Source organism: Myotis lucifugus, unplaced genomic scaffold (genome assembly GCF_000147115.1).
Source record: "Myotis lucifugus unplaced genomic scaffold, Myoluc2.0 scaffold_58, whole genome shotgun sequence".
Lineage (NCBI taxonomy): Eukaryota > Metazoa > Chordata > Mammalia > Chiroptera > Vespertilionidae > Myotis > Myotis lucifugus.
In genome coordinates this window covers 4,423,028-4,484,951 of record NW_005871106.1, presented here as the reverse complement: position 1 = coordinate 4,484,951, position 61,924 = coordinate 4,423,028, and the positions used below count along the sequence as shown (strand labels likewise).

At 39.8% G+C, this 61,924-nt stretch overlaps 1 protein-coding gene across 3 annotated transcripts; it reads right to left on the bottom strand.

The window, feature by feature from the left end:
- Positions 1 to 4,394: 4,394 nt before the first annotated feature.
- Positions 4,395 to 25,450, bottom strand: NDUFV2 (NADH:ubiquinone oxidoreductase core subunit V2). Of its 3 annotated transcripts, none has more exons than XM_006089280.3 (8): positions 25,291 to 25,450; positions 18,282 to 18,347; positions 16,763 to 16,825; positions 16,559 to 16,675; positions 13,193 to 13,361; positions 11,438 to 11,547; positions 7,242 to 7,318; positions 4,395 to 4,544 (listed from the first exon to the last, which is right to left on the bottom strand). In XM_006089280.3, the coding sequence occupies exons 1-8, from the start codon at positions 25,342 to 25,344 to the stop codon at positions 4,451 to 4,453; spliced, it is 750 nt and encodes a 249-aa protein (XP_006089342.1). In that variant the 5' UTR covers positions 25,345 to 25,450; the 3' UTR covers positions 4,395 to 4,450. The 3 variants fall into 3 exon arrangements, with proteins under 3 accessions (XP_006089342.1, XP_023610011.1, XP_023610010.1); XM_023754243.1 differs by lacking the exon at positions 25,291 to 25,450 and adding an exon at positions 19,931 to 20,275; XM_023754242.1 differs by lacking the exon at positions 25,291 to 25,450 and adding an exon at positions 19,176 to 19,869.
- Positions 25,451 to 61,924: the final 36,474 nt, after the last annotated feature.

Here is a 61,924-nt window from a genome sequence, read left to right as displayed (position 1 = left end):
CCGCCAGCGCCGGGCTAAAAAACATGTCCGGTCTCGGTCTGTCTCTCACCACAGCCTCCTCGTTCTCAGGGCAGCGCCGCACAGGCGATTGGCTGCGGCGCGGGCACGTGACTCCGCGGGCACGGGACAGGCGGCGTGACCGCCCCGCCCTTTCCGCCGGCCCCTCCACGCGGCCCGCCTCTCTTTCAGCTCAGTGTCAGCGGCGGGGCGCGGCGGTGGGAGCGTACCAAGTGGGGGGTGGAGGTGGGAGGTGCGGTCGGAACTCCTCCCGGCGCACTCGTCCGCCTCGCCACCCCACCCGGCTGTCACTGCTTCCCCTAAGCCGGCACGGGGAAGAGGAATCGAAGGGTGAGCAGAAGAGGCGCAGGCGCCGCTGACGCTGACGCTGCTGGGCCAGGCGGGATCTGCAGTAGCTTTTTGTGGCGACAAGGGCAATGGATAGGACTGCAAGTTTCATGAAATGGCGACGACGGCAATGAAAAATAGACTTTAGATAGAGTATTCACGTTATTTTTGCATGTGGACAAGTTTGTGAGCTCGGTCGGGGAAAATGATGCTGCGATCTCGGCTAGAGGCAAAGGAGAGGCATCTACCGCTAAGTTGTGGGCATCGGGGGAGGCGGACCGCCCTTGCCCGCACAGCAGGGCGCCTGCGCGGCAACACCTGTGCTGGACCCTGCGGGACCCCGACCGGTGCCTGGGAGTTCCACGGAGCCGGAGCCGCTGCGTGCGGACTTTCACCAGCGCCAGGTGGGTCCGCAATGCCGCCCGAAAGAACGTGAACGTGCACCTGAGACAGCACAGACTCAATACGCTCTCCCATTCACACCTCCCAATGACCTTCGTCAAGAAATTTAAGTGCATTTTTCTACATTGAGTTTGGTATTTAAGAGGGAACTTCTCAGGTACTGGAGAAGAGTGCGTGAGGAAAATTTACCCTCTCCCAGCAGCAGGTGGACTTCCCTCTGGACGCGTCTTACTTATATTGAGTTTAATCTGCGACAATTTGTACATGCTTTTATTTAACCACCAAAAGGGTTACATAATCGGAAGGAAACCATTTTATTCTGACTTCCTTCTGGGCGCTTTATTTACATCAAGGTTAACTCTCGCTTTAGTCGGTTTGGCTCAATGGATAGAGCGACGGCCTGCGGACTGAAGGGTTCTGGGTTCGATTCCGGTCAAGAGCAATTTTTTAAAAAAAGGGTAACTCTTGAAATTGTGTACATGCCTTATTTAACCACCAAAGGGATTATAATTGGAGTGAAACCACTTCTTGCATCGTTAATAGTGGCCTCTAAGCTACAACACCCACCTGTGACTTAATGAGTACAGTTACAACTTTGTCACCAATCACAGATGATGTGCCATTTCAGACCTGACTGAGAAAGCTAAATCCCAACAAATTACTACATAAAGCATAAACCTGCATTAAAGATCAGTATTTTTTTCTTTACTAGGTTCCTCATTTCCCTACTCTAAAACATAGGGTCAATATTAATAGTAAGAGAGCACCTTGTGGCTAGAGATGGAAGATTATTAAATTTAATTTGGATATTTTTGGCATGAAATACAAAGAAAAAAATCCATTAAACATTTAAATAACTGATATCGCTTAAGTCATTGAATTGGTTCTCATTTAAGTCACTGTCATAGAGGTCAAGTAGTATTGATTGCAATGGGAATAGCTATTTCTGTTACACTAAGTACCTCCACTTAAAAATTGAAAGGTAGCTAATCTTGAACTTGCTGAAGTACATTAACCATAATTTATGGCAGCAGCCATATGTACAACCTTATCAAAATCAATGAATACAGGAAGACTCATAGGCAATCATGATCCAAGGTATTGTTATTGACTGCTCAATAGGACACTACCTGTAAAAGTTATTTGTAGAAATCAAGTTGCAAAAAATCTTTTAATGAAGCTCATATTAAGATTATACATGGAGCCGAAACCGGTTTGGCTCAGTGGATAGAGCGTCGGCCTGCGGACTGAAAGGTCCCGGGTTCGATTCCGGTCAAGGGCATGTACCTTGGTTGCGGGCACATCCCCAGTGGGAGATGTGCAGGAGGCAGCTGATCGATGTTTCTCTCTCATCGATGTTTCTATCTCTCTCCCTTCCTCTCTGTAAAAAAAAAATCAATAAAATAAAAATAAAATAAAAAAAATAAAAAAAAAAGATTATACATGGAAAATTATAAATCAGGAACAACCTGTTATTTGAAAGGTTCTAATGAAACTCATGAAGGCAAGAGGACCTTATTTTCCTTTTTGATGTGAAACTAGAAATGTAAATCAAGAAAGTAATTCTTATAGATATTATGAATAGGTCTCAAAAGAAACCTGAAGAAAACTAGTTGATTAGTAAGCTGCTAATAAGGCTTTTAACTGTATAGCTTGGTTTTTTGTTGGTTCAAGTCCTAAAATCCATCTTCAGTAAGTGGGTAAAATGTTTTCCTTACAGTACCAGGAGATCAAGGACCTCAAGCATTAAACATCACTCTTAGTCAAAGAAAAATTTTATCACATATAATTAGGATTAGTTATTATTAGCAGAAACCCAAAATGTGTATATTTGATTTATATGAACTAGAACCCATCCTACAAAATCTACTTTCCAACTTATTTAGAGCTTCACACCTTTAGCATCAATGACCCTTATGTTTTAACTACAGTAAGTCCAGATAGATCATTCAAAAAGCTGCCAGCCCTGGCCAGTATGGCTACGTTGGTTGGACATCTCCCCATGCTCTGAAAGGTTGTCATTCAATTCCCAATCAGAGCACATGCCTAGGCTTTCCGGCTGGGTCCCAGGTAGGGGGTGTGCAGAAGGTAGCCAATTGATTTTCCCCTGATGTTTCCTCTCAAGTCAATGTTTTTCTCTCTGTGTCTCCCCCTCTCCCTTCCTCTCTAAAAATCAATTAAAGAAATCTTTAAAAAATTTTTTTAAAAACTGCCATATTTCAGGAAGGTGAATATAATAAATGTAAAATAAAATCTCAGATGATAAATTATCATATGACTTAGTCTCTACAGATGTAAGACCTTTGCAATGAGTACTTTTTAAACAACATTTTAAAAATATTAGAGAAAGGAGAGGGGAGGGAAAGAGAGAGAGGGAGAGAGAAAGAGAGAGAGAGAACATCTAGGTGCCTCCCCCAGGAGCCGCAACCTGTGTACCTGCCCTGACTGGGATTCGAACTTACCACCTTTTGGTGTTCGGGACAACACTCCAACCAACCAAGCCACACTGGCCAGGGCTGCAAAACTATTATCATGTGCTGTAGAATTTTCTGGAGCAATGGCCTCTTCCAGTTACAGCAAGTAAATCTGAGCAATCAGTAACTTTTCCCCTAATAACTTTCAGTAGCAATTCAAAAACCAAAACAGATATTAAGATTCTTTGCCAATAGGGAGGATGAAAAGTTGAATTTTTAGTTTATTTTTGCCATTAAACAGCAATAAGTAAATTTCCTCCCCAAATGTACCTTTTTAAAACCAGCACAGTTAAGAACTGAGAAGAAATGAGGGATTGAGTGGTGGTAAACACATAGGCTAGAACATAACTGTTACCTCCAGCTCCTGGAAATTGGCAAAAAAATTTTACTCACTGTATCCATATACATTTTGGAACCATCTTGGATTACTGTAGTGAAATTTTACCTGCCAAATGTTTTTAAAAGCTATTCAGGACATCATCATTAGAAACAGTGCTTTTGTGTTAAGTATAATAGATTTTCAAGAAAAATGGGCAAAAAAAAATTAAGCAAGATTCAACTCAAATGACCTACAGACAACTACCTTATCCTCCTTACACTTACAGCCTGCTTGAAGTATCACCACAGTTGGAAATACAGTAACAATTGTATGCTGTAAATATAAAAATATTTCAAGAGTGCACTGACATAAATAAAGTTTATAGAAAGATCATGTTAACTTAAGACTTGGCTATGGCTAAACATGGAAAAGCAAAATGTATTTGAAATGTGAATTTTTATTTCACAATAACCTGTAATCTTGATAAAAATAACCTGGCAGTTGAAAACGGGAGTGGGAATGGGGTTTTGGAGTTACTATTAACTAGATTATGGAATAACGTCTTCATAGTTAGCCAAAGCTAGCAGAAGACTTTAAAATGGAGCTTTGAAGCCCTGGCCGGTGTGGCTCAGTAGGTTGAAGTGTTGTCTCATACACCAAAAGTGGAGGCAACCAATCAATGTTTCCCTCAATGTTTCTCTCTCTCTTTTTCAAATCAATGGAAACATATTCTCAAGTGAGGATTAAAAAAAAAAAAATGGAGCTATTAAGTTTGACATGGTACTTACAGAGCTATAAGTTGCTAAGTTACCACTAAGGTGTTCACAGGTTGAAATAAATATTAAAAATTTATGTAGATAGGAAATTCATATTTTATTTCTCCAGTGACATATTTACAGTTGAATATAAATTAAAGGCCTGCTTGCACACCAAAACCAGGTCCTTTGGGTGGTTCGGTCAAAGAGGTAAGACCCCCAGCTGGCTCACAAGAGAAGCGTCCACTCCTGGAAAGAAAAGCAAGTTAACATTAAATTGACTATTAATTATTACTATTTATAAATTTTTACTTAAAAAATTATGTTACCTCACAACAGCCCAGTTAAGTAACTATTTTTCACCTAATAACTAGCATATATTATTTAATCCAAACATTTCAACTGCTGCAAGATTTTCTCTTCGTAAAGTTGAACATGAAAACTGACATATCAAATTCACTATATAAATATGAAAAATATAAAAATAACCTAATAGTAGCTCCCATTTATTGAGCAGTGTATATACAGTATTAGCTCCTTTAATCTCAACAATGCCATGAGATAAGTGATTACTGGCCTTATTTTATACAGAAACCAAGTGTTGGGGGATTCAGCAAGTGCCCCAGTATCAGAGCTTAACTACAGGAAAATAACCTAACCCAGAGGACATTTTAAAAAATCATGTTTTAATAAACTGGACACTACATCTTTTATATTTGGATTTTATTTAGAATGAGATCTGTCATTGTGAACAAAGGGAATACACACTTATATATTATACTTTAAATAGAAACTGGATTCCTTGAGGAATTTGAAGATTTGGGAGGGATGTCTCTTAGAAGTAGTAAATACAAAATCTATTTGTATTTATATTTTTAGGCCATAATAGTACTAATTTTTCAAAAAACAGGACCCAGACCAGGGTTGCTAATAGCCAGAAAGGAAACAAGAACAGGTACTTATATAGGAATCTATGAAGAAAAGCAACACAGAGGTAGAAGAACCTGTCTGGTTTTTGTTTCACCCACACACATACTTTCCCAGGTATTGCCTCAACCTCTGCCCTGTCTAACCTCTGTTGCTAGAGCTCAACTCAGCACCTACCATTTCACCCCTCCTATTCCCTAGCTTTGTTCATTTACTTTGTTCCTCCCATCGATTTTAGCTGAAGAATTTGTTCAATTTACATCTTTTTTACTCCCTCTGGCTTTGCCCTTCACATTCTGTCATTAATCTTGTAAGTCTGTTTTTGAGTCCTAGGAAATCATTTTTTATTGAGAGGACAGAAAAGTGATACCACAATCATTTATAAGATCTTTCTAGCTATTACTAGTACATAACATAATGCAAGTAGTAAGTAGAGTATTGTAATGAGGAATGGCTACAAAGTCAGAAATTAGTATATTTGCATTATAAGTTACTATGAAAACCAGATAAAAAAACAGACACTGTGTACTGTCAAAGCCTGAAAGTTTCAGGGTAAATGGCAAAATGACATTTAGTTTTAATAAAAACAATACTTGGCTTTGTAATTTTTTTATGTTAACTAGTCACACAGGTATACCTGCTGCTCTTTTACTAGGTTCCCCCTTGTGGTTTAAGCTCTTTATCCAACACAAAGGACCGATTTAAGAAGATTATAAAAACCAAAATTTCTGGAACAATAAATGGAAGAGTTAATTATGTATACTGCCTGAGTTCTTCACAGGATTATAGAATTTTATAGAAGACAGTTATTTTAAGAATAACCTGGTCCAGATTCCTAAAGTTTGTTCTATGAAATGACAGTCCCATGACATACTTGAGGGGAAAAACAGAGCCCCAGGGGTTCTTATGTCTGCCTACAAATGTTCTCCTTCCCCTACCATTCACAAAAGACATATTAAAATGTTATAAAGGCAGTAAAATCTTCCAGTAAAGCCTACAAACTTTGTTTAATCTTCTAGTTGTAACTTTCCTCATTTTATCTGTAAACATTCCTCAGAACACAAATAGAGAGGCAGCGATCTAAGCCCGATTCATTCACCTGACAGTTACAATTTAAATTAGGGTTTTCACTTAATAAAAACTAAAAAATTTGTTTTCCTGATAATTTATGATTAAAACGCCATCCACTAATTACCCTGTTCTCTTCATCACAATTCAAAAGGTAAACCTGGTTTTTTTTAGCCATTCCAACACTATTTGTGTGTGTGTGTGTGTGTGTGTGTGTGTGTGTATATTTTTTTTTTAAATAAGAGTTTATTTAGAAAGTCACAGAGGTAGAAGAAGTGAGCCATAGAAGAAATGAGCTCAGGAAACAGGTTACCTAGGTATAAAAAGGGCCCTTGGAGCTTAGGAGAAAGGCAAGGAAAATGTACCTGAGGGAAGAGGTTAGGAAAAGGTGAGGGCAGACATGCTCCATAGAAAGAGCAGCTCTATACAGATTTTATGGCTTAAAAAAGTGCTTTTTAAAGAAAATCTACTTAATGAAAGTTTAGTGCTTATTTTTAAAAAAATATTGTTGAGATATATCCACCACTGTCCCTACTTTTATTATTTAAAAAAAAGTGACTTTAATGTCTAGAGTTATCCATTGGCCACCACCTATATATTTTTATGTATACTTTATAGCCTACCTATATATTTTTTACATCTAAAATATTCTGCATCCCACAGAATTCTGCAAAATTTAAGATGTCTTTATAAAACTAAACATGAAGAATTCAAACTGGATTCAAAATTATTTTTAGCTAATCCATACTGAAAAATAAACTTCTATTTAATAATTTGAAAACAAGTTTAGAAGTTATTTTCAATACTTTAACTTAAAATAAGAACAATCTCAGCACACAAATATTTGTTTATAATGTCAAAATAAAGAAAGTATTGTTTTACCATCAGTTTATGTGAAAGACTAATTTAGGTTAAACCATTAAAATTTATTATATAAAAATAAAAGCGTACCTTGGCCCAGGTTTTGGCATTTTGCCAGCCTTGAGCTCATCAATAATTTCTTCAATATCCTTAGGCGTCAGATCCTCCTATAAAAAAAATATTAAAATTACTTTCGCCCTAGCTGGTGTGGCTCAGTGGATAGAACATCAGCCTGCAGACTGAAGGGTCTCAGGTTCAATTCCAGTCAAGGTCACATGCCTGAGTTGCAGGCTCAATCCCCAGTGGGAGGCATGGAAGAGGCAGCCAGTCAGTGATTCTCTCTCATCATTGATGTTTCTATCTCTCTCTCCCTCTCCCTTCCTCTCTGAAATCAATAAAAATGTATTTTTTTAAAAAAATTACTTTCTACTTGAAATCTGTGCAAATCCCTAATATCAATTAGTTTATTATTTGTCTTTCTCAACTTACAAGTTAGTTACCAAGATAGCAGCAATGGAATAACTTCTACATATAGTATAAACTGCTAAATGCTATATGTATTAAGAGCTGCAGCTAAAGAGGCAATAGAGTAGTGCTTTGGAGCGAAACAGTTCTGCATTTGAGTCCTCAACCCTATCACTTACTAGCTAGTAATCTCAGACAAGTTACTTAGCCTCCCTAAGTCTGTTTCTTCATTTATAAACCTACTTGAGAATTAAATGAGAAAATATATAAAACAGAACAGTGCTATCTATGGCACATGCTCAACAATGCTGAGGCAGCACATCTATAATAATAAAAGTGTAACATGCAAATCGACCAAACAGCAGAACGACCGTGTGGACGACCCGCGACACGCACTGGTGCCAGGCCAGCCAAGGCGGGTGTGATGTGATTGGTTTGGGGGCCCACTATCACTCCACCACTGCCCTGCAGAGGGAGGCCCAGGCCACCACCCAAAGGGGCGATCAATGGAGGGGCTCCGCAATTGCCCCAAAGAGGGAGGCCCAGACCACCCTCTGTGGGGTGATCATTGGGGGGCTCTGCGGAACCGGGGGTATGTGGCAGCGGATGTGGGCAGCACCAGGCTAAGGCGGGTGTGGGAGGGGGACAGGGCCGTGAGGCAGCCAGGGCTGCAAAGGCCTACCCTTGCCCGAATTTCGTGCATCAGGCCTCTCGTAGTAAATAAAATAGCACCAGCAGGCATAGTAACTTAAAAGTAGATGACTAATATCTATCCCTAACCTAAAGATCTAATATCCTAGGGATATCTTTTTTTCCCAGGTGAATTTTACCATTTCAAAATTCATTTAATTTTCAAAGGGAAAGGTAAGAAAACAACAACAATAACAAAAACCCACCTTATTTTTGACACATTTTAATGATCCAGACCCTCAAAACCCCATTTCAACTAGAACAGCTCTATATTTTATATATTACACCTGTGTAAAATATTTGACTCAAGAAAGGGTTGTTATTTAAAATAAAAAAAAAGAAATAAAACACATAAACACATGCCCACTGTATGCCTAGTTGCTGCAACCTACATTTAATCAAGAGTCAAACAGAATGGCAAGATTAAACTAGGAGAAAACTATCTAAACTACATTATATCCATTCATCCCCCTCTAAAACTGTTCAGTATTTAACAAAATGTTTTGCAGTACCACCTAGTAATCTTAGACAAGTTACTTAGCCTCCCTAAGTCTGTTTCTTCATTTGTAAACTTACTTGAGAATTAAATGAGAAAATGCTAGAGAAATCATGATTCAATACTATTTTTCCAGTGCCTAGTCAAAAATTGCCTTTAATATTTGTTGAATAAGGAAACATTTTTGAAACTAAAAAGCTGCTTTGAAACTGCTTAGGGTTTAACAGATGTTAAGAACTTCATAGCTAGAACACATCTTTAAATTATCTATTGATTTTATTCCTCCCCCAAATCTTTATTATGAGAATTTGAAAACTATATGTGAATACCAGATCTCTACCACCTAGACTGAACAATTTTTAATTTGCCATATTTGCATTATGTACACACATGCTTTGGGGCTATACCATTTGAAAGCAAGTTGCAGACATCATAACACTCCATCCCTAATACTTCAGGAGGCCATTTCCCAAGAATAAGAAAATTTTCTTAAATAACATAATGCCATTTCCACACCTCATTAACTAACAATAATTCCTTTAATAAAATCAAATGTCAAGTCCATATTCAAATCTATCTAACCATCATCAAAATGTGGTAACTGTGTTTTCCCTAGGTAGGATCCAATCCAAGTTTATGTGACTATTTCATTTTATCCACTCATCAACTGAGATACATACAAGTTACTAAATGCCTTGCCAAAGACTCTACTAAAGACTATACTATATTGAAAGAATCTTTAGCTCTTGGGTAAGTCCATGGGCTACCATATTTAGACTTATTATGCTTCAAAGAAAGCCTTGGCCACTCTAATTCTTGCTTAAATCAAGATCCTCATTATTATGAATAAATTGCAGAATGTTGGGAAAGAGAAAGTTGTTGCCATATTTTTTAAGGACTTTTTTTTAAAGTAGGGGAAATGGAGAAGAAATTTAAATCACTGATCATTAAAATGAAGAATATCACTATAGGGAATGAAAACACCCTAGAAATCTAAAAGGCCAAAGAAATATAATTTTATCTTCATTAAAAAGTTATAGATATCCATTTCAGGCATTATGGCAGAATAACTATCCTGATTGAACTTCCTGTTGTAACAACTACAGGTGCTTTTAAATTTCATCAATATACTGACAAAGAAATACCCAGAAACCAAAACCTCAAAATTCAGGTAGAGAGAAGTGGAACACCAAGCAAATTTGGCTTCAGGATTTCATAGTCTAGAGCAGCAATTTTCAACTGGTGTGCCAAAAGAATTTTTTAAAATATGCAATACCTGACTCCTTAGTCAGGGGCACTGAACTCTTTTCCCTTAGGTTGTCAAATAAAAAAAAAATGACAACAGCCAATACAATAATAGCTGTCTGGTGTGAATGAGTCAATTATATCCTTTGTGGTTTTTTTTTGGTCAGATTGGCAAAAATATATATTTTTTGGTATGCTGCAGAATTTTAGTAATTAGTTTATGTGCTATGAGATGAAAAAGGTTGAAAATCACTGGTCTGGAGGGGCAAGGGACAAAGCCCCAGGTCACAAGAAACATCCAAATCACATGAAGTTAAGACCCCAAAAAGCTATATCCTCAATATAAGTGTAAACAGAAATTAAACTGTCCCTAAAAAGTCTGCTAGCATAGAATCTTACACATTGAAGGCTGAGGGAAGGGTGTAAAGAGAGGGTCTCTCTTTTGGGACAGTAGCATTTCCAGGAGCAAGAGAGTAGCAAAGCAAATCTCTTCTTGAAGAATCCACCTTTAATACAGGCCTCTAAGAATTTCCATAAGCAAATTTCTAAGAAGTATGAGCTAACAAGATATTATGAATGAAAACCATGATACAATTAGGGTAGCAGGCAATTAAAAAAAGATAACTAGACTCCACCCACTTGGATATTAAAAACATGTTTAAGGAAAAACTGCAAATTTAAAAATATTTAGAACTAAATGAAGAAAATATTACTTATCAAAACTTGTGAGACCTGGCTAAAACAGTACTAAAAGACAGGTATGATACCACCTCTATAAAATTGTTAGAAAAAGCAATATAGTATTACATAATTAGTGTGACTTATACATATTATTTTAAAAGTTTAAGAACATGTACAAGAAGAATATACACTAAATTTATGATAGTAGTTACCTCTGGGAATGAATGGAAAGGAATAGGATTTTTGGTGGTAATGAGAATGGTTTACTTGCATCTGTAGGTTAATCCTACAAATAATAATAAGGATAAAAATAATTTCCTTAAGTGTGGAAAGTATTATTATCTGTTAAATCTTGATAGCTATTTTCTGTATTTGTATGTAAATTAAATTTTTCATAATTTAAAAGTTTTAAAAATATATCATTACCTCCAAGACTTAAATGCAAAAATATTTAAAGATAAATTTTTAAAAACTATCTGATGGGCAATAACGTGGAAGCTAAAATTGACATTTTTATGAAAGGTTTTCCATTCCTATGACATTTTTATGAGTAGGAAGCCAAGAAAGAAACAAACAAAACAAACCCTGGATATTCATGCCAAGTTTCTTCTAAATGCATAATTTAGAAACCAACATTTATAGGACGGGAAAACAAGTATTTTAAACATGACATCATACAGTTTTAATTCATATTAAGTGAAATACTCACATAGTAGTTGTCATTTATTTGAACCATTGGTGCATTTACACAGGCCCCTAAACATTCCACCTCTATAAGAGTGAAAAGTTTGTCAGGTGTAGTCTCTCCGACCTTTATTCCTAAAAATATAAATGATCATTGTAAAGACCAGATTATATTTTTTCCAGTTTTTTTAAACTTATAAATAATTCTTTACTGTTAAAAGTATTACATATGGCCCCCTTTTTCCCCCATTGACCCCCTTCAACTCGCCCCTGCCCCCCAGGTTATATTTTAATAGCAATATGATTTAAGAAAAAAAGAAAAGAAAACCAACGACATGTTACGGAGATATACAAAAAATATTTAAGAGCACTAAATTTCTTAAACAAAACAAGCCTGCACAATTATACTAGAAAATTCAAGGATTCCTTAAGTGAACTCGTTCCTTTAAGAACAATCAAATTTCAGGTGACTCATCTCCAGTGTTTGTTGTCAAATAGCAGTAAAACCGACAGTACAATTTTCATTTTGACAGTGATAATTAACCTACTAAAATCATATTGTAAGACTAGCAAAGCCTCAGAAAACTGCTAATATCAAACATCATTAAGAATGTGACGCCCTAGCTGGTTTGGTTCAGTGGATAGAGCGTTGGCCTGTGGACTGAAGGGTCCCGGGTTTGATTCTGGTCAAGGGCATGTACCTTGGTTGCAAGCTCAGGCTCTGGTCGAGCGCGTGCAGGAGGCAACCAATCAATGTGTTTCACATCGATATTTCTCTGTCTTTCCCTCTCTTCCATCTCTCTAAAGATCAATCGAAAAATATCCTCGAATAAGGATAAAAAAATAAATTTAAAAATAGAATGAGGGGAAAACAATTACTCTAATATCTTTAGAGAAGGCATTTTGTCAAAATCTGACACAGCAATTCTACTTCCTGTAAATAATCTCAGTATATAGCAGGTATGCAAAGAGGAATATACATAAAAGTAACAGCAAAATAACTTAAGAAATAATAGAAATGAGGCAGACATACTTATTATGCTGTAGTCAAAAAAAGTACAAAAAGCAAACACAGACACATTACATTTATGTATTTAATAATGAAAACAATATAAAACCTAAAACTAATTATTCAACTATTATCAGAATTTGTATCTTGAAGGTGGAGGGTAGGATTATGAACAGATTTCAGATTTCTGTTTTATATACTTCAATACTGCTCAAATTTTACCACATCCAAGTACTTTATATTCAGTAACAAAAATTTTTTAAAAAACCAAAAACCTCCTTTTACTTTACTTGATTATGTATAGTTATATGTGCAGTAATGACAGTTTTGTGTGGAAAAATGCCCTTTCAGTTTTGTAAATGCTACTATAATAAAAACCCCATTTCAAATTTCTCTTCCTGACACATTCTTACTATTTTATTTGTCCAAAGGCTAATTTGAAAGGACCTAAGGATAAGATAGTCACTTTTTACATACAACATGCTATTATTACACAATGAAACTTAATTTGTAAATAATGAAAACTTTAAAATTCCTAGCTTTTCCAACATACTTAATGACTAGAAAAAGATAGATGAAAATTCAACTTTGAGGCTGAGAACTAGGAGTACAAAATAAGAAATAAATGTAGACAAACAGTAAGACAAAATTTACTCATGAAGTAGAGATCCAATAAGATGACAAAAGTTGGAAAAGTTAGGTAGAAATTGATCAACTCTAGAAAGACAATTATAATTTTCATAAAAGTTATACGTATAATGTGTCCCATACCAAGCTTTTTCTGAATGGCCTCCAGTATGCTGTCAGAGTTTCGAAGCATGCAAGGTGTAGTAGTGCAGATCTGAATGTGATACTTTCCAACTGGCTTTCGATTATACATTGTATAAAAAGTTGCTACTTCATATACTCTCATTGGAGGTACTTGTAAAACTTCTGCAACCTAAAAGTAGTAGGAAATTTTTTAAAAACATAATTATAAGGTTTAATAATTGAGCTTGGTTAAAAGCATATTTTGTTACTGCTTCAATTTGGTAAAAACAGAAAAGTTCTTCAAAAGCAGAAAATATACCTGTATTTCGTATTTGCTAAGTATAAATCCTTTAATTTTTACAGACATTTTACACTTACACTACAAAGCCCAGAGGCTAATTAATGGTTACCCCAGCCCTTATCTCTGCAAAAGTGTCTTTTTCTCTAAATTTTTAAGTCTCTCATTAAGAATTTCTACTTTGAGCAAAAATTTGGTGACCAAACCCTAATTAAGTTAAATTATATTTTCAACCTTTCACCAATTTTTCAATTATATTTTCAACCTTTAACCAATTTTTCAAAAAGGCCTTGATGTAACTGGTGAAGTATAGTGTGTGCAAATGCCACTAGCCTGTATTGGTACGTACAGACAGACAGACACACACACACACACACACACACACACACACACACACACACACACACACACCCCTTCAGAACAATCAAACCTTATTATTTCCAATGGATCTTCTGGACTAGTACTTCCCAACCTTTCACATCAATGAATTTACAGAAAATACTTGTTTTGATATACCGGGGAGGCAGTGGGGAGGTGAGAGGTGGAGAGTGAAGGGGTGTGGGGGTGGGGGGTGTTCAGGACCAAGGGACTCAATATTTGAGCACAACTCTCTCGGTCAGGGCAAGTCTGTTAGAGAAAACAGGTTTTTTAGCTATTTGCTAGGGTTGGTCCACACACAGTCTATCATGACTATGATCCTGGCTACAACTTTTTGGGTGATTTAATATTACCTGATCAGGTCTTAAGATTTGCTATCTGATATTCTTTTTATATATATATATTTTATTGATTTTTTACAGAGAGGAGGGGAGAGGGATAGAGAGTTAGAAACATCGATGAGAGAGAAACATCGATCAGCTGCCTCCTGCACGCCCCCTACTGGGGATGTGCCCGAAACCAAGGTACATGCCCTTGACCAGAATCGAACCTGGGACCCTTGAGTCCGCAGGCCGATGCTCTATCCGCTGAGCCAAACCAGTCAGGGCTGATATTCTTAAAAATTATGTATATATTCTCGTTTTGACATGAAAGAAGAGCTCATTAAACTGCATTTCTGATGTGTTCTCAGAAGACATCTAAACACAGCTCACCTGGGAAAAGATTAATTTGGTAATACTAAACCAGGTATGTACCTCTAAATCTGGGGAGCTCTCTCAAAATACACATGCTGAAGCCTGAAAATATATGTACTGGAGCCCTACCACTGGGAGTAAGGCCCTGGCGTCTACTTTGAAAAAACTTCCCTGGGGCTGCTACTGTGCACCATAGTGATGGTTAAGGAACTAATGTGTGAGTTTTTGGATTTTGTTATTGTTGTAAGGCTGGGCTTTGGGGTCAGAGAGAAACAGTAATATTAAAAGTCTCAGATGTAAAATGGAAAGAATCTTGATCCTATTCCAGTGATGGCGAACCTTTTGAGCTCGGCATGTCAGCATTTTGAAAAACCCTAACTTAACTCTGGTGCCATGTCACATATAGAAATTTTTTGATATTTGCAACCATAGTAAAACAAAGATTTATATTTTTGATATTTGTTTTATATATTTAAATGCCATTTAACAAAGAAAAATCAACCAAAAAAATAAGTTCGCGTGTCACCTCTGACACGCGTGTCATAGGTTCACCATCACTGTTATTCTTTATATGCTATTTTCTGCTTTTACACATACACATCCAATTCGAAATAGAACAGTACTTCTGAAATGTTCTCACATTAGTTTCTCATTTATTTTATTTTGCTCTACTAAATTTGCCATGCTGCAAGACTTTCAACAAGCTTGTCATTATTTAAAAAAATACATTTTTGCTAAAAGGTATCTATGATTTAAAAACATACCTCAATAATTATTTATAAAGTTGGCTATTATACTATAGAAACCAATATAAGTTATTTAGAAACCACCAAAGAAATATGTGATTAATTGAAGAAAAAAACAAACAAACACACATCTGGCTATGTTTACTAACTATGGTACCAACCAAACTTGCTTTATAACATCTTTTCATAGTCAAAAAAATACTAAGGGTCCACAACAGTGTTAGGGTACTATACAAAGCAAGTAAGAGATAAATGAACTAAATAAAAAATCTGCACTTGGGATTCCATTAGATAAATTGAGGACATTCCTACTCTCCAAGAAAGATGACAATGGTAACAGACCAAATAAAATTTAAAAAGTGAAAAGAGAAATAAAGTAGAGCAGAATCCCTGTAAGTCAATTAGAAAATGTAAAGAATTAGAAGTAGTTCCCAGCTCTTATAATTTAGAAATCATAACAACACTTAGAAAATATCTACTTAGTTCAAAATCTTCATTGCAGTTGAGGAAGTATGTCCAAAGAAAAATGACTTAACTCAAAGTCAAATATATTTTCCATTACATCACACTTACTAGTTTTGTGATTCTCGTAAGAATCAAATACCGTATATGGTTTTGTATAAGCACTTTGTAAACTATACACTTTAACATAATACCACACAAATGTAGTTATATTAATAGAATAGGAATAAACTTGATATTTGGATTAGTACTGAAAATACAATTAGTAAAAGAAACCTGAAATCTTGAATATGTATGAGTAGACTAACTTCATTTAAATGGGTCACTCATAACATTTCTGTGGGTTGCTGATTCCAAGGTGCCACAATCAAGTGTCATATATCATATATTGTATAGGTTTTTGTTAAAGCCTGTCACCAAAGATAAAAATATTATAAAGATTCACCATTAGCTATAAGCAGATCCTTTTTTCTTTAATTCTGGTGTTTAAATAGTACATTGATTTTCAGAATATCTTGATAGCAAATTATACACATTTGGGATCTTTTATCTGTAGTATGACCAAAAAGAAGGGAAAAAAAGAAAACCTCATTATAATGCTTTTACTATTTCTTACAAGGATAAAAAACTCTACTTTTTCTGTGTTACTAAGGGAACCAACAAAAACATATGTAATTTGAGAAAACAAATAATTAAAGGACTTCAAACTCTTATATTTTGACATTAATGACTGTCAGAGGAATTTCTATACAAGAAAGTTCATACACAATCTCCTTTTTTTGAACTAAGGCAAAAATGAATTCAGTACCTTGTTCATAGCAGAGATAGGCAGCCATCCATTCTGTCTTTGGGCCAAATCTAAGACTGGAAGCACAGCTGCTGCTTTATGCCCTTCTGGATAGTTTTTTACAATTGCCTCTATCCTCTGTATCAAAGGAAAAGCACCCATTTTTATAAATCTGGAAGATACTAAATATTTTGTACCATTAATTATAACATTAATTTATCATACCTTATAGTTTTCTGGTGTGAAATCAAATGGAGTATCTGGGTTATTCTCAGGAGTATCTCTGTGCTATACAAAAGGAAAAAAATATTTTCCAAAATGATCAAAATTCCTCAAAAGTGTGAATAATTTTGCACATTACTGTTGCTCATTTAATCTCTTCACTTTATTTTCAACACAATACAAATCAATCTATCCTTGCATCAAAAAGAATGGCTAAACTAATTAGTAAATACACATGTGATGAGTATGATTACCCAAGTAATGTTAGCAGAATTCAAAATTTTGGACAGTTTTAGAAATTACCATTTAATGGTTTAAGAGAAGTAGCTTTAGGACCAAAAAACAAAGGGTTATCCAACTTGATTAGAGGATAGGATCTTCGAATGTAATTACCAAAACATTACTAATTATTGGAAGCCTTATGAAGACAGAATTTTCAGTGTGAACATACGTGTATTTTTCCAAAGAGAGTGTATCAAATTGTCAAAGGGATTCACTTACTTTAGGGAAGGTACAAAAGCCTTCTCCACGTAACAGAAACTAGCCAACAGCTAGTTTTCTGTAATAAAAACTAGCCAACAGCAAGAAGCTTTATTTTTTCTCCATAAAAAAGCAAGCCCTCTTTAAAAACTGACAAGAAATGGCATGTCAACAGGAAATCAAATGAGTCACACTAAGATTAACACTTACAATGATTAATGTTTTGTACGTAAGGTGAACACAGAACTGAATCTCTTAATATGTTAACTCTCGGTTCTTTTTCAAAGACACACAAGAAAAAAGAAAATTAAAACTTTGGACAATGATCTCAAACACATGGCATATTTGATATGTCTTTAGACAAAGATGATAAAATATAAAGCAGAAATCTACTTATTGATAGTATGCCAACTAACATTAAGATTCAGCTTGGGAATAACTCAGTTTACAAGACTATACCACTAACTCTAAATCATACTAGTCCAGTAAATTGCCTTTAAACAAGACCAGATTAATTCCTGAACACTGTACCTTTGCCAGAGAAGAGGGATAAATTATCTTATATTTTCTGAAATTGTGCAACTAAGCTAGGGAGTTCGCTGACCTTTACCTGTAGTTAACCCTGGGAACCAAAAATACAAAGGCCAACTACCAACGTATTCATTCTATTACTAAAATCTGTAAGTTTCAAACTAGTGCCATTTTGGGATTCCCCAAGTTGCAGCCTCAGAATCTTCAGTGAACCAAAATGACTGAGTTTTAAGAATTCAAAGTGTGAAATTAGGTTAAGGCTCATTCATAGTAATTTCACCGAATAATAATCTAAATTCTTATTCTTAGATTTGCTCTGGTACCAATTTAAACTTAAGAAGTTCAACTGGAACCACATATATCTTTTTAAAAGTAGTGAATTCAATTATCTATATTTAAATTCCCACAATGGCCAGGATATACTAAAGACATGGCTATTTAGGATTATTATAACAAAGTTACCCAAATTTTCAAGCCTTTCATTCTGAAGAAATCTAAGTTAATTACTTACCACAAATAAGGCTCCTCCAGCTCCATTTTGCACAGATGTCTTATGCAAATTCCTTATATGTCTTCCCTAAAATTTTAAGAAAATTTTGTAAATCACAAGCCTTAAGAAATTTTTCATATGGAAATACTTTAAGATCCATAACTACAAACAATAGAATCAACTTACAGAAGTAAAAGATCTTAAGAGTTATAGTCTACTACAGTACATCCTGCCCATTCTATTTTAGGAGAGGTATAAAAAAGCAGAGGTCCAAAGGTAAGGTTATTTACTTGCCTAAGGTCACACATAGAGTTAGTGGAAGAGCCAGGATCAAACCCAGTCATGTATCCTTTCTACAACACTCTGTTAGCATACATTTGAAGAGTTAATATACCATTAACTTACAGCCTTTCACTTTTGTGTGAATCAAGTTGGAGGCCAGCTTTCATTTAGTGTGGATATTCATAAACATGTTTTCATTCTGTACAAATGAGTCATATACTCTGTATTAATGAGTCAACTGCATCCTCCTTTTCAATTCTTTACTAAATTAGTTTAAAAACTCCAGCCATAAAAAGTTTCAGAAAGCTGCTTATGATGGATGCTCTATAGACTAACCATACCCAATTGTTTGGAAGAAACCCATTTGAATCCCCTCTCCTTTGCATTTCATTTCTCTTTGCTCTGTTGCTTCTCCTATCATTCCTACCTTCTCCACCTCTCCCCCACCCAACACCCACTCCCCCCCAAAGCAATTCAACTGTGGTTCAGAAATCCTCCAAAGTCTGAGTTCTACTAAACACAGATGGTAGAACATTGGATTACCAAGCATGGAACTGGCGAAGAGTTGGACAATTCAAAGAAGGCAAACATAACAGAAGTAAAGGTAGTGATATAACACAATCATATATTTACCTGTTCCTGATAGTTAAATTTATTAGCCATCATAGCTATGTAATTCTGCGATTTAATCCCAAATAACTGCTTCTCTACAGAAAGGATTCATAGATTTGTCATATACTTCTACAAATAGGTAGGTTCTGCACCTTTTCACCTCTGAAATTTTCAAATACGTTTGCCTACTATATCGATCCCCAAGGAAACCTAGTAACTTTTTTATGCAGAGAAATGCCATATTATGATTACATTGTTTCCTATCTTTATGTCAATTTGCTATTCATGACAACTTTTAAAAAATTATGCCTCACCTTGCTTAAAAAAAAAAGTAACAAAATATTTCTTTTAACCCAATGGTAATTCAGCTTTAGACAGTCATTACAGACAGTGGCTTAAACCATGATCATGAAAAACATTCCACGATCCCCTTCTCTCACTTACTCTCTCTCATTTTAGATAGTCACCAAGTCCTACCCATTCTACCTAAACAACTTTTAAATTCTGTTTTTCATACTACTTCATGTTTCTTACAACTATCCCCAGTTCAAACTCTTTTCATTTCCCTCTTAGACTACCGCAATAGCCTTCTGTCTCTTGCCTTGCAATCTCACCCTTCTCCACATCTCCAGAGATTTTTGTCCTAAAATTATGATGGGGGAGAAGGAGGTGGCTGCGGTGGGGATCAATCTAAACTCACTGCCTACAGAATAAAATCTAAACTCTGTGGTATGACATACCAAAGGCCTCTACTCTGTGATCTATTCCAGTCTCACCTTCCACAGCAGGTTATTCTTGTCCATAGTGTCATGCTCTCTCACATTCACTGTCCTTGTACACGGAGCTACCTGTACTGACAATGTTATGTCACCCTATACCTCCCTCATCCATCATGACCAAGGTTAACCTCCTCCTCTTATCTAAGGCCCCTGAACCAGAGTCTCTCTTCCCTAAGCAAAGTGAAACCACTTTATAGCACCTATTAAATTTAAAACTTCACCATCCACACCAACTTTCCTCAGTAAACTTGAGCGATTTCAGAAAGGTAGGTTAAAAAAAATTTTTTTAAATAGGACTTGCAAACAAACCCAGTTCAGGCTTATTCTATGTAATTTTGGGCACATTTGCTTGGGCATCTTCAGATTCTCACCTACAAAATGGGATAACACCCAGCAAAGTATCCCACATATAAAGTTGCTTTCCTTCTCCCCCAACAAGGCAAAGCAAAAAGTGTTTGAACATGGTCCTTAATGTTTACTGAAAGAAATTTCCTGATTTATAACATGCTTCCTGACCTGACTCCAAAAGTGGTGAGTCAAGGTTTCCCAATGGAAAACCAGACCAACATGGTAAATGAACCTACAATTTATTACCAAATGTACTGCACTGATATTAAACAGTGCTAAAGAGAGGGAAGTTCAGCTATTTAGATATTTGAAATGGAGACTGAGTTCACATATCCAATAGAAAGATCTGAATTTGTAGTATGCCAAAAATGGCCTACTGAACCTCACGGAATACTTAAAAATCTGTCATTTTCTTTCCCCTAAATTGTTTAAGGCTGAAAAAAGAAATTGTTTAGGGCTGTGTTAGGCAGAATAATAATGTCTCAAAGATACCCATGTCCTAATTCTGAGGAGCTGTGAATATGTTAATATACACAGCAAAGGAGCTGGAATTAAGGTTGCTAATCAGTTCACCTTAAAATAGGGAGATCATTCTGGATAATCAGAGTCCAAGGTAATCACAGGGGCCCTTAAAATTTGGAAGAGGGAGCAAAGTCAGAAAAGGATGTGACAAATGGCAGAAGCAAGGTCAGAGTGATGTGACATGAGAAACTCCTCGGCCCTTGCTGGCTTTGAAGATGGAAGAGGGAGGGCCATCATCCAACAAATGAGAGCAGCTTCTAGAAGCTGGAAAAGCTAAGAAAACAGATTCTCCCCTAGAGTCTCCAGAGAGAAGTGTACCTTGATTTTAGACCATGTCAGACTTTTAACCTACAGAATCATAAGACAGCAAATTTGTGGTGTGTTATGTCACCAAGCTTGTGGTAATTTGTTACAGCAGCAATAGAAAATTAACACAAATGCCTTTTTTCTTTTTACTTTTAAGAACTTTAGAATCTTTAAGGCAAAATGGAGATACCTTGGGACATTGCAAAATCAGGTTTAAAAATCAACAAATAGGTCTAGAGACATGGAAGCATGGAACAGATTCACAGATCTCAGAGGGAAGGGAGGAAGGCAGCGGTGCTGGGGGGGGGGGGGTTAACCAAAGAACTTATATACATATATGCATAGCCCATGGACACAGACAATAGTGCGGTGAAGGCCTGGCGTGGGGTGAGAGTCAAGTGGAGGGGGGCAAAGGGGACAAAATGGGGACATCTGTAATACTCTCAACAATGAAAGTAAATTAAGAAAAGCAATATATAAAAAATGAATCTCTAATGGAATGAGAGCATTTCATTCTATAAAACCTAAAATTTAGAAAGAAAAATGCCACCACAGAAGGTTCTACTTCTAGTGTAGTTGAATAGATATTATCAGTCCAAACCACTGAGTAACAATTACAAACTCTGGACGAAATATTTCTTTTAAAAAATAAGAGAACAAAAAACTTTCTGAAAGCACTGGAGAAAAACCAAATGCATGCAGACACAGGAGGGAGGGGAAGCCTATACTTAGAAGAGAAGTGAGTTGTTGTTTTTTCCTTACATCTTTTAGCCTGAAGGCAGGCCCTCAACAGTACAGGGCAGGAAATCCCAAAAAAGGAATAGCGAGGAGAAAACCCAAATTCTGTGGATGACCCCAAATCATTCATGCTCATGAGGCAGATTCCAAGCAGCTCTGGTAAAAGAACTAAACCAATATCTGAGTTGCTGCCCTCAAGGGAGTTGAATTTGCAGTTTGAGTTCAATTACATTAACTGCTTACAACAACAACTCTTCGGAGGAATTAACAAAATTTAAAGCCTCTATGACATACCATCCTCAATCCAAAATCACTCAACATAAAAAACCCACATGCGCATACACACAAAAGAAAACAACCCATTTTCAAGAAAAAAATCAATGGATATTACAAGACAATTTCAAAACAGCTGCAACTCTGCTTAAGGACATAGAGAAAAATATCAATGACTGAAAAGACAGAAATAGAAACCATAAAAATGAAACATGAAAATTCTAAAACTGAAAACACAATCCCTGAAAATACAACCCTCTCACCCCTACAAAACTAAGTACTGGCTTGGGTGTGAGGCAGTAATGAGCTGTATACAGTGGTGTCAACATTACAGAAAGCCACAGGCAGTTACTAAAGGAAAGAAGAAAAGTCTATTCTGAGTACCTATTCATCCATAATTCATAATTTTTAGGCAATTCTTGACAATCACTCAGGTATTACTGCACTTTACAGAAAGAAAATGAGGATCAAAGAGATTAAGAAATATGGCTCAGGTTATAGAAGTAGTGTCTTCCAAGCAATTCTAGACACAGTACTAAGTTCTTGATATTTTTTAAGCAATGATGAGCTGAAAAGCCTGTTGCTGAAGAAAACAGCAGCTAGCTAACAAAGCATAAATTATAACAGAATAAGCAATGTAAATGGTTTGAAAATGTAAATGGCTTCTTTAAAGGTTTCTCTTTTAGGAAAGCAATTTTATTAGGAACCTCTTTATTCATACTTTTCCTGATTTTTCCTAGGTCATCTGATATCCCACTATTTGTAAAATATTAGAAGACAGGCCTAGTTATATAAATTATAGAACATACAATGGAATGCTATGCAGCATTAAAAATGACCGTATAAAGTGTCTGCTGATAAGGAAAGCTGATCAAAACGTATTATGAGGAATAAAACAGGCTACAAAATTGTGTGAACAATATCACCTGATTTTTTTAAAGTTCTGTTAAGGTCTATTAATTGCAGACTTCAAAATGTTAAACATTTTGGTAATTTCCAAGTTGAGACTATGGGTGATTTTCATTTTTCTATTTGCTGTTCTTAATATATTTTTCTGACAATATGTTACTTGTGTAATTAAAAAATTAAACTTGTAAATCACACCGTCATGCTGTATACCTTAAACTTCTACAGTAATGTATGTTGACTATTTCTCAATAAAATTGAGGGGAAAATGAACAAAAAAATTAAACTTATTCATCAACTCAACAAGTATTTACTAGGTACATACTACATACCAGGTAATGATTAATAAAAAATAGAGAAAGTTGCCAAAGTTAACATAAAACAATGTGATTTGCCTGGCTGGTGTGGCTCAGTGGTTGAGTGTAGACCTATGACCAGGAGGTCACGGTTCGATTCCCAGTCAGGGCACATGCCCAGGTTTCGGTCTTGATCCCCAGTGTGGGGCATGTAGGAGGCAGCCCATCAATGATTCTCTCTCATCATTGATGTTTCTATCTCTCTCTCCCTCTCCATTCCTCCCTCAAATCAATAAAAATATATATTAAATTTTAAAAAAACAATTTGATTTTCTTCCACTACCTGAAGTTTTTTTTTCAGTTAACACTGTTTTTCAATTTACACCCTCTAACCTCTTCCCTCAAAAACAAAAGAAACCAAAATCTATCTGTACTCTATATCCTTTCTACTAGTAGACAAGGTCTGATCCTCATTAGTCTCACCTGGGGTTCTGCAAGAGCCTCTAATCTGGTCTCCCTGCCTTTGGCTCCCATCAAACCTATTTTCCTTTCAGTCCCATCCAGAGATCCATCCAAGGCAGAAACCTGACCATGTCCCTCTGCTCCTCTAGAACCTTTCACTGATCCTCCACTGCCTCTAAGATAAAGTCAAATTCTTCAGGACAGCATGAAAGGACCTCCAAGATCTGGGCCCTGCCACCTCTCTCATTTCATCTTGGAACTCTCCTTACCTCCCAACAATGGAGTCTAGCAACACAGCTTGTGCTTCTCATACCTTCAAGCTCTCTCTTGCCAACTATCAATAGTCTTTTCTCGCATTGTCTTTCCTCCTATACAAGACTATTAACGCCACAAGAACAGGGGCTGTCTAAATCTGATTATGTAAAATGGGGAAATCAGAGTACCAACCTCACAAACGAGATTTAGAACGTAAATATTTAACACAGTGCTTGGCACATAGAACGTAGTCACCAAGTGTCACCTACCCTCCTTACCCACACTGTTACCTGGAGTCCACAGTGCATGACCCACAGTGGGACCACAAACGTTTATTAAAAGACTAAACTCTGCAAATTACAATATTCCCATCTTACAACTGAGGAAACTGAGAAAAATAACAGCCAAAGTCACAAAGCGAAAGACGCCGTGAGGTCACCATGCAAACTCTGGTGTCACCCTAAAGCCCTGAGCTCATTCTATACTCCTGGGCGCTATCTACATCCCTCTCTTCCGCTGCGAACTGACCAACCCTTCTATTTTACTGCAGAGACAAAAAGGCGGCGTTCTTTACAGTAAATGCCCTGTGGTTACAATTTCTGGGATCTGCATTTTAAGTGAACTTGAATGCTGCAACCTTTCTGAGATTCCATTTCTTGGCCTAAAATGAGATGCAGTTGGATCTACAAGCACCATTCAAGCTCTAAAATCCTGCTGTGCGGTATTTGTGCCGCTGTTCCTTTACGTCGCTCGATACGACGTGCCCAACTTTTCCGACACGCAAGGCACAAAAGAAAACACTGTGGTCGCCCTTCTCTTGGCCTCGGGAGACGCTCCTAAACCAAGCAAGCCAGACCTACAACCCAGAGTTCTCTCCAGAACAATGCGGCCCGACGGCCACAAGGGCACCAGGCATCGGGAGCACGGGCACCAGGCCGACCCAGGCGCTAGAGTGAAACAGGGCAAAACACAACACCGAGCGGCCCTCCTGCATCCTCTTCTTCACAAAATCAGGCGGGCACTTCCCCGTCCTGCAGAGGAGGCCACGCACCCGCCTCCGTTAAATTTGCCGACCCTCCCTCGGAGCTCCTCGCTGCAACCTCTCCGGGGAGAGGGCGAAGGCCGCAGTGTCCTTGCCGCCGCCTGAAGGCTGGTCCGGAGCCCAGGGCTCTCGTGTGCTCACCACCAAAGAGGCAAGGAGAGAGGGAGAAGGGCGGCGCCAGTGCCCGGGCTCATTCCGAGCCTCCTTACCCACTGGGCGGTGAGGCCAGCCGCCCGGGCCCGGAACGCCGTGGCGAAGAACATGGCGGACCAAACTGTCAGTCTTTCCCCGCAGCGCCCGGCGCGGGATCCCCGGCGAGCCCGGGACGCACGGCGTGCGCGCCCCGGAGTCAGGCCCAGCGCGTCCGGGGCGGCGAGCCGCTCCCTACGCCGAGGCCGCGGGGGCGCGCGAGGGCGCGCGGGGGCTGCTGGGGCCTAGTGGGCGGAGACTTCCCGGGGAGAGGGGCGGGGCGAGGACCAGCCAGCGCCCTAAAAGGCTGGGTCTTGCCGGCTGCGCTGGGGTCCCAGCCTTGAAAGGAAGGTGCCTTGGGCTCTTAGGGGAATGAAGCCGGGACCTGGATTTATGGGGTGAGATTCCCTTCTGGAGAGCCTTATTAGGATGTAATCATCTTTTTTTCTTCTTCTTCTTCTTCTTCTTTTTTTTTTTTTTTTACCGTGGTTACTTAAAAAAAAATCCCTTTCACCCCCTACAAATCATTTTACAAATGATGGAATTGAAGATGCAGAGGGCTGTCACCGAGTGAGCTAGGCATAGACCCCCCAAATGCCTTGGTTCCCATTCTTTTGCTTTAAAGATACTTGCCGACTTATTTAAGGGTGAAATAATATGATATCTGGAGTTTGCTTCAGATAAGAGGGGTGGGAGATATAAATGAAACAGGATTGGGCATGAGTGATTGACTGTTGAGGCTGCGTGGTAGTTCTCATTACTATTCTTGGTACTTTTGTGCATGTTAGAAATTTTCCATAATAAAACTTAAAAAAAAAATCACTTCCTTCTTGATGTTTGGTCATCTCTGGAAGTTCCAGTAAGTACTTATTCAGTAACAGCTACAATATGCACAGCAAGTTTCCTGCTGTGGAGGGTTTGCCAGCCACTTACTGCCTCCTGATTTTTCCCTCCTCTGCTTTCTGTTCTTGTGTTTCATGTCCTGTATCCACCCCCTTTATTTTGCCCATTTTATTTGCTATAACAAAGAAATAATTATGAATAACTTCTGGAACGTTCACAGCATTGCAAGGGTTTTTAGGATTTATTCCTCATTAATTTAAACACTCTAAAATATTCCATTGCAACTCCTGATGAATCATATTTTACAAATTATGGAATTCAAGTCACAGAGGGCTGCCAGCCAGTGAGCTAGAAATAGACGCCAAATACCCTGGTTCCCTTTCCTTTGTTTTGTCTTTTATATTAGTTTGCTTCTCCAAAATTGGCTGCAGTACTTCCCCTTTAAAAGAGGAAAATATTCTGGTCCTCAGTGCTGATTTAAATTATTTTATTATGAAGTTACCTTAATACATATAAACCCAACACAATTATGCACACAACACTGTACTTACAGTTCTTACACAACTAAAACCAAAGTATATCACCAATTAGCTACATACACACTAAACGTGGATGATACTAACTGATATGGCATGGATTCTTTGAATCTGGTATGTATGCTTTTGTTAGATTCTATTAGGGCCTCCTCTAACTTCCTAGTCTAGATTAGTCCTCATGGTAGCTTCCCTAAATATGCCTGCTTCCACTTTCATGACCACATTTTCCACACAATTATAACCTCCATAGGTACAGAAACCTGCCCTTCCCAACCTGTTCCGTTCAACAATTTGCAATGTACCTGGCATATGAAGGATATTCAATATTTGTTGGCTGAATGAAAAGCTGTACATGATGCCAATATTTGGCCTCCCTACATGTGTTGTATGCCTCAGGTTGAATTTATGCGTATATGTATGTGTATCAGTGAGAGTGCTTTTTGCCGCAAGTAACAGGAGACCTAACTAAAATAGATTAAACAGTATTGGATTCATTATCTCACATGAAAAGAATTCCAGAGGTGGAACAGTTCCAAGGCTAGATAATTCAGTTGCTCAAGGATGTCCTCAAAAACTTGAGTACCTACCATCTTTCTACTCCACCAGACTCAGCTGTGACTCACAAGATAGCTGCAGCAGTTCCAGGTATTCTATGTAGATGACAGCTTTCCAAGAAGGAAAATAATTCTTACCTCAAGTGTCCCAGATGTGCCTTCAGCTGATTTCTTTGTCTCATTGGCATACCTGTCATGATAGTTAAGAGAATAGGCTCTAGAATCAGACTGCTGGTTCAGATCCTGTCTCTGCTGCTTTCTAGCTATGTGGCTTTAGGCAAGTTAGTCTTTCTGGGCTTCAGTTTAGTAACAGTACATACCTTCTTCATAGTTTTACTAGAGGCCCGGTGCACAAATTCGTGCACTGGGAGGGGGGGCGGGTGAGGGGGTTCCCTCAGCCTTGCTTGTGCCTGCTCGCAATCCAGGACCCCTTGGGGGATGTAGCAGTGTGCCAAGTGGCAGGCAGCCAGGGAGGAGCTGGCGCCGCTCCGCTCGTGCTCATCCCGGCCCTCTGCGCCTGCCGCTCGGTAGTGCTGCTGCGGAGTCGGGAGAGGCTCCCGCCACCACAGCTGCACTTGCCAGCCATGAGCCCAGCTTCTGGCTGAGCGGCGCTCCCCCTGTGGGAGCACACTGACCACCAGGGGGCAGCTCCTGTGTTGAGCGTCTGCCCCGTGGTGGTCAGTCTGCATTGTAGTGTCTGGTCGACTGGTCATTCCGGTCATTCTGGTCAGTCAGTCGTAACGGTTGCTTAGGCTTTTATATATATACTAGAGGCCCCGTTGCACGAAGAGATTCGTGCAATAGGCCTTCCCTTCCCCTGGCTGCTGCACCAGTTCCCTCCGGCACCCGGGGCCCCAGGCCTTCGTTCCGGCTAAAAGCCTTCAGTCTTCGCCGCTCTCGCTCCGCTGCTTCGCTCCTACGTATACAAATTAACCACCATCTTTGTTGGGTTAATTTGCATACTCTCCTGATTGGCTGGTGAGTGTAGCGGAGGGATGGTCAATTTACATGTTTGTCTATTATTAGGTAAGATATAGATGTTATTCTTGCTAAATGTTAAAAATGTGGCTTAGTATTTTGCAGACTAGATGTAAACAGGATGAATTTAACAGGAACTCAATAGGATAATGTAGCCAACTGCAAAGAAGAAATCAACATGTAATTGACTAAATAGTGTTTATAAGCAATGACTTAGCCTCCCTTCAGAGAAACAGAGCTTTGGATATGAATGGCTTGTCTCCTTTACTTGCACCAAGTAAATAAAACCACCCACAACAACCATATCTTGTTCTTGAATAAAGCACTGAAGAGGTGAACCCCTTGAGTTCGGTTGCTACCTTCTTGGGTAGATCTTACACACTGCAGAGAAACAATTATGAAATTGGAACTTAGAGGAAGGAGCCAAAGTCTTACTGGGGGTGTTAGTGTTGGGCTGCCACTTGAAGGCTCCATAGGAATTTGCCTTAAATAGGATTTCTAGGAGAGACATTTTCACCTAAAAGAAGTGGAAGAAAAGCATTATTAGCCGCTAAAAGGTGGCAAATAGCCTCCTAAACTGATTCTTCTGATAAAATAAAGATTGGAGGAGACATTTCCCCTATTCCTCTGGGGGCCACTTCCTACCAGGTAATTTCAGTGCATAATAACAGGGCACTTCATGTTGGTGCTAGGGCCTTTGTTGTCTTTTATAGAAGCAAGATACTTTTGGCAGGGACTTGCACACTACTGTGTGTTAACTGTTGTGTGTTAATGTCAAGATGTCATGTGTGGGTTCTGAGATAGTCTGATTTGATGAGTCCCAACATTAACATTTTAGAGAGAAAAAAACCTAGAAAAGATCTGTTCCAGTTTACTCACTTAACAGATTTTTTAAAGTTGCCGAGATTGCCAAGATCTTAAAACTGCCTTCTTCTTTAATAATACATTATTAAATCAAGTGTTCTGTGTGATGGTGCTCTCATATATCTTTGTAAAGCTCAATGGAAAGATTCATTTAGTGCTTCTGGATAGCAGGGAAGGAACACTGTTTCCTAGCTCTATCTAGCTCATGTGTTTCTTGTGTTTATATAGTCAAAGGTCAAAAGCTGACTAAGAACAGATGAGTCCTTTCCATTTGCATCATTTTTCAACTTTTCAAAGGACTTAAAATAAACTATCATTTTCCATTATTTACTTAAGGGATCTGTTTTGCAGAATCTGTAGCTCTTGGGAACCCCCCTGTAGTTCCTATGAAGTACACAATCTGAGTCTTACTCATCTGTCAACAGCTAAGAAATGCTAGTATTACTATGCATGATTTAAATCACCCAAGACAGAGAAGACAACTGAATTGGCCAGTAATATGTATGATTTTCACAAATATCTGTCATGAATACTCTTCCCTGAAATAGAGGAAATGATGGAGATGGAGATGGAGAGAGGAAGAAAGGGAGAAAGTGAGGGGAAGGGAGGGAGGGAGAGAGAGAGAGATTCAGAGAGAGAGAGAGAGAGAGAGATATTCAGAGAGAGAAATGAGAAGATGTATATCAGTTCTGAGGCCAATGATTAATTTCTCTGTATAAAAAAACTTTCTTTCCTAACCAGCATTTTCATCTGGGAAGGTGAGGGTGGTAAAGGAGGCCAAATATTTGGTGATGGAAGATGATTTGACTTTGGGTGGTGGTCACACAATGCAATATACAGATCATGTATCATAGAAATGTATACTTGAAATCTATATGATCCTATTAACCAATGCCACCCCAATAAATTTAATTTCAAAAAAGAGAATGTGTCATTATTACCTCAGATGAAATGCTGGTTAGGAAAGAAAGTTTTTTTATACAGAGAAATTAATCATTGGTTTCAGAACTGATATACATCTTCTCATTCCTCTCTCTCTCTCTCTCTCTCTCTCTCTCTCTCTCTCTCTCTCTTTCTGATAGTCTATACTTTAAAAAAAATTTAAAAGAAAAATCATGCCATCTTCAGTAACTTGGAAGAGGTTTAAATAAGGGACTCAAGTCTGTGATTCTGGCATTTCAATTCTAGTCTCAAGATAACTTGATTTCTGTTCTTACAGATTTCCTAGCTGGAAAATCTAGTTTTTCTACTTTTTAAGCAACTCACCCTTTTAGTTCTTACCCCGTATTCTTCCATCAAAGAAGAATAACAATACATATTGCAATTGCCCAACTAGACTACAGGTTCCTTGAGAGTAGGAAGAGTATTTCATTAGTGCTCTTCAGAGCCACTAGTCCATCCCTTTCATATGAGGAGAGGACTCACTAAATATGAATGATGAACTATATTCTCACAGTTAGTAAAAAGAGCAAAAAACACAGGAAAGACCTCTGAGTTTCCTGAAAGACCTGAGAATTCTGATGCATGTTCTGAAGATGGGGAGGGGGCTCTACAGCAATCCTAATAGGCTCTGATGTATAATTCATGAGCCAAATATAAGAAACTTTGGAAGACTTCCATAGGCAATATTCATATATATATATATATATATATATATATATATATATATATATATATATATAAATTTCAGAGAGGGAGAGAAAGACAGAAACATCAATGATGGGAGAGAATCATCGATTAGCTGCCTCCTGCGTGCCCCCTACTGGGGATCAAGCCCACAACCCAGGCATGTGCCCCTGATCGGAATCGAACCCCGGATCCTTCAGTCCTCAGGCTGACGCTCTAGCCACTGAGCTAAACCAGCTAGGGCTAGGCAATATTCTTTGTGACTGAATACTTCCTCCAGAGGCTTTCCAGAATCACTAAAACAGCAGCTTTAAATGCTGTTTTTACTGACTATATCAGATGCTATCTGTGCTCTGTCTGTAACTCCTAGGTATTTGTCCTAACAGCTTATGCCAGAGCAACCAACTGTAAACACCCACAACTCTCCACTTGAGGGCTTGAGCCCAAAGTGCAGGGTGCAGCCCTTAGCCAATGACCACGAGAATGGGAGGAAAAAAATCCCCAAGCTTCCTTGCCTTACTTCAGTGGGTTGACTCAGAGGTATGTTCTGTGCTGTCATCCATAGTTCCTCAGTGACACTGAACCCTAGGTACTCACAGGGGAAACCCGCTCAACATTTCCTTGGGTCACCCCCAAAATAAACTTCTTGGCCTCAAATCTTTGTCTGAAAGCTGGCTTCTGGGGAAACCCAGCTTATGACACCGGTGAACAAATAAACAAAGATAAGAGGCTTCAGTCAGAGTCTTGTTGAAATAGTTCCGCTGAGGCTGTCCTGCTCAGGGCCTCAGGGGAGAACTATACAGCTTGTTGAAGTGGGATCCAATGGAGAAGGCTGGGGAGGGGGGCAGGACTGGTAGGTGGACTTGATCACTGGGGTGGGGTGAACACTGGAGACTCCGCTCCAGCTGCTGGTGGAGAGAAAATTAGGTTCCATGGCAGTAGGCAAAGGGTGTGGAACAAGAGATGTGGTTTCTGCCAGCAGTCAGCTTCCAAATTCTGGCCTGCATGAGTCTACCACCCTACCCGAGAAGGGACATGATCACTGCGGGGTCGGGTTGTGTTTGGATAGCCAGGCAGCCAGGCAGTGAGAGGGACCGGTGCCAACACAGAGTCAGGTGTGGGTGCTCAGTCAGGGTCAGAGGGAGCCTTCCATGTGTGGAGGACGAGCTGCGGGACAAAGCCGGGCGGCAGTCCTAGAGACTCTGGTACTGACCATGTAGCAACACATGAACTCTGGCAACAGGGCCAAAAAGAAGTGAGTCTAAGACTGGGCTATGGAGATAGTAATGAAGAGCTTTGAAATCTAAGAAGCTAGCTTCCTAACTTCCCAAAAGGGTGATTTTGGGTGTGTAGTGTAGCGTTTCTGAGCTCAGTCTCCTCATCAGTAGAATGGGGATACAGTGGAAGCTCGGTTCTCAAACTTAATTTTGTTCCAGAAGGCTGTTGGGGAAGCATGTGTTAAAAAACGGAATCATTTTTTCCCCATCAGAAATAATGTAAATTAAATTAGTTTGTTCCAGACCCCCAATGGATTCCGTTTTAACCTTTCTTATAATGTACTGTTTAATCTATAAACAAACACTTCTTTTATTAAGTTAATTGAACCGCCCCCTGCTAGCCTCAAACGAATCACTTTCAGCACTCAGTGCAGGGGTATCTTTCAGGAGGTCAGTCTGTGGCATCTTCGCTTTCCCACCTGTCACTGCCTCTGAAATGCTGTCACAGGCTAACTGCTTTTCGTTTATCTAAATCAACAACTCTTTTTCTACCTCTTCAATGGCCTGTGATCAATGTTTCTTTCACACCCTTAGCAACATTAGCACTCCTGATGGCCTCTTTATGTTTTAAAATTGTGCTAATCATCCATTTCACCAACAACAAAAGCAAAAAATATTCATAGCACAGGTTTAGCGGTAAATCAACTTGCATTCTCTCCTTTGTGTCCCGAGGAGAGATGCATCAGCATGAAATAGTTGTCAGGTCAAGAACCGAAGTTTTGTTCAATGATTGAGACATTTTTTCTCCCTTTGAACAACTTGGTCAAAAACCGAATTGTTTGAGATGGGAGACATTCGAGAACTGAGGTTTGATTGTAATGGTTCTTCCCTCACAAAAGTTGTAGAAGGATTTTAATGGTAGCATGTAAAGTAGGAGTACAAGGTGAGTGTATTTCTTGTATGACAGAGGAAGCCAGGGCAGCCTGCAGAGGCCACGCTTTCCGCTGGAACTAGAGCTTGCTTTGGATACAGAAAAAAGGTAATAGTGTTCAAAGAAACATGAGTGATCAAAGAACCCTATCGTATCAACCACTTTTGCTGAAAAATGATGCATTCCAGGCAGAGGAGAGAACGTTCCAGGCAGAGGAAAGCAGTGTGACTGAGGTCATGACTGGGTTATTAAACAGGCTGGCACATCCTGAGAACAATTCTGTGTGTGTGTGTGTGTGTGTGTGTGTGTGTGTGTGTGTGTGTAAAGAGGAGGGAAGGAGGGAAGAAAGGCTGTCGAGGTCCTCAGGTGTCAGACCTTGTATTCCCTATTAGAGACTCAGCACTACATCCAGGTGGTGAGTTAGAGAAGTTCAGATGCTTCCTACCTCAGTTCTGATTGGTCCCAGAGACTGGTCGAGCTTAAGGGTGGCAATGAGGACCAGACTGTGCTCCAGCAATGGGGACGGGAAGGCTGGAAAAGCAAGGGGCCAGGAAAGACTCAACCAGATTTCAGTCCTGAGATACTAAATCTGCCCAGACCCACGCATCTGGGGCCATAATGATCTTCCAGGACAGGGTGGCAGGCACAGCGTTGAACTCCCGGTAAGGCTCAGGGACTAGCCAACTGAAAGGGACACTGGCCGGTATGCCAGATGGGTGTCAGCACCTGCTGATCACCGGCCTTGTCTCCAGGGCCTGTCAAAAACACGGAGTGCATATCTGTGAGTGCCCCAGGTATCATTAATACACAGCACTGGTGGAATTTCAATTTCCAAGACACATCAGGCTAAATTTGTTTTAATTAGGCCTGTTAAAATGGAGAGGAGGTTACAAAAAACATAGGAGTCTTCTGAGAAAGGTAGCTATTTCAATCATAACACTTGTGATGCTCGTATCAAACGTCCAACAGTTTATCCTTATACTGACCTAGAAATCTAGAGGGGGAAAATATCAAGCTATACTTTTCTCAAAAGAAAATTGCTTACCTGCCGTGGCCGGTGGCTGTATTGGTTGGAGTGTGTGCACCAGAAGGTGGCAGGTTTGGTTCCCAGTGAGGGTACATGCCCAGGTTGTGAATTCAGTCCTGGTTGGGGTGCATGTGGGAGGCAACCGATCTCTCTCTCTCTCTCTCCCTCCCTCATCAATAATAAAATAAAAAAGCTAGGCTGAGATACAGCAAGGAATATTGACGACTTTAAAGAAAACTGCTTGCCTTATCTTTGAGTTGAGAGATAATTTTTTAAAGATGCAGATTTCCCAATAATCTTTTAGAATATTGACAAGTAAAAATAGTCACTAACAGCTATAAATCAACACAGAGCTTGACTTCCTTCAGCAAAGCAGGGGGAAGATTTGTCATCCCACCAGCCCCACCTCTGCCCAAGCAGTGTCCAGTGAGGTCCCAGAGGAGTGGCTGTGCTCTTGTTTTGGTCTCTTGACCTTCTAAGCGCGCCGAGGTCTTGCATGGTAAAAACCAAAGATGCGATCGCTCCTGTCGCTGCTACTGGGTCCAGCTGTAATCACCCAAGCTGGCCAGAAAGGTCCCCAAGTAACATCGGGGAAGAACAAATGTTTATTTTTAAGTAAATTACCCTTTTTTTGATTTAATAAAAAAGCTTTGATAAAGTTTCGTTTTAAACCATATGCAAATACAGTAATCTCTGAAGGATTTGGAAAAGATTTTTTTTCTATTTCCAGTTTTTTTTTTAACGTCGCCACAGACATGCTTAGAATAAGGCTGATTGTAAGAGCCTCCAAAAGTTCAGCACAAAGGATAAGGTTAAGCAGAGCAACGTGCACTGATGAAGAGTCTGAAGCAGAAACGCCCTCTTTCTCCATAATGTGTGTTCCTCATGCTGAGAGAGCCTGGTGTGCTTTGGCTGCGTACAGATGTTTAAAGGCAGGTGTTGTTGTTGTTTTCAGAGGAGAGATATTCTCAGATTGACTTAACCAACCCCATATTTAATCTGAGTTTTCCTTCAAAATGCTTTCAATTTCTTTTTTCAGTATAATCTTCTTCAGGCTGAGAGCTGTTTTTCCCTCCAGCCATGGGATTCTGTTTCAGAACGTCTTATTAGTACCTTGTAGTGTCTATGAGTGAGGTGGGTCACAGTGGGCGCTCTTAGGGGGACACCACCAACTTCTTGTGGGCATCCAGTTGTGTTTTATCCATGTCATGATTATGAATAGAAATTGAGGCTGGAGCACTGCTCTGTCCTATGAGTGCTAGATTGCAGTCCCACCCAAGGGCCCTGCAGGTCTTCCTCCTGCAGACCAGGTGCTCTGTGACTCTGGTCTGCTGGTTGCATCTGTGACCAGTGGAAACGAGAGTCCGAGTATATTACTTTTGTATTTTGCAATATGCTTTGTGTGTGTTTTAGTAACAGTAATATAATATTCAGAAAAAATTGAGGTCCGTTCTGTTCCTCTTCTCAATTGCCTTCTCTATTTTTCTCCCAGGAGATAACTCTTATAGTATCTTTAGGTAAATGATTCTATTTATTATATGAAAATATAATAAATAGAATCTATTCTATTTATTATATAATTTAAAAAATTAAATAATTTAATTTAAATATGCATCTATTCTGCATATTTTCAATAGATAGTGTTTTTTAAATTTAAAATAATTTGTATCATACTGTTTAAATATTTCTGCAATCTGTTTTTTCCCTCCTAATGGTATGTTTTTGTGATCTATATTAATAATGTTAATTTACATAGAGACTTAGTTCATTTTTTAAAACTGCTCTTTTAATGACCTTGGGGATATAATGTCCTTTATTTTTCATCCCCCCTCTAATGGATTTTAGATTGTTCCCCACTTTGTGTAGCTGTCTCCTGTGCACATATTTGCGAGCTTCTCCAGAAGAGGACTTTCAAGGTCATGAGGAACATAAATTTTTAGTTTTATTGTATTGTGCATTGATATCAAAATAGTTGCATTTATTTTCACTCCATACAAGTTCATATTTTCTGCATCTATTCTGCATATTTTCAGGTTAAGCATTTTGTAGATAATCAGAGGGACATAAGGTGGTATCTACTTTAATTTGTACTCCTCTAAGTATAGTGAAGAGCATATTTTTGTGAATTTTGTTTCCCTTTTCTCTTCATATTTTTGCCCATTTTTTAAAAAAGTTGGGGCTTTGTTTTATTGCTTAGTAATATTAACTCTTATAGTTTAGATACTTAATACATATTACAAATATCTTCTCATCTGTGGCTTGTTTTTAAATCAACATTTAAAGTTAAGCATTAATTTTGGTGTCATTTAAAATTTATAAGCAGCCCTAGCCTGTTTGGCCCAGGAGATGGAGCATCGGCCTGCAGACTGAAGGGTCCCGGGTTTAATTCCAGTCAAGGGCACATGCCTGGGTTGCAGGGTCGATCCCCATCAGGGGGCAGCCAATCAATGGTTCTCTCTCATCATTGATGTTTCTATCTCTCTCTTCCACTCTGAAATCAATAAAACATTTTTTTAAATTATAAGCAAATTTATAAACCTTGCCATTTATATGGCATGCACTTTCTGCCTTGTTTTAAGAAATTCTGCTGAACTCAAGGTCATGAAGATAATCTGTATATTTCCTTCTATTAGTAAAAGTTTGCTTCATATATTTTGGGCCTTATCCTTTCTATTACATTTGTAAAGAGAGTATTAGGTAAAGATCTCATTTTATTTACTTACATATAGGAAACCATTTTTTTCAATACTGTAAATTTTACAATGGAAATAACTTTCTGATTATATAAATAATTCATAATCATTATTAAAATTCAAGCAATTATTTAAAATATGAAGAAATATATTTAAAGTCACCTGAAACCCTACTGCTCTTAGATAGTCACCACTGATGTATTTTTTAAAATATATTTTTATTATTTTTTATTTGTAAGGCTTTTTAAAAAAATCCTCACCCAAGGATTTTTTTCCATTGATTTTTAGAGAGAATGGAAGAGAGAGGGAAAGACAGAAAGAAATATCAGTCTGAGAGAAACATCAATTGCTTGCCTCCTGCATGCGCCCTGACCAGGGCTGGGGTCAGGGAGGAGCCTGCAATTGAGGTATGTGCCCTTGACCGAAATCGAACCCGTGATCCTTTGGTCCACAGGCCGATGCTCTATCCGCTGAGCCAAACTGGCTAGGGCTAAATATATTTTTCTTAATTTCAGAGAGGAAGGGAGAGGGAGAGAGAGATAGAAACATCAATGATAAGGGAGAATCATTGATCAGTTGCCTCCTGCATGCCCCACACTGGGGGTTGAGCCCACAACCTGGGCATGTGCCCTGACTGGGAATTGAACCGTGACTTCCTGGTTCATAGGTTGACACTCAACCACTGAGCCGTGCCTGCTGGGCACCACTGATATTTTTAACATCATTTATTGATAGTCTGTCCTTTCCCCACTTGTTTATAATATCATCTCTTTAATACAAGGAGAGGACTTTTCTAGCATTCAGACAAACTTAGAGAATTAATATTAAATCTGGACATAATTTATAGAATTTGAAGCATCAGCTTAAAGGATTTTCAAGATAGAGTACATCATGTGACTGCCTGATTTCATCCAGCAGTAATGAATAAGCAAATAGAATAAAATGGAGCATTATGTGAGAAGTAAGGATCCCCCAGGAATGGCAGTTCTCCTATGATTTGGGAAATATGAAAACTAGGAACTGCAAGCTTATGAGACTGAGGCACGGCTCTCTCAGGTTCACATCCAGCATGCCAGGTTCATCTTGCAAATGTTTTCAAATGAAGACAATTAGTATTTCCTCTTGAATTTTGGCACAGAAGCGTGCAAGGAAAAACAGAACCAATTCCTAGAAAAGCATTGTCTAACTTCAATAGAACATGAATACAGTAGTCCTTCTCATCCTCAGTTTAGCTTCCTGTGGTTTGTTGCTCAGAGAGAACTGTGGTTTGAAAATAAATGGAAAATTCCACAATTCATAAGCTTAAATTATGTGCCATTCTGAGTATTGTGATAAAATTGTGCGAGTCTCAGGCAGGCCAGGACGTGACTCATCCCAACATCCTTCATCTCCATGCTGTGTACACTCCTCCCTGTTATTCACTTAGTAGCCAACTTGATTATCAGATGGACTGTAGCTATATCACAGAGCTTATGTTCAAGGAACCCTTATTTTACTTAGTAATGGTTCAAAGTGCAAGAGTAGTGAAGCTGACAATGCCAGAGAGGCTGTAAAATACTTCCTTTAAGTGGAAAGGTGAGTACAGTACAATAAAATGTTTTGAGAGACAGACAACATTCATATAACTTTTATTATTGTATGGTCATGATGGTTCTATTTTATTATTAGTTATTCTTGTCAATTTCTTATTGTGCTTAATTTATAAATGATACGTTAGCATAAATATGTACATGTAGGAAAAAACACTTTACACAGGGTTCGGTACTATCTGTGGTTTCATGCATCCACGGGGGGTTTTGGAACATCTCCTCTGTGGATAAGGGGAGACTCCTGTACCTATATCACTCTATTTTTGAGGTTCATTTATCATATTTTATACCACCGAGAAATAGGTGATCATATCTCTCCTCTGTACACACTAATGCTCTCCCTTCATTATCTTAATACTGGCTGTTCTTCACGAAATTCGTATATAAATTCCTCCCTGGGTACATTCAGTATACATTTGATTTGTGAATTAAAAATATCATTGATTACACACATAGACCATGTTTATCAACATACAGGATAAAAAGACTCCTGTTTTCTGCCCTTACCTGATGTGAAATGAACACTGATGAAGTTACTCAGCTTTTATGTAGACATTCTAACGAAACATAGGGCAGGGGTTTTTACAAAAGTATTCAGTCATTACTCATTTCTGTTCCAAGGTCGTTTAAAATGTACTAAACGATAAGAACATTCAGTGTAGAGTTCAGTTATAAGTTGCAGCACTATAGGAAGAGATTTGGAAGAGCTACATAAGGATTAAGTCCCTGATCCCAAATATAACCACATTAGGGAGTTTAAAAAATAAGTTACTTCCCTTATGATTTTGCCTTGTCTCAGTTCTCATCTTCCCCTTTTGCCACAATCTAAAACCAAGTTGACAGAAAACAACAACCGGCTGTTAGTGGGACCGTGTTCCTAGTCGCCTTATGAGTTTGTGTAGACCCAGGTGAATCAGAATAACTCCTTTTCAAGGCACGTGCAATTTAGTCAGACCCTGGCATGCCCAGGTTCTCCCTGACCATGGGGTACTTTACTACTCAGGGAGCACTTACTGCTCAATTCAGAATTAACCCCGGCTGCTAAACTGCCCCACTTGCCTAACCCTGCAGATTTGGGAAGCTGTTTCCTTTGAGGACAGTCCTCAAGAGAAAAGAGGAAATTGCCTGTATGTGTGTTTCTGAGACAACTTCGAGGGGTTTTTAGCGGGCAAAAAATTTCCAGTATGTGGTTTTTTTGTTTCATCTGAAAGACACTGTGGTTTTCAACTAGCTTGGTGCAGTTACTACAGTCATTTTACCTGACCTCTTTTTTTTAAAACAGGCTTAAGGCAAGGCTGAGCTCAAATTTTCATGAAAGCCACTCTGCCATCTAAGCAGAACTAACACTGTTAGAAGAGCATGCAAATTGTAATTTCAAAAAGTCCGTAAGCCAGCAGTTTCTTTTAACCACAGTGGCTTCTTCCTCCTGCTCATTCTGCTGAAACAGCAGCATTGGTGTACACTGCGAGGCTTTAGCTTTCTGCTCTAATTTGCTGTTCTTCTGATGAGAATTGTGCATTTGGGAACGTTTTGTTTCGTGTTAAGCATTGTACATCCAGCTGGATTTTAAGTTTCTAAAGCTCTGAACCCTCCTTTCTTTTTTTTCCTTTTTTTTAACCCCTCCTTTCTTTACCCATCTTTTCTCTTCCATAGGATTCAATATGGCATTCTATTGTGGGTGCTTGATTACTGTATGTTGAATGAATGTGTGGTTGAATAAATGACTGACTGAACAAATATTTACAGTTCCATTTCCCAAACTAAACAGTGCAAACTGGATGGGATCCATTTCACTCTGAGAGGAGGGTCTGCAGCAATGCACAAACAGAAAGATGAGAATTAGAACCCAACAGAAGGAGACAGGAGGTCGAGTTCACAGTCCCATAGTGGTTTAGATTAGATTATGTGGATGAATGCATGCAGCAGGGTATATATGTATGTATGTATATGTATACACAATATGTATTATAGCCCTAACCAGTTTGGCTCAGTGGATAGAGCATCGGCCTATGGACTGAAGGGTCCCAGGTTTGATTTCGGTCAAGGGCATGTACCTTGGTTGCAGGCACATCCCCAGTGGGGGGGGGGGGTGTAGGAGGCAGCTGATTGATGTTTCTCTCTCATCGATGTTTCTAACTCTCTATCCCACTCCCTTCCCCTCTGTAAAAAATTAATAAAATATATTTAAAAATATGTATTATATATTCAATTACCTAGTTATGCAATTATTTATATATTTCTATGTATTATATAATATGCACATGTATGATATGTATTAGGTATATGCATGTGTATATATGTGTGTTTTTGTGTATTTCTATGTGTGTGTGCATATATCTTTTAAAATTTGCATGAAAGTTACTCTTTTTTTTTAATCCTCACCCAAGGACATACTTAGAGAAAGGAAGGGAGAGAAAGAGAGAGAAACATTGATCAGCTACTCCCCCACCTCAACTCCCACCCTTCAAGTGAGGCCCCCCCTCCAACCTTTTGGTGCATAGAATGAAGCTCAACTAAATCACTCTGGCCAGGCTGCACCAAAGTTACTCTTAAGAGAACTATCTTTGTTTAGAATAATACCTTGATTATCCACTTGTAGATGGAAAGTAAGGCCCTGGGCCAGGGATAGAAAATACAAGGAAGTAAAGTCATAGCTAAATCAATCTGAACCTAAACGTCAACAGGAGTTTGGGAATGGGGGCACAACAGTCAAGAGAGTAGAAGGGAGAGAGATTAAAGAGAGAAATGGGATTCCAAAAGGCTCTGCTTGGGAAAGCTGTTGGGGGAAATCAAAGCAGAGGCTGAATTCTATGTCTGGGTTGGCCAGAACAGAACAAAAGTCAGAAGTAGGAGTGGACCCCAAGAGGGATGTGAGTTCAGCAAGACCAGAATTTTGGAACCAGAAGTAAAGACAAGTCTGTAAATTCTCAACAATTAATAAGCAAATCTGGGGAGATTGGGGAAAAGGCTCAAGCAAATTTTAATTGAATCTTAAAAGGTGCTGCTACCTCAACTATGCCTCTGGGTTCCTTAAAACCAGGCTTAGGATTGAGAAACCCTCTCATTCACAAATCACTCTCATGTATGATCTTCTTAAATCCCAGAGTTACAAAACAAACAAAGCAAGAAAATAAACAACTGACCCATAACCTCTTTCAGGGGTTAATAATAGACATTTGAACTGGGGAGACCAAGTTAGAAACTTTAGTCCTGATTCCGCTGCCAAATCTGAGCAGGTGCAACACTCTGCACAGAAGGTCCCTGATTCAGGCCTGTGTCCTCCAGGCCTCACCTTAGCACTGTGGGGAGAGAGAGCACCCGTGGGGCAAACTGAAAATACATCAGGTTAGGCGAAATGTTCACGGCCTGCTATGAACCCCAGGGCTATATTAGTTAATATATGAAAACACCAATTAATTTTGTCCTTGTAGGATACAGATGGTTATTGTTCCGGTTTTACAAATAAGAGGACGGTGGGTGGCATAAGCTTGCTCAGCACCAGCAGAGCCGTATTCTGCTGGAGGAATTATGATTTCCCGAGTTGGGGTGGGTTCACTGGACACCATTGTCCTTCTCTACAAAGAGTTTATTGTAAAATGTGTACAATAGCACTTTTAGGAAGAGTTCAATGTCTATTTCTATCTGGGTGAAAATGTGGGTGAATCTGTATGAGTGGTGGTAGAGTCCGCTGGCAGAAGGAAGAAGGAATTAACACTTGCTGTGCTTTTTTGTTTGTTTGTTTTATTAATAATCGTCACCCGAGGATATTTTTCCATTGATTTTTAGAGTGGAAGGGCGTGGCGGGGAGTGGGGAGGAGGACATTGATGTGAGAGAGACACATCAGTTGGTTGCCTCCCGCACATCCCAGTACAGGGCTGGGGATCGAGCCTGCAACGGAGGTACCTGCCCTTGACCGGAATCAAACCCTGGACCCTTCAGTCCCTTGGCCGAAGCTGTATCCACTGAGCCAAATGGTTAAGGCTGCTGATTTTTGTGTGTGTGTGTGTTTTGTGTGTGTGTGTGTGTGTGTGTGTGTGTGTGTGTTTTAAATATTTTTATTGATTTCAGAGAGGAAAGGAGAGGGAGAGATAGAAACATCAGTGATGAGAGAGAATCATCGATCGGCTCATCAAAACTGCTGATGTCATTTTTTAGAAACATAAAGATTCCATATATTCTCTACTTATCAATGGCAATCTCATCAAAACTGCTGATGTCATTTTTTAGAAACATAAAGATTCCATATATTCCCTACTTATCAATGGCTTACCACTGTTGTTAGGATAAAATCCAAAATTCTTAATATGGACAACAAGGTCCCAATGCTGGGGCCCCTGCCTGCCTCTCTGTCCCCAGCTTCTACCACCTCCCTTTGCTCACTCTACTGGGGCCACAGGAGCTCCTGTTCCTCCAACAAGTAAAGCATTTTCCTACCTCAGGGCCTTTGTATAGCACAGTCCTTCTTGGAACATTTCCTCCAATCTTCCCTGGTAAATCCGGACTCACTCAGCTTAAATAATGCTTCTTGAGAGAAACTTCCTGACGCACCCCTCCCTCTAAACTATGCCTGACTCTGTAATTGACGCTCATATAGCCTTTACATTTGTCTTACAGTGGAATTAGTGATTATATGTTTGTCTGTGTGCTGATTTTGTCAGTGTCTGTGTACCCTGCTAGACTTCAGACTCCATGTGGGCTGGGAGCCTGTCTGCGCTCACCTCCGTGCATGCAGCACCTGATACAAGTCCCTGGCACTCAACATGCTTATCAGTTGAATGAACACATGCTCTATACCTCAGGGAGTTGCAGTTTGAAAGGTGATGATGGACAATGTCACAAATCAATATGACATCAAGATTCAGCATCATTAGGACCTATACAGTCTACCCCACAGGTGTCGGGAAGGGCCCATTCACCACTGGGTGTGAGCATGATGGGGACACACAGCCTGTTCTGAGTCATTCCTGTGCCTCCCCTGGCTCACTCCCCACGTAGGTGAAGATAAAGCAAGGAGCATCCAATACTTTAAATATCTGCTAAAAAGACTTCCTCATCCATGTGTAGGGAACATTTGTGGGCTCAGTTTTCAAGCACACAAAAATGAAAAACAAATAGCCTGAACTCAGAATCATGGGGCCCTAACCTGTTTGGCTCAGTGGATAGAGCGTCAGCCTGAGGATTCAAGGGTCCCAGGTTCGATTCCGGTCAAGGGAGTGTGCAGGAGGCAGCTGATCGATGTTTCTAACTCTCTATCCTTCTCCCTTCCTCTCTGTAAAAAATCAATATAATATATTTTTTAAAAAAGAATCATGGGGTTTGTCCTTCCCTGGCTCTGGAACTCATTAGATGTATGACCTTATGTAGAAATTATTTTTCTTAGAACCTTGATATGCCCGCCCCCCCATATGTCATACACCTATTACAAGTATAAAATGAGCTAATGTAAGCGGGTTACTATGCAGCTTGAAGCATGGTAAAATATTCAATATACTGATTTTTCTGTTTTTAACAACTAGAAGTGCTACTACCAATTGTCTTACTAGTTGTTTTGCAATAATGATAATGAACAACTTAATATTCTTTCCACTTTAAGAAGGAGAGTTAATTATTGATAAGAATACAGTGGAAATGACCTAAATTAAGAAATATTATTTCTAAAACCAGCAATTCACAGCCAAAGTTAATATACACAGCACTTAAATTGTGTGAGCATTCAACTGATCTGTTAATAATAACTTTCCAAATGATGCCATAATAAAGTTAATGATGCCATAATAAAGTTCATGTTTTCCCTCATCATTACATATTATTTTTATAACAAAACATCTTTATTTTCCTCTTTGTAAAAGTAATATGGACTTACAAAAATTCAAATTATATACAAGTAGCAAGAGACAATCATTCATAAATATATTTTCTTTGCCTATGTTAAAAAATTATTCAAATAAGTGAGACTTGCAAGTAAGTCTTATGAACAGGCATCATTTGATGAAAATTTAAAAAGTTTCTCACACATATGATTATTTCAAAAGACTCTTTCCATATTGCAAAAAGCATACATTTTTGTTTATGATACATTTTCAACTTACAGTTACAGTGGGGCCTTGACTTACGAGTGTCCCGACTAACGAGTTTTTTGAGATACCAGCTGTCTCTCGGCCGATTTTTTGCATTGAGTTGATAGAGTAATTTGAGTTAACGAGCTCCTTAACGAGCTCGGTCTCGGAACGAATTAAACTCGTAAGTCAAGGCCCCACTGTATTAGTTCTTTCAGGGGAAATGGCTTGCCCATGTGTATTTGAGAATACCATTACCATTTTTTTCAGTTAAACGATAAGAACTAAAATGTCCATTAAATATTTCTGGCAACTTTACGATATGTAGAATAATTTAGAGAGATAGACATTGTTAACAATGGGAAATGACACAGTGACCCATAATGTTTCTTAAATGTTACATGGAAGAGGCAAGAAATAAAAGCTTAATGGCATATGGTAAATTTTCAGATTATTAATAAATGCAGACATTATGATGGCTTTGACTTTACACAGCAGCAGTTCATCAATACTGCCACAGGAAATAGCCAAGAATATTACTAATTGTAAATGGCAGTCTGTCAGCAAGAATAAAGCTAAAATCCTGGGATGGGTCAAGGAGAGGCAGGAACATGCCAGGAGCAGTGGGTAAACTTTCAGGCTAAATTCACGTGAATTCTTGGGTTTAGAAATTCTGTAGCATAGATCAACCTACCAGTCAGAAAATATGGCTAAGGAAGGAGCTACATACTCCTGTTCTATGTCGCCATCTAGTGGACAATGATATCCATGCTCTTCTGTGCATTTGCTTCAGAGAGACTTGCCCTAGTTAGCAAGTGAGCTGATGAATACTATTTGAGACTCGGAAGATGAATTAATCTTTGAGTTTCAGTTTTCTTTGGACTTTAAAATGTCTACTTAGTGAAGCCAATCTGGTATTTCATCATCTTTAATCAGCCTGTAGGGACAAAAAAGCAGCATTTATAAAAGCGGCATCTCTTCCTCGGTTCAAGAATTAAGAATGCATGAGGATGTTAATATTTCCATCAATAATTCATTTTTAAAATCTCTCTCTCTTTTTGTCCCTCTTCTGTCTCTTTCTACCTACGTCACATGTCTTCCATACCTTCCATACCACCTTTACTGTACTATTTAATTTAAAGCAAAAAAAAAAAAAAATAATTCAAAGTCCCTTTCAAACACGTATGTGGATCCTGACATCAATACAGTGGATCATGACTGTCTTGAAAAAAGAAAGGATCTGTTTCACATTTTTGAGGAATTTTTGAGGAGTCTTTATAGTGTTTCCCACTGCAGAATCCCACTAATAGGAGATTTCTAAAATAGAGGCACAGGCGCTCCTTGGCCAGGGGGAGAAATCGGGAGATGTTCCATGGGTGCAGAGTTTCAATCATAAAAGATGAATGTTTTAGAGACCCACTGAACCACATTGTGTCCGTAGTTAACACTGTATTGTAAACTTAAAATTTTGTTAAGAGGGTAGATCTCATGTTAGGTATTCTTACCACAGTAATAAAAATAAAGGATCATTAAGGAAGACTATGAACACCAACTAAGACTAGACTAGAATCTAAAATGTCCGAGTGCTTCTCGAGTGTGTAGCGAGGATTGTCCTGTGAAACTTCTGTCACACGTGTGTGCATTCGTGTGAACTAGGACGCGATGTAAAGGGCTTTTCATTCCGTGGATCGGGTTCAAAAGAGTTAAAAAGCCTCTGCTCTATTGTTCTAAAAATAAATCTAACTAAAGCTGAAAATCTATGTTGTATTTCAAATGAATTAGATTTCCTTGTAGGTAAGCCCTCTCATGCTTCTTTGTTTATTAAAAAAGGCAATTTAAGATGCCCCGAGGCAGTGAATGGGATAGCATCAGAGGTGCATAAATGGGGACTCTGTGTTTGCCAGCCCAGTCTAGTATTTTCTCTTTGATGTAAGGATAAGGTAGGACTGACCCGGGAGCTTTATCGGAATACGACACAGCCTTTGGAGCAGGACAAACCTGGTTTTGAATCTCGATACAGAAACTTCTAGCTGTTATGTTAGCCTTTCTGAGTCCCAGCAGCCTAGTCAGAAGTGAAGCTAATAACTCTTACTGCATGGTGTCATTGTGAGAAACAGATGGGTAAGTAGGTGATGTGCCCACCACATGGAAGGTGTGCAATCTAAGTAGCTATTAGAACCTGCCAGAGTCACCCATTCACGGACACCATTTTAAATAGTTCTTGCCTTGCTGCATTGCCATAGATTTCTCATTCTTGGAATTGCAAGTCTCCCTAAAGCAATTTAAAACCTAGGCACTAGCTCGAACCCCAATACGGATTTGTTTTCCTTCTTCTTCAGGGCGGTCAAGTGAGAGCCTTAACTCTGCACTCTCTGATGCTGTTGATGACTGTGTCATTTATGGTAAGTCTCTGGAAGTGTTCTTCTTGCTTCTGTAATGCCTTCTATATTTTACAGAGAACCTGGCTCTCTTATGGTTTTTCCTTCTCAAGGTGGGGTGCCATTCTGGGGGACTTACTAACAGGACAATAGTGTTTTGTGTGAGCAGAGCAGGTCCCAACAGGAGAGTGACATATAAATGGACATACAACATTATATTAGTTTCAGATGTATACCATAATTACTCGATATTTTTTATCTTGCTAAATGATCACCACAATAAGTCTAGTTCCCATCCATCACCACACATAGTTATAATTTTTTACTTGTGATGAGAACTTTAAAGGTTTACTTTCTTAGCAACTTTCAAATATGCAATACAGCATTATTGACTATAGTGATCATGCTATACCATCTATCCCCAGGACTGATTGATGTTATAACTGGGAGTTTGTAACTTTTGACCACCTTCACCTATTACTCCTCTCCCCCAGCTACCACCTCTGGCAACCTCCAATCTGTTCTTTGTATCTGTGTTCAACTGCATTTTGCGCCCTTTCCCTTCAGTTTGGTCTCTCCTCAGTCCCTTTCTGCTTCTTCCTTCTTCCGTCCCCAACCTGCTGCATGCAGTCTTATCCCAGAGGAAACCGAACTGACAAACTGTTGCTAAAAGTAGCATCTAGCTTTCCTCCTCAAGGGGGAGTCCTGATGAGGAAAAAAGAAAACAAATGTAGGCCTGGCTGGGTGGCTCAGTTAGTTGCTCAGTTAGTTGGAGCATCATCTAGTACACCAAAAGGTTGTGGGTTCAATTCCCAGTCAGGGCAAATACCTAGGTTGCAGGTTCTATTCCCAGTAGGGGCATGTGCAGGAGGCAGCCAAGCAATGTTTCTCTTTTGCATCGATGTCTCTCTCTCTCTCTCTCTCTCTCCCATCAATGAAAAATGTATCCTCGGGTGAGGATTGAAAAAAGAAAGAAATTAAATGTATAAACTGTAAGAACAATGAGGATTGTACCAATGTCAGATTTAAAAAAAAATTATTTTAGAGAGGGAGGAAAAGTGGGAGAGAGTGGGAGAGAGAAACATCTATCTGAGAGAGGCACATAGACCCATTGCCTCCCATAGGGGTTTGAACCCACAACCTAGGTATGTGCCTTGGCTGGGAATCAAACCCACCTCCCATGGCCAACGCTCTAACCAACTGAGCTACAATGGCCAGGCCTATCAGATGTTGTTTTTGTATTATTCAACCGCTCCCCATAATGTTAGGGAAGCAGTAATGTGGTGAGACTGCCTGGGCCTGCCTCTTACCAGCTGTGTGAATTTGGGCAAGTTAACCAACACGTTGAAACCTTGATTTCCTCATCTCTAAATTGGGGAAAACAGTACCTTCCATTCACAGGGTTCTTTAAAAATCCAAACACACAATGCACACTGACTTTAAACAGGTCCTAGCAATAGTAAATGATTGCTAGGAACTGAATGTTTTTGTCCCCAAAATTCATATATTGAAGCCCAATGTGATTGTATTTGGAGGTGGGGCTTGTAGGAGGTGATTAAGTCAGGAGAGGGGAGCCCTCATGAATGGGGATTAGTGCCCTTTTGAGAAGAGGCATGAAGTTGCTCTCTCTCTGTCTCTAAGAACGCAGTGAGAAGGCAGCCATCTGCAAACCATAAAGAGGGTCCTCATCAAACACAGACCCGCCAGCACCTTGATCTTGGATTTCTAGCCTCCAGAACTTTAACAATCAATATTTGTTGTTGAAGCTAACAAATATCAGTCTGAACTGACTGATCAATAAACACCAATAGTTGTTATTCCCAGATTTTGTGCCTTCAAAGCACCAGAAAGGGAGTTCTTAAGTTAAAGTTAATGTTTTCCTTAAAGTTAAAATTTCATATTCTATAAAACCTGTGCATTAAAGAAACCATCAACAAAAAACAAGAAAGCCCACTGCATGGGAGAACATATTTGCAATGTTATCTCAGATAAGGGTTTAATCTCCAACATTTACAGGGAACTCATACAACTTAACAAAAGGAAGATAAACAACCCAATTAAAAAATGGGCAACGGACCTAAATAGATACTTTTTGAAAGAAGACATACAGAAGGCCAAGAGACATATGAAAACATGCTCAAAGTCACTAATCATCCGAGAGATGCAAATCAAAACGACAATGAGGTACCATCTCACACCTGTCAGAATGGCTATCATCAACAAATCAACAAATGACAAATGCTGGTGAGGATGCAGAGAAAAAGGAACCCTTGTGTACTGCTGGTGGGAATGCAGACTGGTGCAGCCACTGTGGAGAACAGTATGAAGTTTCCTCAAAACACTAAAAATGGAACTCCCATTTGACCCAGTGATCCCACTTCTAGGAATATATCCCAAGAAACTAGAAACACCAATCAGAAAGGATATATGCACCCCTATGTTCATAGCAGCACAATTCACCATAGCTAAGATTTGGAAACAGCCTAAGTGCCCATCAGCAGATGAGTGGATTAGAAAACTGTGGTACATCTACACAATGGAATACTACACTGCAGTAAAAAGGAAGGAACTCCTACTGTTCGCAACAGCATGGATGGACCTGGAGAGCATTATGCTAAGCAAAATAAGCCAGTCAGAGAAAGATAAATATCACATGATCACATGATCTCATTATGAACAACATAAACTAATGAACAAAAACAGATCCAGAGACAGAGAAGCATCGATCAGACCGTCAAACCTCAGAGAGAAGGTAGGGGAGAGTCGGGGGAAGGAGGAGAGATCAACCAAAGGACTTGTATGCATGCATATAAGCATAACCAATGGACACAAGACACTGGGGGGTAGGGGAGGCCGGGGGAATGTCAAGGGGGGGGGGAAGGAGACATATGTAATACTCTTTGTAATACTTTAAGCAATAAAACAAAATTAAAAAAAATAAAATCATACCATGTGAGCAACTACCCGGGCTTGATACTGCTCTGTACTGGAGTGGTAAATTTTCACATTTACTTGAAATTTGACTACAGAGTGGCCAATGTAATAAGTGGCTCCGTGAATGGCTTATTATTCTGTCTTAGGTTAACAATCTTTCAAACCACAGCGTCTGGTATTACTTTCTAACTTTCACGATATTATCTGCTCAACAGTCAGATTTTCTCCCTTAGTTCCTGCCTTTAAAGTCATAGAAGGAGGGGAGAGATCAGGCACCAAAGGGACCTTGGTGATGAGGACATGAGGAGACGAAAATAAGGGAGGGGAGGGCGGGGGCAGAGAGGGGGAGAGAGCACAGTGCTGGAACAACCACTTCCCTCTCGTTTGCTTTAAAGGGAATGTTTGTCAACGGGTACTCTGTGTACCATTCACAGTGTATGAGGTGATTTTACTTGGTACACAGTTAAACGTTTTAAAATTTCATAGTTTCGGTCAGCTCCCAAAAGACCACCAGAAAAACCTGTTGAGCAAGCAAAGCTGTTTATTAGGCTCACTGCAAAAAGAGCTCACCACCTTGACAATTTCAGTTAGTTACACCTCAGAAAGAAAGTTCAAGGAAGAATATTTATAGGGTTTCAAGGTCTGGGCTCAAATGTTTGAAGTGGGTCTCTCAAGGCAGAGAACGGATTCGGGTTGGGCAGATTATGACATAATGGTTCCGTCCTCCCAACGGGGAAGATGTGTCACCCACAGACGATTAATCAGAGAGAGCCGAGGGAAGAGAGTGGGCTAGCAAGAGCTGGTCACCTGGGCTGGGGGGTGGGGGCGGACATGGGAGCCCCTGGGTTTAGTGTCATCTCTGTTGTGCAAATGAGCTAAGGGCCAGAAAAATCCCCCAGGCTGGAAACTGACGTAGTGGTGGGTCTACTTGGGGTTTGAGCTTTCAAACAGAAAGTAACAGCTGCTGTTGGAAGGTCTTATGCAAGGTAGATGGGTTCCCCAAGAGTAGCACCTGCCATTGTGGTCAGCAGGCTCCATGGCCCCAGATGCCAACGGAACAGTATAGAAAAGGGGGGCCAAGACTCATTTAAAGGCAAACCAGCCAGAAAGGTTTGGTGATGAATATATTGGACAAACTAAAAGGATAGAAAAAAAGACAAGAGCAGCTTCTGGTTTTCTAGAAACCAGAGCCCTAGCAACTTCTGGCCTGGGCTTGTTACAGGGGAAGGAGAACACGTGCCAGTCAATTCAGACCGGCGTTAGCTTGAATTCAAGGAGAGGAACCTTCCGGACCAGATAGAGAGGGTCCTATCAGAAAACCCAGAGACCAGGGGCAGCATCCTGCAGGATTGACTGTCCTTAGGAGACAAATATGCTTGGTCCTGGCCAGAGGGATGATGGGTGGAAGGCAGCAGGTATGCCGAGGCAGGTCCTGCAAGTTGCTGAGGATTTCACTGTTGTGCTCATCAGTGGTGCCACTTGCATGATCCTGGCACCTGCATCTGAGGGGCTTTACCACCATTCTACTGAATTAGGGGTCCCCATTCCAGAGCAAAACCAGGGGCACTAGGAACGGAGCCTTTCTCAAGCTAATCCTATCACCTTTTCTCAAAGACATGGACCAAATATTGCCACTGTTGTACAAGTCAGCAATTCCTGAAGTTTTCCGTGACAGCTGCAATTCCGCTCACTTCTTTGTTATTCCTTGTCAGCTTCCTGGACCAGTGTTGCATGGTTTAGTACCACCAGCCTCCCCAGTCACCTTTATCATCAGCAGGTGACCTAAAGAATCAATCTCCATTCAAAACAACAACAACAAAACGAAGCAAAAAGCAGACTGTGGCCTTACCAAAACCAGACACATCCAAGCAATAAAGTGGAAGACTAACCAAGAGGTGGACATTAGAATGTTTACTGTTATTCTTTACAAAACAAACAATTACAAAGAAAAAATGTCAGCAAAATTTTCCAGCAAGCAGAGATCCCGGAATGCTTCCACAGACACTAGAGCAACCTCTTCAGGTTCAGCAGCCACTAGGTTTATATATTTTTTCCTGCTTTTATTTTTCCAAAAACATTTTTTATTGATTTCAGAGCTGGGGGTGGGGGGGCGGGAGGAAGAGAGAGATAGAAACATCAATGATGAGAAAGAATCATCTGTTGGCTGCCTCCTATGCGCCTCCTACTGGGGACAGAGCCCACAATACAGGCATGTGCCCTGACTGGGAATCGAACCATGACCTCCTGGTTCATAGGTTGATGCTCAACCACTGAGCTACACCGGCTGGGCCTGGTTTTTACTGTTTTGGTGATATGAATTGAAAGAAGAAATATCATTACCACATGGGGAAACCCCCAACCAAATAAATATAAAATAGATAGTTAATGCTTTCCCCCTTCCATTGTTGTTCATTTTGGGATGCTGGTACTAAACTTCTAAATGTTGTGATTTAAAAAGAAGTTTTATGCCCTACTTGTTTGTTTCTAGGATGAGGGGAAGATAACATTTTTTTTTCTTTCTCATGTGACTCTTAAAAAAATGTGCAGTGTGAAGTTCCTCAAAATTAAATCTTTACCCTTAAAGGGGGGGAGGGGCGGGAAACACCTCAGATAAGGTGCTTACCCTCGCTGAGAACTGAGGGTTGCTTTTATGCTGACCTTGAGACATTGATTGACCTGTTGCCTCCTGCACCTGCCCTGACCGAGGATGGAACCGCAACCTAGGGATGTGCCCTGACTGGCAGTTGAACCTGAAACCTTTTGGTCTCCAGGATGATGCTCCAATCAACTTAGCCACAAGCCAGGGCTTGGACTATCATTTTTGATAAGTAAATGTTCCCTCATTTTGCTATTACCTATGAAGACAATGACTGACATTTATAATCACGATGAAAACAAAACCACCAGAACTCCTTGGGTGGGCTAGGATTCTGGGTAGGCCAAACTAGGACAAAGCGGGATATCAGAGGGCCTTCTCTGAGAGTCCTTATTTGTTTTGTGTTTTCTTAAAAAATATATTTTTATTGACTTCAGAGAGGAAGGGAAAGGGAGAGAGAGATAAAAACATCAATGACGAGAGAGAATCATTGATTGGCTACCTCCTGCACACCCCCTACCGGGGATCGAGCCCACAACCCGGGCATGTGCCCTTGACTGGAATCGAATCTGGGTACCCTCAGTCTGCAGGCCAACGCTCTATCCACTGAGCCAAACTAGCTAGGCCCCGTGGTCGGCAAACTGTGGCTCACGAGCCACATGCGGCTCTTTGGTCCCTTGAGTGTGGCTCTTCCACAAAATACCACGTGCTGGCGTGTGTACAGTGCGATTGAAACTTCGTGGCCCATGCGCAGAAGTCAGTTTTCGGCCTGGGTGAGTCTATTTTGAAGAAGTACTGTTGATATTTGGCTCTGTTGACTAATGAGTTTGCCGACCACTGAGCTAGGGCATGAGAGTCCTTTTTTTTAAAAAAATTATTCCCATCTGGCTCTCCTCAATCTAGTCCTTCTTTATGACCCTGGAATACTTTACACTCCTCTAAATTTGGCTCTAAACCCACTGTATTATAGTTTCTTGTTGATTTGTCTTTCTCTTGCTCTTGGACTGCAAACTGAAAAGATAGATGCTGAACTTGCTGAATTAATGAAGTCAACAATCTTTTATTGGATTCCTAGTGTATGGCAGGCACAGTTCTAGTTACTGGGGATGTAGCAATGAGCATAAGTGGAGAAAGAATCCTCGACTTTCATTCTAGTGGGAGGAAACAGTTAATAAGGAAACAACATCTGTAGTGTGTCAAATGTTGGTAAGTGCCATGGATAAAAATAGAGAAGAGGTTTGGGGGCTGCTGGGCAGGCAGTGAGCAGATACCTGTGGACATTTAGGGGAGGAGCATGGCAGAGGAAATAGCAGTGCAAGTGCCCGGGCCAGGGTGCACCCAGTGTGTTCCGGAGCAGACAGGAAGTCTGAGTGATTGGAGGGGAGGCAGTTAGGAGGGTAGTCAGAGATCAGATCAGAGAAGTAAGCAGGGGTTGCAGATTGTATAAGACCTGGCCGGCCAGGGTCAGAGCTTTTAAAACTTCTGAATGAGGAGTCAGTGGGAAGTTTTGAGCAGAGGAGTGATATGATCTGGCTTTTCATGTTGAAAGAATCACTTTAGCTGTTGGATTGAGATATAACACAAGAAAGCAAAGACTAAAGTAGCAAAATAGTTGGCAGGTAATTGTAATAACCCAGGCAAGAAATTATGGTGGCTTTACCATGGAGCAAGCGCACAGGTTAGGGTCTGGATTCACTCAGCAGGCTGTGAAATGAGATAGATAGATAGATAGATAGATAGATAGACAGGCAGGCAGATAGATATGGCAAGCATGATTCTAAATTGTTGGTTTGAGCAACCAGGAGCTATGCAGGGACCTCAGGAGGAGCAGGTGTGAGGTATGGGGAAGACCAGAAGCTTTGTTTTTGGACATATGAAGTTTGAATTGCTTATTGGACACATATTTCTTTTTTTTTGTTGACTTCTCCATCCAAATTGGAGAGTGGGTGGTGTTTCTTTTTCAGTATCACAATCTAACGGGAACTGAGAGTTTATGTAAACAGTCTGGCAGGAATTGAAACTGTGGAAGGGTCGGGGGTTATGTTTGGGTGTTTTTGTTCAAACATAGGAAGACAGATTCACATCCTACAATCCCATTTTCCTTCAGCGATGAATACAACACTTTATGCAGTCTTCAACAGCCAGCCCAGGGCTATGAGCCCTCGGTGTTGTGGGCTTTTGGATTAAGGTAATTTTGAATGGAAGCTGGGAATGATAAATGTGTGTGAGCGCTGTAGGGAGAGGCAGTCCGCTGAGGGCCCTGACTGTCCCAGCATGCTCTTGAGCATGTTAGGCTGATCTGTCTTCTGATACAGAGCAGTTTCTCTGGTTAGTCACAGAGGTGATTAAGTAGGTCACCGTGGGGAAGTGGCTTGTTTGCTGCCTGCTGGGCCCTTGACCCTATCATGTAAGCCACTGCTTGTGCAGGTGTCATGTGGGGGCCAGGGAAACTGATGCAAATGTGCTGATGTTATAGGCTGTGCTGTTAGTAATAAAGTCTTTTGTCTATGGCCCAGGAGTTTTCTGTCTTCTGCCGCATTCACAGAACATTAACAGGATAACTTGTTAGAGTGTAAGTAAGAGCCGAGCTACCCCCAAAAAGCTGAGCCTAGCCCCCAAGGGCCGAGACTCGCCTTAAGAGCTGAAGCCAGCCCCGAAGGGATAACCTTATTTCTTAAGAGCCGAGCCTAAACCCAAAGAGCCCAGCCTAGCCCTGAACAGCTGAGCCAAGTCCGGAAGGACGAGCCTAGCCCCAGAGTAGCTCTAAGGAGCCGATTCACGGCCTGAAGAGGTAAAGCTAGTCCCCAATGCATGAACCTAGACCAGTGGTTCTCAACCTTCCTAATGCCGCGACCCTTTAATACAGTTCCTCATGTTGTGGTGACCCCCAACCATAAAATTATTTTCGTTGCTACTTCATAACTGTAATTTTGCTACTGTTATGAATCGTTATGTAAATATCTGATATGCAGGATGTATTTTCATTGTTACAAATTGAACATAATTAAAGCATAGTGATTAATCACAAAACAGTATGTAATTATATATGTGTTTTCCGATGGTCTTAGGTGACCCCTGTGAAAGGGTCGTTTGACCCCCAAAGGGGTCGCGACTCACAGGTTGAGAACCGCTGACCTAGACCCAGAGAACCCAACCTAGCCCGGTAGAGTTGAGCCCCGACCTGAAGGGCGGAGTCAAGACCCTCAGAGGTGAACCTTATCCCTAAGGGTGGAGCCCAGTCCCAAAGGGTGGAGCCTTGTGCTTTATGAAGGAATGATTTACTTCATTTTATTCCTTATAGGAGTAGAGAGATAGGCTCGACTCTCTACTCCTCAGATGGCCAGGACCAGTTGGGGAAGGACTCTCCCCCCCCCCCCCAAGGACTTTGCTTCTGAATGAAATACTTGAGGGGGCAAAATGAAGAAAACTGATTACATGAATCTTGAAGGACTTAAGCTAATTTTTAATTTACTCAGTATGGAGTGGTAAATGTGAGTCTTTTCTACAATCTCTTAGGATTGAGTAAAGGATGGGGATAGGAGGAAAGATCATTTTTGGGGTAAAAGTAGAAGATAATGGCTGGTGAAAATGAAGGAAGTCTTAGTCCACTTTTGCCTAGGGATAGACAGGTAGCCAGGCCACAAAAAATGCAGGACTTTTATTTTTACAAAGAAAATCCGTTTGCATTTATTTTTAAGAAATTTAAGACTGATGAGGCCACTGAACCGCTTAACCTTCCCTGTTCACATTAATTATTCTAGAATCCACCTCCCTCCTCAGTGGAACTGATGCTCAGACACCCGTAGCAACTGGGAAGAGTACAAGGACCCAGAAGAGTTAGTAATTGTCCAAGGGAACACTGGAATGGGGCATCATTTCAGCAAGTGTCAACTCTTCAAAAATGTACAGTCTAATGTGATGTACTGAATTCAGGCAGTGTTGTAATTCTGATCTTTACACTGTGTACACTGCAATCTCTCTTCCTTCTCTTGGAGCTCTTTTTGAATTGATACCAATGATGACAAAGGGAGGGAGAGCATGATGGTGCTTGTGTGGAACCATCAACATCAAGAGCACACAGATTAATCGGCATCACAGCAGTGGGTTTGATGTGATATGAGACTTCGTTTTCCCACCAGTGACTTCCTCAGAGGTGTATCTGATGTTGATGTCACACCCCCACCCCGACCCCACTCCCCAGTGTCTGCATAAATCTGTTCTTAGAGGGATGAAGGAGAGAGTGGGAGAGGCACACTGTGACAAACTATACCTAAGTAAGCTGATGTTAATCTAGATAATCTGTACTCATGTTAACTATACCTAAGCAAGTAGGAAATACAGTGGAACCTCGGTTCTCAAACTTAATTTGTTCCAGAAGGCTGCTTGAGAAGTGTTTTGTTCAAAAACAGAACCATTTCCCCCCATTAGAAAGAATGTAAATTGAATTAATCCGTCCCAGACCCCAAATGATTCCGCTTCTCAATTGCCTGTGATGGTTGTTTTGTGAGCACTTCTATACCCTTAACAACATCAGCACGCTTGATGGCCTTTTTATGTTTTAAAATTGTGCTAATCGTTGATTTTGCCTTGCCATACCTGGTAGCCAGATCAGACACATGAACACCTCTATCATACTTTGCAGTTATTTATTTTTTAGCTCTCTTATTGTTCTCACAACTTTCTTTTTCACTTCGCTGCTATCGCTAACCTTCGTAGGACCCATGGTGACTTACTGTAATATTTAATAATAATAAGCAGCAAACAAAAGCAAAAAGAGAAAGAAAATATTCACAGCACAATTTCCTGATATGTTAACAGCGCCAGGTTTAGCGGTAACTGACTCACACTCATGCATTCTCTCCTGTGTTTGCGGCCTGAGAGACACATGACTGATCATACAGGTATCAGCATGAAAGTGTTGCCAGGTTGATCCCAAGTTTTGTTCTACAACAGAGACATTTTTTCCCATGAACAACTTGGTGGAAAACTGATTTGTTCGAGATGGGAGCGGTTTGAGATGAACGAGGCTGGACTGTGCTTGAATCCAGTGCTTCTCTTTACGCCTCTGAACTACGCTGCCAGCCCAACTATGTAAGAAAATTGAAAGACAGTAGTGTGTTGGCTGAATGAAAAAGAAAATCTTTATCTTCTCTCATATGAAATAGTCTACCTCATCTCAATTTGCAACATTCCTTATTTACTCCCATTACTCACTATTCCAGGTGTTTAAATAAAATAACAGGCATAATGTCTCAAACTGAAATCTAGATTGCTGACGTCCAAATTAGTTTTTAATTATTCCCATGCTCTTTTGCTATCATGACATACAATAACAGCAAAAAAATATTTACATTAATTGCAAACAGTCTTTGAATCAGGCCTCCTGCAATAGAATCGGGGAATGAATGGAAGTTTCCCCATTGTTTACAAAATGAAGAACACTAATGCACATGCTCATTGTTTCTACAGCAGGGGGTTTGCGGGCAATCACTATTTGCCTGGATCCAAAGATGGATTCATTACTCTCTTCCCCATTGAAGGGCTTGTTGAGAAGAACACTTAGGTGTGTTGTGGGGAAGCAGCATGAGGTTGAGAAAGGAAAGCAATACCACTTTTCAAGTGTCCTGGGAAGGGGTGGACTATTGGCTAGAGGAAGGAAACATTCCCATTGGGGAGTTTTGAGTGGAGAGATGTGCCTTCCGGTTCTGAACCTTTTTTGTGGGTTCTGGACCTTCTCCAGGTTCTGGGATTAGGTAAGTCAACTGGGCCGTTTTCAGGGAGTCTGCACTGCAGGGAGTCAGCTCTCATCAATAGGGCTCTATTTGTGCAGCGTCCGCTCCTGGACTTGGGATCTTCAGACCTCAGCCACAGGTAACTACTGAGCACTCACATTGTGGTCAGTTTGAATTGAGATGTAAGTGTAAAATACAGACTGGATGTTCAATTTTTTTTGTGCTAAAAAAGACTTTCAACTCTCTCGTTAATTTTTACAATGATGACACATTGAAAAAATATTTTGGATATATTGGGTTAAATAAAATATATTATTAAAATTAATTTCACCTGCTTCTTTTTACTTGAAAGAATGTGGTCCCTAGAAAATTTTATATTCAATGTATTTCTATTGGAAAGCACTGCTCTAGAAATCCAGAACAATGGTATGATTACATGTCAGAAAGGGAGAAGAGCCCCGGCCGGTGTGGCTCAGTTGGTTGGACCATTGTCCCATCCTGCAAGGGGTGGTAGGTTTGATTCCCAGAGCATATACACAGGTTGTGGGTTCAATCCCTGATAGGGTACATGCATAGGCAACCAATCAATGTTTCTCTCTCACATTGATATTTCTTGCTCTCTCCTTTCTTCTCTTTCTCAAATCAATTTTAAAAAAAGAGAGAAAGGAAAATAAAGGGAGGAGAAATATAGAGGGAAAAAATAAGCTTGTTGACTTTTCTTCCTTCTCTAGGTCTATAGGGATCTAGTGAAGAAAAAAAAATTTTCTTCACTAGAATTTGAGAGCTAGCAAGGCCATCCTATCTAATAAAGATGGAATATACAAATTGACCATCACCTCGCAACAAAATGGCAGTGCCCACAGCCAATAAGGAGGGAATATGCAAATTAATGTGACAAAGATGGCGGCAGCTGGCCCAGAGCGAAGGCGGGAAGCAGTGGCTAGAGCAAAGGCCCGGGTCCTGGGTGTCAGAGGGAAACCGGTGCCAGCAGCCAGGGGAAGGAAGGCCTATTCTTGCACGAATCTTTGTGCATTGGGCCTCTAGTTAGAAATAAAGTAGTCTGGTAATTCTCAAACTTGAACCTTTGAAAATGATCCATAGATGCAGGGATCTCCTCCGACCCTAGCTTGAGAGTCCAACAAACTTATTTTTTAGATTAGAAATGCAAGGCTCACATGGAGACATGTGGCTAGTTGGTAGAGATATATGACTATAAACCAGGTCCAGTCTGCCCAGTCTACTCTCTGGCACCCTATGGAAATTGTGTGTGTGTGTGTATGTGTGTGTGTGTGTGTGTGCACGCGCGCGCCTGTGTGTTATATAACAAGAAGAAGTAAATTCCACTCTTTTATCTCCAAAAACATGTCAGTGTATGTGGAAAAGTATCATGTGTCTCTACAGCAAAAGGAGAATATCAGGGTAGACTCGAGGATATCCAGATAAATGTCAAGTTCACTTCCTTTCACTCAACTGCTATGACATTTCCATATTTCCTCTGTTATCTCAAATATTCCTAAAATCCTCATTCTATTTTATGCTACCCAGACGAGCCTTTTTTGTTTCCTGATGAGCCTTTTAAAAAGCTTATTTTGATAGCTTCCTTTTTGGATTCACACACACACACACACACACACACACACACACACACACACACACTGAGAGGTTTACATTGCCATTCCAGAATTCTCTTCTCTTCAAATTCACAACGTTCTTCTTAAAAAAATACATGCTCTCTACCAACCCACTCCAAGTCTTTTCTTCAGTCCTACTTAGCAAAATACGTGTCGTGCAGTCACAGTGTCTGTGGCTCCCCACCGGCTAACCCAGCTGACTAAGAGGCTGGCCCCATAGTGCCCTGTGGTGAACTCAGAGCTTCCTTCCACAGTAGTACAACGTTTCCTTCAAAAATAGACCATTCCCAGGATGTGCCTAGTCCCTGCCCGCACTTCCTATACTTCGTCTCCTGCTTGGTGTAGCTGAAACCCGGAGGTGGGTTTCGGAGCTTCTGCCACAGCATTTCCTTGTCTTAGGAAGCCCAGCTTTTCGCTCAGGTTCTTGGCCCCTGCTATTGTGAATTGGCTTTAATGATTAAACAAAAAAAGTTCTCCACTTCTTCTCTTTCCCCACTGAGAATCTTTTAGAATTATTAAATATAATTAGAACGGTTAGTCTTTAAGGGAACCTATTCAACCCACCAGCACTTTCTCTCTATGTCTACTATTGAAAGAAAAGTGAGATTTCAAAATATCCGTGATTACTTTAAGAAGAAAGATATGAGGAAATACTTTAAAGAACTGACTCATACGAAACAAATGTTTCTGGTCACTTGATGACTAACAGCATTCTTCTGGCTACTAAGTGTAACAATTTAAAATTACTACATTGTGTAACCAAGAGATGGCAGTACTCACTCTTCCTGTTTTCTCGTTTAGGACAAAATAGAAAGGTCATCTTGTTCTTATTCCATTTTTTTAATTTACTCACCACAAAATGAAAATAGTGAGAATAAGTGTCATAAGCAAATAAATACAATATGTCCCAAGCCTCTTTAGTACAACATTAGTAATTTGATACAGATACTTCCATATCAAAGAATACAAGACATTTTCTTTTCTCGATTTACTTTTCTAAGACTGCATGGTTGCTTCTATTTCTGAACGTTTAAAACAATGCATCAAAAAAATCTCTATTCATCCCAAATGACAAAGACTAGGTAGGTTTCACTGAATGGCAATTCATGTCTATACATGACGAGAAAATATTGAATAAAAATAAAGCTCAGCAACAGTGCTAGTTCATTTCATAGAAACCTCTGGACTCAGAGAGAAAGACCAGAATTATTGCTGAAGGAGGATATGTTTAGGAAGAGCGTTGGGGTGACCTTGATTGTTGAGACATTAACTCAGTAGAGAATAAAAGCGGAGTGGGCAAAGAAGAGTATATCTAAAAATGGTGAGGGCAGCAAAAAGTTATGTCAGAAATGTTGAACCCCTGTACTGGCAGATCACCCATTCTGAGACTGTGAGTGACTTTGGATACATTTCATTGCTCATTGAGATATTGTAGGGCATTTAGAATTCTTCAAAAGCCTCAACTCCCTATTTTTCTAGGAGCAGTTATTATTTCCACCAAAAGGTGAGGATCTTCATGGCAAATGACTATCCTCCTCTCTCTCAGCCAGGGAGCCAATTTTTCCAGGTATGAGATAACCTTGCTCAATATTTTATTTCCATCCCTGAGTTAAAACTAGGAAAGGCTGTAGACTTCCGAGGTTGTAGACTTCCGGGTTGTTTAGACCGAAACCATTAATTGGCGTTCTAGTTTTCATGGCCACAGGTCATTGCTCTATCAGTTTGATTACCAACCTTGGTGGAATGACGTGTACTGTTTCATCATATTCTGTCACTGTTGTCCAAAATGCCAATTTTCCTCGTCTTTCATTCCCGTTGTTACCGCATCTCCTTATTGCTGTGCTTTCTCTATAAGTATCTCCTATTGTAGACCTCCTTCCCAACACTTTCCACAGTGCTTGCTAGAATCCTGATTTTATTGTAAACTCCCACCCTGCCATTTGACTTTTAATATTAAAAAGATTGAAAAATGTTATTTAGTCCAATGTAATGAGTTATATTCTCAGTCGCCCCCTCCCCCGCATTGTTTCTATGCGTAGGAAGTTGGTAGACCACTTTGAAAACCTCCTTACCCTTGTTCTAGAATGGTTTTTTTCTCACAATGGGTGGTGTTGGTGGTTTTAGAGCCAATAGAGACCAGACACGCACAATAGCTGCTTAAAGTTGCCCTGTAAGGACTTGATCTGGAGTCTTGGCTGCTTTCGAATTTCTTGATTTACCAAATCCTGAAAAGTGAGTTTTAAAGACAGTTCTAAACCCTGGGTAAGTGAAGTAAGCTGTTTCAGAGACTGAAATTTCAAAGCTCCAGTGAGCAGTTCTGTGTTCACACTCAAGGTTTTTTTTGTTTTGTTTTGTTTGTTTTTGCTTCTGGTGATATTGGTATGTATGCTGAAGTCTGTAGTAATGAAACAGGGACGTTATAAAGTCTTGGGGGAAATATCCAGGTGAGGGGAAAAGGGCCATTGCTC

What these genes read in the sequence shown, in the direction of transcription:
- NDUFV2 (XM_006089280.3), bottom strand. Translation starts at nt 25,344, where the DNA reads ATGTTCTTCGCCACGGCGTTCCGGGCCCGGGCGGCTGGCCTCACCGCC. An exon ending in CTGGCCTCACCGCCCAGTGG is followed by an intron (nt 18,348 to 25,290) that starts GTAAGGAGGCTC and finishes TTAAAATTTTAG; the next exon opens with GGAAGACATATAAGGAATTT. An exon ending in TCACACCAGAAAACTATAAG is followed by an intron (nt 16,676 to 16,762) that starts GTATGATAAATT and finishes CCTTTGATACAG; the next exon opens with AGGATAGAGGCAATTGTAAA.